The sequence below is a fragment of the Gracilinanus agilis genome, chromosome 3 (genome assembly GCF_016433145.1).
Source record: "Gracilinanus agilis isolate LMUSP501 chromosome 3, AgileGrace, whole genome shotgun sequence".
Taxonomy (NCBI): domain Eukaryota; kingdom Metazoa; phylum Chordata; class Mammalia; order Didelphimorphia; family Didelphidae; genus Gracilinanus; species Gracilinanus agilis.
Genome location: NC_058132.1, coordinates 88,702,182 through 88,774,270, shown reverse-complemented (window position 1 = coordinate 88,774,270; position 72,089 = coordinate 88,702,182). Strand labels below are relative to the sequence as shown.

The following is a 72,089-nucleotide window of genomic DNA, read 5'->3' as shown; positions in this document are numbered from 1 at the left end:
AACATCTATGTATAAATATGAGGGATATAAGATAAATTGGGTGGGTTGTCTCAGCATTTAAGGCTATTATTGATATTTGAAATTTGATTAGCTCCTTAGCAATTAACTACTGTTAAAATCATTATCTGGGATAAGATGAAGACTACCTTGACTGAAAGGGATGGCAGTTGAGAGATTCGGAATGTTCCCAGGTGCCATAAGTCAGGGGAAAAAGTTGGTTGGCTCCAATCTATAAATACCCCCAAAGAACTACAGTTGAGGTCTCATAACTCAGAGCTGGGACTTGAGCAAACTTCTTTTGGAGCAAGAACTGGACAGAGGAGAGGTAAAGGGTGAATGGTATTAGAAGAAGAAAATGATAGGCCTGAACTTGAACCTATAACCTGTTCTTGTCTGAGTGAGACCTAGTGACCCATGAATATTATTGGTAGTAGAGCTGAGAGAACATACAGATCATCAATCAACATCGACATAAATAGCCTTCCCTATTCTCTAACTTGGCTGTGGTCAGGTCAGGTCAAAGTTAGTGAGAGGGTGAAGACTTCAAACCTCTACCAGTATAGCAATCTCCAGTCCTGATCAACCATTAGTTTAGTAGCCAAACAATAGCAATAGGGTTCCCAATTGCCAAAAGTATTACCTTGTTATCCTTTCCCCATTAATAGTTAATACAGTGATTTACCAACAAGTACCTTCCCAAGTGGTTATTCTATCACAGCCTTTATGAAGGGAGAATCAATACACAGTTAGACACCAATGTTTCCAAAGCCAATCAATAGCCTATTAATAATTAATCCAATCGGAGGTTGGGCCTAGTGAGGTTAACCATCTACCTAACCTCTCAAGGTTTCCCAACCTGGGCAATTGTTAGAAAGAAGCCACTGACAGGCTTAATCAACCAAGCCTGTCAGAGAAAGAGAGAAGAGTAATAGATAAAATCAATAGCTATTGTGAGAAGAGTGAGTGTTCTTTCTTCATCAATTATAGCTGGCTTAGGCCTTGGGAACCTGATTACTCCTTCATCCATACTATTCCTAAGATCTACAAACCAACCATCCTCCCAGATCTAGAAAGGAAGATCTAGTAGGAGATATATACAAAGATATATTGTCTTTATTCCTTTTTAACACTACTAAACAGAGCTCTTCAACTGATGTCACCAAACCATTGATGATCTCTATTTGTGGTGTTCAGAGTGATTATCTCATGGAATATTAAATGAAGGGACAGTACATGCCCCTTTTTGTAGAAATAAATTACCAAGAGCAGACTAGTTTTTCTTTTTGTCTCTCTCTCTCTCTTACTCTCATTTTCTTTCCCAAAAGAATAACGTTCTGCATCACTAGACCTAGGGCAATAAAAACAATTTCTATCATTTTTCTACTGAGATTCTTCTACTCCTTCTCCATGTTTTGTCTCCTATATTTACTTGAAGGTGGAAAGAAGTCTCTGTGGTGCCAGTATCTGAAAGATTCCTCGACGTATCTGCTTAGTCTTGACACTGTAGATAATGGGGTTGAGCACAGGAGGCACCAGAAGGTAAATGTTGGCCATTAGGATATGAACAAGAGGAGAGGAATGCTTTGCAAAGTGATGTACCATGGACAGCCCAATCATAGGCACATAGAGAATGAAGACGGCACAGATATGGGAGGCACATGTGTTGAGGGCCTTGAGACGTTCCTCTCGGGATGCAATTCTCAGCACAGAGCGGAGGATGAAGATGTAAGACATGATGATACCTATGGAGTCCACCCCCCAGAATAATATAACCAAAGTCAGCCCATACACGGCATTGAAGGTAGTGTCAGCACAGGCTAACCTAATCAGATCTTGCTGTAGACAGAATGAATGAGAGAGGACATGGGAGCCACAGAAGGGATACCACAAGAGGCAGACTAGCAAGGGTGGTAAGAGAGTTGTGCTCCTAAGGAGTAAAATAACTCCTGTGTTAATAATGCGCCGTGGCGTGAGAATGACAGCATACATTAGAGGATTACAGATAGCCACATAGCGGTCAAAAGCCATGGCCAAGAGTACAGCTGACTCCATCAGTGACAGAGAATGGATGAAAAACATTTGGATCACATAGGCATCAAAGGTGATCTCATTGGCATTAAACCAGAAGATCCTAAGCACAGTGGGTAGTGTGGAAAGGGACATACCCATGTCTGTAAGGGACAACATGGCAAGAAAGTAGTACATGGGTTCATGGAGACTGGGGTCAATCCTAATGATGTGAAGGATGGTGCTATTTCCAACTATCCCGATTAAATAAAGCAGGCAGAAAGGGATGGAAATCCAGCAGTGAGCTTCTTCATAGCCAGGGATGCCTGTGAGGTAGAAGATGGAAGAGAGCACATTACTGCTATTGGAGTTGGCCACTGAGCTGTTCCATGATTTCATGATCCTTTCCCAAACCCTCAAGTCCCTGAAAAGGAAGAGATACTTGTTATAGATTTCAGTCAAGTAGAATTCTGGATATGCTCTTAAAATATAATACTTTACATAAACAATATATTTTATATTTTTTCAAAGCATTCTCCTATCCATTATGAAACTTGATACTCATAGGTTCATTGTGAAGTAGATCAGAGCAAATATTTTACATATGAAGAAACTGAAACGAAGGGATTATGTGAGTTGTTCAAGGTCACTTAATATAAGCATTATCTTGGGGTTATGACTCTCAAAAAGGCAATGTCTCTTGTTATTATCAAAGTTCCTTATACAATTGTCCACTAGGAAATGTGCCAAAAGGTATTTCCAAAGTTCTATATAAGAATGCATTTAGAAAGGAAAAGAATGTCAACACCAAAGAATAATTAAGCATTCAGTTAAATAAGAGATTTTACATTGTCAGAAATGATGATGTTGAAAATTATCTCATTATTTTACATTCATAGGAATAACATTCTATAGGAAGTTGATTTCTTGAGAGAACAGAGTAAGCTGAAATTTGTGCATTTGCCTTCCTATATGCTCTATCCAAGCTGGTATCATTATCTCTTGCTCATGAAATTCTCTCACTTTTTGCCAAGTTCCTCTCATCCTGATCATGTTTCAGTAAGTTTGCTAAAAACTTCTCTATTCATATCAGCATTATTACCACTACATCCCCCCCAAAATTGAAAAAAAATAATTGTACAGGGGAAAGGGATCAAAGGACTGAGTTCAAATGCTGCTTCTGATATTGATGATCTCAATGATATTAAGAAAATCACTTAGCTAATTTTCCTCCTCAGGTTAATTCTCTTTAAAATGAGAGATAGTCTCTCTATATATATTTTGGAGCTCCCTTCTAGATATGTCTCTATGGTTTTCCTCTTTAAAATTCTGTATAAACTTCAAACCCAGATCCTCACATTTTTCCATAGAGCATTCCCTAACTACTATACACTTTGCTGATTTGTTTATAATTCTCTCCTCTTGGAAGTGCAAATACTTTGTGATCCAAGAAGAAGTCAAAGGTAGGCAATATTGAGAACCCACTAGTCATTCAAGTTTGAATTCTATAGACTTAGTGTATCCCTTCATGGAAACCCTCCTCTTTTGGGCACATGGAAAATAGAACATGACTACTTTAGACCAATCACAATAGCCTGGCTAGATACAAAACACAAAGCACTCACAATTCTGAACAAGATCAAGATTTCTATTACAAATGATAATAGTGTAACTGAGTTTATATCAGGTTAAAAAACTAGACTCAGGGCATATTAATTAATAGATAAGTGCAAGCTGAAGAGGAATATTTTAGTGGTATCTCAGGAATCTTTCCTTGGCTCTATAATGTTCAGTGTTGATTAATGGATTCAAAGAAGAATCTTACCAAATGTAAAGATGATACAAGTCTGCCAGGAAAGCAAACGTGTTGAATAATGGACCAAGATCCAAAAGAAATCAGAATAGGTCAGAATGAATAGCTGAAGCTTACACTATTTAAGATAAATTAATAAATTCTTATTTGTTACTTGAAGGAAAATATTTCAACATGGGAAGTATCATGGCATAGCAGATTAGAGGGCTTGTCTCAACATCAGAATGTCTTGGGCTCAAATCTAACTTCTGACAAATATCGTTTGTTTGACCTTGAGAAAGTCAGGTAGATGATAATTCTCTGATACTTCAAGTCACAGGAAAAATACTGATCTTCATCTGTAGGGAATTTTTTGCTTATTTAAACTTTCTCCTTAACAATGAATTAACAGATACAGTTTTGTCTCTAATTTTATTTCAGTATGAAAAGGCAAGTGGATTTTGATTCAAATATAACTTGCAAGAGGCAGATCATCCTGGCATGCCTCAATGCTTCTGAAATATTTCCATGAATGGAAATAGCACTTTGAAGATAAAGCCAGGCAGAGTAGTTGTTCTTATTTAAATGCATGAAGAAACATGGCAGAATCATGAGTTTAAAGGCATTCAGGGATTGATCATTTTCCCTAATAGTAAAGGACTGTACAAGCTCTTCCCATTTTATCCATCACATAGCTGAATACAGGGAAAGGCAAACAATAAGAGATCAATATAATTCTTTTTTAAACTCCTACCTTCTGTATTTGAGGCAGAAGTGTGGTAAGGGCTAAGCAATGGGGATTAAGTGACTTGCCCAGGGTCACTCAGCTAGGAAATTTCTGAGGGCAGATTTGAAACCAGGACCTCTCATCTCTAGGCCTGGTTCTCAATCCACTGAACCAGCTAACTGCCTCCAATATCAAGACACTATTGATTGACTTAAGTATTAAGCTTACTTGTAGAAAACTTGAATGTGCTGACCTATGAGGAGGCACACCAATTATCAATAAAGCTAGTCATGACAGTGGTCCTTCTATCATTCCCTTAATGTACACTTACCTTAAGTGTCAAAATCTCTTTCTTCAAGGCTGGCTTCAAAACCTTTCTTGAATGACTAGCTTTGAATATTCTTTCCTTCCTAAAATTCTCCTAAAATATTAAATCATATGCTCCCTTATCTTATTTAGATACATGATGTTAAGTCTTTAAGAGGAAGGACTGTGCCAATTATAATCTTTATATTTCCAGTGTCTAACACAGTTCCTTGTATAGAGCATAAGGACAGTTAATAAATTTTGTTACTTTTTAATTAATAACCTAAAATTAATCTAATTGAGGGAAAGAAGCACAAATCTATTTATTCTTTACTACAAAAGCCCAATGTATGGAGAAAGGGAGAAAAAACACAATCATCTCATGGGGAAAGATGAAATAGGTAGTCAGGAGAGCTATATACAAAAATATTAGGGGGTTAGGAATATTTACAGAGACAAAGGCAACAAGACAGAGATTGGAGTAAGGAGGGTCAACCATGAAGTTATAAACACAGAGATATTAAACAACACTCTCAAGATCCTAGCAATTGTCTCTATCTGATCTCTCAATTATATGGATTGAAATATGAATAACACTTAGACTTATTCATTGGAACAATCTTATAGGACCCCACTAAATGCAATACACAAGGAATTCGGCCTGTAAGAGGCCAACAAGGGCATGATTATTGGAAATTACCTTCGTCCTCCAGAACTTCCACTCTACCCTTCCTGGAGTTAACTCACTTCGTATGCAGTCACCCTTCTTCCCTTTCCAGACAACAAATTCTAGCCATGAAGTTCTCCTGACTTTGGGCTATTTGAAATTACATGGTATGGCTTATATGTCCTCCTCATATCCCCAGGGTTATTGGGGTGGGAAAGGGAAGAAGACCAGAGGGACTTCTACTCATTTGGGTTTGAGGTTACATATGAAATCCCCTTGATAGAAAATAGTTCCATGACCTTGGGAGGACCTCTAAAAGGAGTGATAGAGGGAAGCAGGCAATATGAGGAAAATAGGGGAGAAAAAAAGGGCATATAGAGTGATTTATATAATTGAAAGTGGGATTTGAGAGCACTGGGGCAGCATGGACTTGTGGGCAGGTGGAAGAGTGCTAGAAGGCAGGGTTTGGAGATGCCATTCTTATGAAATTCTGGGGGAGGAGTAGACTGTTACACAGAGCACATCAGAGTTTATATAATATATATTATTATGTCTCAGAGTTATTAGAGCCAGAAATGCTCTCTTATTTTTATTGTTCAAACCTGGAGCTTATCTGCAGTTTACAGTGAATGGGCAGTTAGTGTGAATATCCTGGGACTCCATTCTAGGAGCATAGGGCCACAACCAGTAGGCAATGGGTCGCTCAGGGTCACCCAGCTGGGAAGTGTCTGAGGCCGGATTTGAACCTAGGACCTTTCGTCTCTAGGCCTGTCTCTCAATCCACTGAGCTAGCCCAGCTGCCCCTACTTTAGGTTGCAGTTTCTTTAGCAGATGTAATTTTTACAGGGTGGGGTTGCTAGCCCCACGCCCAACCCTCCTCCTTTTTCATCCAGGCTAGGGACTGTCCCTGGCCCAGGAGTGGTAAGGGTGGGCAGTAGGGGTCAAGTGACTTGCCCAAGGTCACACAGCTGGGAGTGTCCGAGGCTGGACTTGAACCTAGGACCTCCAGTCCTATTGTGTTAATATAGGGGAAGTCATAATTTATGGGGGATCCTAAAAATAGGATAGTAGTTAATGCATTTATGGCAATGATGTTAGCATACTCTGCTAAGAAGAATATAGGGAAGGGTCCTGCAGCGTATTCAACATTCCTTTTAATCTTTCCTTTTAAAATGTTTTGCACTCCTGTGTTGGATTAACAATGAATAGGGTAATGGGCTAGTTTGTGATTGTATTTACATATTTGTTAATTATTAGTGGAATATCCGTTTGCTAACATAGGCTTGTGCAAGGAGAAATATTTCTTATTACTGATTTTAGCATTATGTCTTCTAAAGTTAAATAGAATCATCCAATAGTAGATTAGGGGGTTTGGTTATTTTATGTTATTAAGTTATAAAGTATGTTTGAGCTTTAACGCTTTCTTAATTGATGGCTGCTTTTAAGCCTACAAGGGGAAGTTAAGTTTCATTACCCTCTAATAGAGTTTGTCTACTTTATCAAATGAGTTGTCCCTCATTTGATTGGCTTTTAAGTCTAAGGGGGACTTAAATAGAGTTTGTGGTTTATAGGACTTAAAGTTGGACTAAAATTCATGTTTTGGATAACCAGCTATCTTTAAGTTCGATAGGTTTTTCACTTCTACTATAAAATCTTCTCACTATTTTGCTACATAGATGAGTTGGTTCATGTTAACTGTTTTATAGTAGCTCACTTAATTTCGGGAGGTCGGGCTTAATTCATTTTGTCCGTGTTGACTCGCTGAATCATTATGCAGAAGGTACAAGGGTTAATCTTTGCTTTTGTATGCTTTAAATTGGTCTTTCATTATTCCCTTGCGGTACTAGTGCTATAGCTCCTATGTAGTAACTTTTCTATCACCTATACTAGGATCTTAGAATGATTTAGTTGATGTTTATAATATAGTTATATTTAAAGGTGTTAGGGCTAGTTAATAGCTCAAAATGGTCAGGGTTAACTGAAATCTTTTAGGTGTAAGCTAAATGCTTTGCTAATTAAGCTACATTTTGGTATTCCAAGTGCACTTTCCAGTACACTTACCGTGTTACGACTTTTCTCCTCTTTAGTTTGATATTTTATTAGTTATTGGGGTGTTGTATATTGAGGAGGGTGACTGGGGGGGGGGTGCGCGCCCTGTTGCCTAATTCAATTAAGCTCTCTATTCTTAATTTACTACTAAATCCTCCTTCAGGCACTTTAATTTCATAATGTGATTCCTTGTTCTCTAGGGTAGAGAATGTAGCCCATTTCTTTCCCTTTCATATGCTACACCTTGACCTAACATTTTTATGGAAGATAATTTTGCTTACTGTTTTACTTTTTTAAGGTGGGCTGACAATGGCGGTATATAGGCTGTATTGGCAAAATAGGGTTGGGTTTATCGGGGTTTATCGATTATAGAACAGGCTCCTCTAGGTGGGTTTAGGGCTCCGCCAAGTCCTTTGAGTTTTAAGCAATTGCTAGTAGTTCTCTGGCGAGTAGTTTTGTTGTTTAACTACTTGAGTCTATGGCGAGGCATAGTGGGGTATCTAATCCCAGTTTGTGTCCTAGCTGTCGTGTGTCGGCAGTATTAAAGTCATTTTAATTGTTTGTCTTTATTTCAACTATAGCGTATTACAGTTTAGTTGACTATTGACTTTATTTAGTTATTTAGTGAGAAGTATGGTTTTGACTATAAATAATATTGTGTTAATATAGGGGCAGCTGAGTGGCTCAGTGGATTGAGAGCCAGGCCTAGAGACTGGAGGTCCTAGGTTCAAGTCCAGCCTCGGACACTCCCAGCTGTGTGACCTTGGGCAAGTCACTTGACCCCTACTGCCCACCCTTACCACTCCTGGGCCAGGGATGGTCCCTAGCCTGGATGAAAAAGGAGGAGGGCTGGGCGTGGGGCTAGCAACCCCACCCTGTAAAAACTACATCTGCTAAAGAAACTGCAACCTAAAGTAGGGGCAGCTGGGCTAGCTCAGTGGATTGAGAGACAGGCCTAGAGACGAAAGGTCCTAGGTTCAAACCCGGCCTCAGATACTTCCCAGCTGGGTGACCCAGAGCGACTGTGTGTCCCATTGCCTACTGGTTGTGGCCCTATGCTCCTAGAATGGAGTCCCAGGATTAAGAAAAAAAATGTTGGAGTCTAACTGATTTTTCTGTATTTAGTAGAGTCTCTGGGTATGACCTTAACTAAATTGGGGCAATTGCAAGTAGCTTCTATGTTTCCCATTATACTCTTAATTCCTTTTTATTGTTACCTTACAGTGAACTCTAATATATTTACTAGAGTAATTGATGGAGTAGTCGAAGGGACTAAAAAAAAATCCAATCTTAGTATATCGTTAGTCAGTCCTATTTTATTGGACTATTTAATCCATTCGTACTTAAATTTATGTTATTTTTTCCTCCATTTTTCTCTACTATTCCTTAATTTTCTATTGGCATTTTCTCTATATTTCTTCATTTTTCAAATTATCACCTACTTTAGGATAACTCTATTTCCATCAGATCTTTTTTTCCTCACTCTTAAGTTTTTCAATCCTCTATGTTATTACCTAAGACTCTTAGATTTTGAATTCTGTTGTTTAGTTTCTTTATCTTGCTTCCTTTTATCTACTTAATCTATTTTTCTCATATTTTATTTTCTATGTTAAATAGTCAAAAATAATCCCATGTCTTCTCCATTTCAAGTTTTTTTTCATTTTTTGTAAAGAGGATTTTTTCTCTCAAACTCATCATTTATTTTCCCTTTTTGATTATTTTAGATTTTTTTATTCTTTAACTCATAGCCTTCTACATGCTCTCTATCCTTCATGGAATCAAAACTTTTTATGTACCATTTTTTTTAAAACCCTTACCTTCTGTCTTGGAGTCAATACACAGTATTCACTCCAAGGCAGAAGAGTGGTAAGGGCTAGGCAATGGGGGTTAAGTCACTTGCCCAGGGTCACACAGCTGGTAAGTGTCTCAGGTCAGATTTGAATCTAGGACCTCCCATCTCTAGGCCTGGCTCTCAAGCACTGAGCTACCCAGTTACCCCCTCTATGTACCTTTTAAGTTTCCTATTTTAAAACATTTCTGTTATTGTTTTGTATTTCTTGAACTAAGATAGATTTTCCTGTTGTTTCTCACTCTTAAAATGCCATCTCATTATAATGGTTTTCCCCAAACTATTTTATGTCACAGAAAATTATTAGATTTACCTGGAAAATAAATGAGAAGCAGGCTATTTAGATTTTTCTTCTGAATCTAGTTGTTGTTCACTCATTTACAGTTTTGTCCAATACTCTGTGACCCCACTTAAGGTTTTCTTAACAAAAATCCTGGAGTAGTTTGCCATTTTCTCCTCCAGTGCATTTTACAGATGAAGAAACTGAGGCATCTGGGATTAAAATATCCTGCCCACAATCACAAAATTAATGCCTGAACTCAGGTCTTCTTGATTCCATGCCTGGTGCTGTATCTACTATGTAATTTAGTTGGAGCCAAATTTTCTTAGTGTTATCTTTTTTATGATATTAATAGAATCTCTCATGAGCATAAAGTATTCCTCTAGCAATGTGATGGGCAAGCTTTTTAAAGAAGGGCCAAAGGAAAGGAAATGCTCATCTGTCAGCCTGTTTGTAAGGCAACTCTTTCAAAGCTTAATTGTATTGTATCCTACTCCTTGTATTTGTCAGATTAGGAATAATGTCACACAGCTGGATAAAGCATTTCAGGGGGCTGCATCTGGCCTACGGGCTGTAGTTTGCCCATCACTGCTCTAGCTCTTTAAAGTGTTCCTTATTTTTCATATTTTTAAAATTATACTCATACAGATATTGAGTGTGCTTATAATTATCCATGCTCCAAACTAGTGTCATTTTCCACTTCAGTTTTCCTGTAAAAACACATATCCACTTGGAGACAACTGTGGCTCAGTGGACAGAGTACTGGACCTGAAGTAAGAAAGATGTGAGTTCAAATCCAACTTCAAACACTTCCTACCTGTGTCCCTGGGCAAGTCATTTAACCTCTGATTTTCTATCAAAAGGATCCATTGAGGAGGAAATAGCAGACTGCTCCAGTATCCTTGCCACAATACTACATATTTAAGTATAGCCCATTGTGGGGGGAGTCACAAAGACTCAGAAATGATTGAATGACTGAACAACAACATATTCATTTAGGTGCCAAATCAAGTTATTCATCCCTTTTCAATATCTCTATAATCTGTCCCTTTTTCTCCTCTCACTCACCATCCCAGTTCAAGTCAACATCTCCTCTATTCTAGACTATTTTAATAGCCTACTCTTTTTCTCCTTGTTTTGAGTCTCTCCCATCTCATTTCCTTCTCGGTGTAGGAGTGACTCTCCTAAAGGATAGAAATAATTACATGTCTACAGTTCTCAACACATTCCATTAGCCCCCTGTCAGCTCTATACTAAAATAGCTGCTCTTCATTTACAATTTGAATCTCTTCACAATCTGATCCCAACTTACCTTTCCTTGAATGTTATACATTTTTCCTTTATTTCCCATTTCCTAAAGCAACTTTGCTTTTGGATTTTTTTGGAACTTTCTACTATGACTTAATTCACCAGAAAACTCATCATTTGGAAATCTCTCATTATACTACACGACTGAATATACCTAAGATTCATATCTCTTAATTACTCTCTGTACCTCTTTTTTGGAACCTTTGACAGGGCTTCTATTCAAAAAGAGGGCTCAGCACAAGTTTTCTATCCATTTCCCACCAATTGTACTGGGCAGCTAGTTCATGAGTTTGTGGTCTGGTTCAGGAGATGAAGTCTCATCTTCCTGAGTTCAAATCCAGTCTTGACTCTCATTAGTTGTGTGACCCTGGGCAAGACACTTACCCTTATTTGCCTTAGTTTTTCATATGTAAAATGAACTGGAGAAGGAATAGCAAAATCATTCTAGCATCTCTGCCAAGTAAACACCTACTGGGATCACACAGATAGAAATTAATTGATCATTGTTTTTGAACTTCTTTGGAATTCTCCATTATGCCCCATTGCCTTCTTTTCCTGCTATGTCCCCATATTGATTTTCAACTTCCTTTTATATTTTTATGTTCCCCTATTAGAGTTCAAGTTCCTTGAGCAAAGGGACTCTTTTTTATTTGTATTTTTCTCTCCAACACTTAGCATAATGCCTGGCACATTATAAGTGCTTAGTAAAAATTTACTAATTGATTATGTTTTATTGATGGTCTGTTGGGCTTCTTGTTGTTTCTTATCCATAACCGCAATCTTTAATTTCTATCCCTTTTCACTGGCTGTGACCTGTTGCAGAAATTTATTCCCTCTTTGTGTGGGCCTCCTACAATTAATAGTTTCCTTCAAAACAATGCTCCAATCCCATCTTCTCTATCACATCGTTCCAAGTTACCCCAACTGACAGTACTTTCAACATTCAGGTTGTATTATATTAGTTTTATTTATACTTTGTAGTTATACTTTGTATTTATTCTTTGTATACAAAGACAGGTTACATACATGCATGTTTGCATTCATGTATGTGTGAGTCATTTAGGTATTATTAAGCATTTGCTGTATGCCGTATATTGTGTTTAATAGTGAAAATACAGAGAAAGGCAAAAGACAGTACCTGATCTAAAGGACCATACACTGAAATGAAAAACAAGATGTGACCCTACGGGGGTTTTCTTGGCAAAGATATTGGAGTGATTTACTATTTAGCTCTCCAACTGATTTATAGATGAGGAAATTGATGCAAACAGAGTTGTGACTTGTTCAGGGTTGCACAGCTAGCCAAATGTCTGAGGTCAGATTTAAAACCAGGAAAATCAGTCTTTCTGATTCCATAACCAGTCCACTATCCAAGGAGCCACCTAGCTACCACTTTAAGGTATATCACTATATCAGTGATTCCCAAAGTGGGTGCTACCATCCCCTGGTGGGTGCTGCAGTGATCTAGAGCAGCGGTGATGGCCACAGGTGCATTTATCTTTCCTATTAATTGCTATTAATTTTTTTAAATTAATTTCCAGGGGGTTAAGTAATATTTTTTTCTGGAAAGGAGGTGGTAGGCCAAAAAAGTTTGGGAGCCACTTCTGTAGAGAATTAAAAGGAGTGTAAGAGGAAAGAAAGTAGAGGCATAAATTATAGGTGGCCTCTTAAAGGTACTGAACAAAAAAAAGGTCAATAAGATAATGATAACCAATAGTGATGTTTAGATTAAGTGAAAGGTTTCTTTTAAGAATAAATGAGATATTCACTTAATTATAGGGAAAAGGTAATAACCATTTGATAGGGAAAGATTTAAAATGAAATTAAGGATGATAAAAGGCAATTGCCTGGAAAAGACAAAATGAAATGGGACAACTTTTGAAAACAGAAGGGTTTGTAATTATTTAGGAATGAAGCAGAAGAAAAGTTGCAAAAAATCTTTCTGTAAGGTGAAGGTAGAAGAGATATCTCTTAGTGAATTATTTGAGTTTTTCATTGAAATATGAGGTAATGCTTTCTGCCGAGAGGAAAGGTTCAGGGAAGCTATGGGGATGTTAATGAATAAAAATATGATAGAATATCAAAATTGTGATGATATAAAGAAATTTCAGAATTCACAAATATGGAAGTGATAATTGGGTATGACCATCTTTGTGTTTAGCTTAGTTGGAGTTCCACCTAAGATCAGGGTTTCTGAGAGACTATTTATATTGAAGAGCCCTAGTATAACAAGTACAGACTATAAGGATGGAAAGATTGTGAACCATTCCCTGAAGTCACTGAGGAAGGAGAGTTTTCCCATAGGTCAGTGGATGACAATTAAAATCTTGATTAAGTGATAATGTATATGTTGAATGAAGTTATAAAGTGATGGTGGTAGATGTAGAACTTTGAAGTGGCAATGTAGAGCAAGGAGTATTATGACTTCCTCATAATCATGAATCAGAAAGTATGGGTTAAAGTATAACTGATGCTGGAAAGGATGGCCAGGTGGCTTTCTTTTCCCTTGCCATTCTATTGGTCTTTCTTTGCCTTTCTATAATTCAATAATTCTCTACACCTAACAAATAATTTACTTACCAGATTTTCAATTAAAATTTAATTTCTGTGGTTTATAGGGTTGATTCATTTTTAAAAATTATTTATTTGCTTGTTACATTAAAATACCCAGTTAAATCTCTGCTTTTTCCTCTTCCCCTCCCCTCCCATTAGAGAAGGCATCATTTGACAAAAATATAGGTGAATATATAAAATTATATCTTATTTTCTATTAGTTCTTTCTCTGGAGTTGGCACACATAAGTCATTCATCAAACAATATTGCGGTTGCTGTATATATGTTCTCTTGGTTTTGATCATTTTACTCTATAATGTCATGGAAATCTTTCCATATTTTTCTAAATTCACCTCTTTGTCATTTCTTATAATGTAGCGGTTCCATAACAACCATTAATGGCTAAACAAGATGTAGCATAGATCTTGGTTCTTTTCTATTTTTAATGGGAGAATCTTTAATATTCAAGTCATAGGTACATTTTGACTTTATCATGCCATGTGATATAATAAATACCTGTGTCAAATATAATTTTTATCAATTTTTGACAGTTTTTCTTGCAATTCTCATAGAAATGCATTTCCTAATTTATGTTTCCAAGTTTGTCAAACACTGAATTGTTAAATTCCATTATTTTTCTTTCTTCTTTCTCTATTCAATTAACCTACTTTTTGATTCTTTTAATCTGCATGATATAGTTTAGATGATTGTTTTATCATGTAATGTATGGCTAGTGAAGCTACCCTTCTTTAATGGTTTTCCATTTTCCCCTTTAGATAACATTATATTATTTTATTATTCCACATTAGTTATTTTGAGTTGTTCTTTATTTCTTTGAAGGACCATTTATAATTGAGTCTTGCGCAGAAATCAATGGTGACCCAAGTCCCCAAACTTAGTGTCATCATCAATACTTTATTTTCTTTTCCTACACAAATCCAATCAGGTGCCAAGTCCAATTCTTTCTGCCTTCACAATATCTCTTTCTTCTGTCACATTTCTTCTATTTGTTTTGCCAAATTCATAATTGAGGTTGTCATTTACTCATAACTAAATTATTGCATTCATCTTCTAATAGACCTACCTGTTCAAGGTTTGTTCCTCTCAAATTCATCCTCTGCAAATCAAAGTAATTTTCCTAAAACAAATCATGTTACTCTGCTCAGTAAACATCTTTCTGTAATCAAATATCTTCCTCTTGCTATTTGAAATTCTTTACAATGTGGCCTTATTGTAACTTTCAATTCATATTGTACTTCACTCCTCTCTGCTCACTTTGTGGTTCAATTTAACTGATCTTCTTATTGCTCACAATCAACTTTCCATTTCCTATTTCTGTACCTTTTTACTATCTGTCTCCTGTTCCTTTATTATGTTACTCCCTTACTTGATTTCCTGGTTTTATTTGATTCATAGGTTCATGCATATCTCTGTATGACATCATTCCCAGTCCCCTCAATTATAAGTTTGTGAGAATTTATTTTTCATATACTATATTAATTTGTATATCGTAGGGAGAATTACTGTACTCCTGTATTTGATATCTGGGTCAGAGATACCATCCATTCTGTAAGTTTTGCGTTTTATTTCTCCTTGAAAATTTCAAGGAACGTCTTTCTTTTTAACAGGATTTGTTTAATAAAGTATGGGGACAAGGATTCTTTTCCTGCTATGTGACCTGTCCACCTAGGGGAATGGGAAGTCATGGATAAGTTGATAGACCACTTCTTAATTTACTATCACCGATTAAAGATGTCTTGCAATGTCCAAGGGAGTATGTGAATGATGAACTGCTATATCTATTAACCTGTCTGACCCAGTTCAGATCATACCTGGTCCCCAGAGAACCATGGAGATGATATCACTTTATCAATTATGATGTTGATCTAACCAATAAAGTTTATGTAATCAATAAGCTTATATTCTTACTGAGAATCATTCTATATACATTTAATCATAAGCAATGTATCTATTTTGTTTAGCCACTGCAAACATCTATATAGCTGTGCATATTGCATCCCCCTTTAGGATGTAAACAGCATGAGAATAGAGATTGTATTGTTTTCATCTTTGTAGCCCTATTCAGTTAGCTGAATGATAACAGTCATGATAAATTCTTAAATGATTGAATGTTGCAGAGAGAGTGATTGATACGATAGTAGACTATTGTATTAGTTGGGATTAAGCAAATTCAATGTAAAAAATACTGACCAGGTTAAACTGACTTTACAGTTTGATATTCTATTTCAATAAAATAGAAATAGAATATTCATAAGAATAAAATAGAAATAGAAATAGAATATTCATAAGAATAAAAAAAACCTTCATCCTGTATCAAAACTATAGGTTCATGGCAAAATTTGCCTGTGTTTTTCTACTTCTCTTTAATGATTTCTTAGAATAGTTGCATTTTTTAACATTGCTGTTCCCTCCTTGCAAGTTATTGTTGGTGAAATTCATCTATAGAATACAAGTTTCACCAGGACAAAAGGGAAGTATCATTTCCTTTTGAGTGGATGAAATTACCATTAATCTAAAATTATGTGACATATTTTGTTAGTCTGAGTGTTTAAAATATTTCTTCCATAATTATTCTCATGCCTTTGTGCCAGAGTTGTGATCCATTTTTGAATACCTCATTTATTCTCTCACTGAACTGTACTATATTACAATGATAGTATCATTTCTATTTCTATTTCTATTTCTAACTCAATTCATATTCAAATATTCTACACTGTGCTCCCTCTTCTGGATTCTAGATTTCAAATATATTTGTTTGTTGAACTCCTACACATTATTTGAAGTTCAAATAAAATATGATCTCCTCCATGAAACCATTATTGGTTAATAACTCTTGTTTCAATAATTTTTCTCTTACTCTCTCAAGACTTCAGATAGTTCTTTTGTAATAATTTATATAGGGAATTTAGAATTGTAGTCAATGGATAATTCTGTGAAGTGATGCTTAGCATTTTACATTTTTTCTGTTATATACTCTGTTGGTGTACATTTTTTATGCAAAATGCTGTAAGATAAGCATTGAATACTGGATTATTCAACCTTGTTCTATTATTTTCTGATGTATATTTGATGTAACTATGCCAAGTATATGATCGCTGATTTTGTAAGGGACAACAAAATTCAAAACCAAGGAGGAGTAGAGTACCTGTAAACTCAAATGTGCAAGGATAGTCTCCAGGGAGTAAGAAAATTGCCCATTGAGAAAAGTAGTTTCAGGTCATAACAAGAATAATCAGGAAGATTATTATATAACTATGTATTGTTTTATATAATATATTACATAAGTTATATGTAATATATTATATAATTATTCCATTATATAATAATCAGGAAATCTACACATGAGTGTAGAAGGCAGATACAAGCTGACTAAGATTAGGGGTGGAAGAGAATCTGAGGAGTGGAACTGATAGTGGTTGCATGAAACTGGAAGCAAAGTGGAGACAATCCTATCACCACTAGCCTAACGGAAAAGTGAATAAAAAATAAATTTCCTTCTTAAGCTATGAGGAGAAGGAAGACAACAAAAGGAGACTACAGTGTAAAGGCTGCTTTATCTCATTGCAGCTAGTCAAATGAGTTAAAAATCCAAGAGCTTCAGAAATGTTGCAAAAATAGGAAGAAGATAAATTATTTCTAACTCTCCTTTCCCCTCTGCTTGTTTGTTCATTAATAAATAAAGGTTTTCTATGAATACTATAGAAATAGGTATTAAGTGCTAATAGATGTGTAACCCAGTGGAATTACTTGTTGGCTCTGGGAGGGGAGGGGAGAGGAAAAGGGGGAGGGATAGAACATGAACCATGTAACCATGGGAAAAATACTTAAAAAATAAATAAACACTAAATAAATATTGATTTACATTTGATGTTGTTTTGGTTTGTTTTGGTTTGTTTTGCGTGCGTGCATGCGTGCGTGCATGCGTGCGTGCGTGCGTGCGTGTGTGTGTGTGTGTGTGTGTGTTGTGAATTAAACTGTTTCCATTATATTGATTTTTGGTTCTTCACCTCAATGAATTTTGGCTCTGATGTATTTCCATGTGTCCATGGATTCTCAATATGAGTATTCAGTGGGATAGCTTTGTCCATTAAATAAATCAACTAAGAAATGTATTCCTAGTTCAATATAGGTATTCCAATCTCTAGAATCTCTCTCTATGTGAGTACATAATTTATGAACCATTATTCTCTATCTACTTATAGTAGTGTGGCTTCTCAAACTTAGGCTTTAAGGGGGAAATTCAAGACCATTCAAATCTTGAAATAAAAAAAAAAAACAGTCTAAATTTAATTGCATTTGTATCCTACCTTCCTTCTTGATGAAGTCCCAAAGCCCCAAACTTGGGAAAGAAAATTGGCAAAGCTTAAAAGAGAAATTCTTATATACAATTTGGGAAGGGGAGTGACTAAGAGAGGGTCTTATCTGATTTCAGATTTTTTTTATCTTCATTTTGGTTTCTGAACTCTTGCTATATACAAGCTTTATCAAAAGCATATTGTAGTGAAAAAAAAAAGAAAGAAAAACTACATAGTGAAACACATTGATAGCTATTGATTCTATGGGTTAAATAAGTATCTCCAACTCTTAGCAAAGTATTTGTCATGTACTAGGGACTTAAAAATCTTTATTTATTCATAGATCTCTATTTTAGACACAGAATTCTACCTCTCATGTAAATCTTTAAAAAATTAAAGTATGAAACAGAGACATTGGGAATACACAGATGAGCATGGTTTTGAAGCTCATCTCCTAGATTATTTTCTTCTAGATATATTTAACCATCAGTGTTCCTTCTTAAATATAGCATCCTGCAAAAAACAAAATATTCTAGATGGGTGTGATATTATCAGACTGAAGTGAAAAACTTAGTTCCTTTGTTCTAGACATTTTCTTACTATTATCACATTCAAATATTTGATTCATTTTCTGATTGTTTTACCATGCTAGTAATTCATAATAAGTTTGTAAACTCTGATGATTCTCAAAATTTTAATACTCAGATCCTTTTTATTCATACTCTTTAATATTAAATATATAATATATAAAATTCATTCTTGTACATGTTACTCCCACTCATTCTCAGGTAATAATATATTGTGAAAGATTTTTTTTAAAGAGGAGGAAAAAAGTGGCTCAGCAAAACAGATACATCAATCCTGTGTAATGCCTAAAATATTTCATACCCATAGACACCTATCTCTAGAAAGAAAAGAGAGAAATATGTTTTTGAAACTCTTCTCCAAGATGAAGCTTTGTGATACTGACATTTTCTATCAATTAATATGGGGTTCTATCAAAACTTTATCCTGAAAAATTACAGAAAAAGTTGAAACAGTCATTATCTGGGTCAATCTCTATGGATTCTTAAATATTTAGAAAACATTCTGTACAGTGTAAGTTATTAAATCCTTCAATATTTTCTTTCCCTCAATAGTTTTCTACATCTTATTGTAGTTATTAGTACAGATTCTAAGGGGATTGTTATTTTTAACCATACCATTGATTTAATTGGAATAAATAATTCTTATCAGATGACTGGCTGTTATTCAACTGATATATTAGAAAGTTGGCTGAAGCACTAAGACATTAAGTGACTTGTCCATTCATTATGTGTTTAGAGCTAGGTATTAATTTCAGGCCTTCATCACTGAAAGGCTGATACCTCATCTTAATTTATTTATTTAATTAATTTTTTTTAGACCCTTACCTTCCATCTTAGAATCAATACTGGGTATTGGTTCTAAGGCAGAAGAGTGGTAAGGGCTAGGCAAAGGGCATTTTAAGTGACTTGCCCAGAATCACATAGCTAGAAAGTCTCTGAGGTCAGATTTGAACCCAGGACTTCCCGTCTCTGGGTCTGACTCTCAATCCACTGGGCCACTCTGTTGCCTTTGAGACCTCATCTTTAAAAGAATAGTTCCTTCTTGTTAATAGATGTAAAGCAGGCAAAACTCAAAATTATATTGTCTTTCCTCTTCTTAGAAGCTTTGGGGAGAAGCATGATGGAGAAATAAACAAACTATTTACTAATGTGTTGTAGATTGTATTTATTGAGTTACTTCCGATCTCTGCTTCACCACAACATTTTAAATGTTCTGTCAGACATGGCCACTATCAGAATTTCTTCATTATACATTAGCAACATGTTCTAATAGAGGAGAAGACCTGAACTGCCTTGTCCTGAATCTGTTTTGTCTTTACTCCATAAATGATGGGGTTGAGCATGGGAGGCACAACTACATAAAGGTTGGCCACTAGGATATGGATATGCCGGGGAATGGTGTGGCCTCCAAAGCGGTGAGCAAAGAAAGAAAAGAAGGCTGGAGTGTAGAACATGAGGATCACACAAATATGAGAGCCACAGGTGTTAAGAGCCTTGATTCTGGCAGACCAGGAAGGAATGTTGAAGACAGCATGGAGGATCAACGAATAGGAAATAATGATGAGCAGGACATCTAGACCTGTGGACAAGAGGGCCATAGTCAGGCCATAGATGATATTGACCTTGATATTGTCACAGGCCAAACGAGCAATGCCCATGTGTTCACAATAGGAGTGACGAATGATGTTTTGTCCACAATAAGTGAGCCGGTACACCAGAAAGATGAAGGGAAAACAGATAAGAAACCCCCTAATCACAGCTGCCATCCCAATCTTCACAATGACTGATGGTGTCAGGATGGTGGTATATCTCAGTGGGTAGCAGATAGCCACATAGCGATCAAATGCCATGGCCAATAGAATGGCTGATTCTGCTGCAAAGATGCAGTGAATGAAAAACATTTGGGTCACACAATTGCCAAAGGAGATAGCTCCAGAATGGAACCAGAAAATGGCCAGCATTTTGGGTGCTGTGGTTGTGGAGAGCAGGATATCTGCTAGGGCTAGCATAGAGAGAAATAAGTACATGGGCTCGTGAAGGCTGCGCTCGGTGGTGATCAGGAAGATTAAGAAGCTGTTGCCAATAATAGCTATAAAGTACATCAAACAAATGGGAATGGAGATCCAGGTATGGGAGTCTTCCATTCCTGGGATACCAATCAGAATGTACCTGACATCATGGAGGTTGGTGTCATTTTGTAAGAGAGCACCATATTTAACCATATCCTTTAGACCTTGCCACCACAATGAAATAAAATAAAACTGAGGACTCAGTAGTGCTGCCACAAGCAGTGCAGAATGAATAATTGATTGATTCCTTCTTGTTGCATGCCTGACTGTGAGGAAGAGAAAAACCAAGAGATTAGTCTCAATATTAAGTCTTTACAATGGATACTTGTGGCTTTCAAGTTAGATATTTAACTGTAACTACAAACTGAATCCCTAATACCAATGCTTTTTACAGACCAGATATTGCTCTAACATTTTTTTAATAATGCCCTCTGCCCAAAACAATTTCTATGACTCCAAATCATGTAATTATATATCATGAAGAGTACAAGCTGCATTTTAGTAAGAACTTCTGTCTACCACAAGTGAAACATCACCATCTATGCACTACTTGAAGACCAAAGAAGGGTAATTTACCAATCCTCAAGGCAAATCATACTTTACTTTAGAAAAGTAAAGTAGAGAAAAAGTTTTTAAAAAATCTCTTATTATTAAGGAGCTTTTTGTTTTGCAAAGCTTAAGTTTGACGTCAGGCTAACAATTTCCTTTTACATCTAAATATTCTAACACTTTTACATCTAAATATTCTAACAAATTAAACATTCTCATTTCTTTTAGTCATTGCTCACATGTTTTCTTCTTGAGATCCCTCAGTATCCAGGTTGCTTAGTACTTTCAAATTCTTCAGAAAACCATTTGAAATGAAGTGGCCCAAACTGAACATAATACTTCAGATAAACTACTCTAGGGACAGAGTAAAAGGGACTTTCATCACCTTATTCCTGAGATCTATGCCTCTCCTTCATGCAGCCTTAGATCTTGCTAGCTTCCTTATCCATCTTATCTTGACACATTTTGGCTAATTTTTTCCACTCTACATATTCAATATTATTTATTCATTGCCTAAGCTTGTCAAATTCTAGCATTCACTACAGGTATCCCATGAGATCCCCTTGCATGCCTTTCTGCGTGTTGTTCTTTATAGCTAAAATCCTTCCTATTAAAACCCAACACAAATAACTGTATATGTGTGAAACCTTCACAATCTTACCAGTTGGTGATAACCTTTTCCCCCATGGGCTTTCATAGTAATTTTTATAGTATTTCCTTCATACATTTATAATATAACCTTTTATTATATCTTTATACATATATACATATTTGTTGCATATGTATAGTATGTATATGCATTTATAAGTAATGTATATATATACATATATAAAAACCATTTTGTTATTTATTTAACTGAATAAGTCCTTTATCTCCCTTTACTAATCTCTAATTATACAGAATACTCAATTATGAGCTGGGCTTTATTGATTTAACATAGATGCTAAACACAGAGAAAGTGTTTTGTAAATGTCCATTAAATCTCACTTGGAACAATATTGTTGGCTCTAAAGCAAAGAGAAAAAATGTATATAAGTGTATGTATGTGTGTGCAAGTGTGTGTGTGTGTGTGTGTGTGTGTGTGTGTGTGTGTGTGTGTATAAATACAGGGAGTTCTGTATAAGACAATTTAGTAGGGTTTATCAATGAGAAAAAATGGAGGCTCTAAAGAAATAACATAGAAAAATAACATTTCATTTTCAATTAAACTTGTCCTTCTACATGGTGTGACCCAGGCTTAAGAATATAAATCTCATAAGATTAGGGAGCAGAATGGATCTCCAGATTTTAATGGCAAGAAGTCTAAGTGAGAATGTGATAAGAAAATCCCTAGCCCAGGAGGTGATATAGAGGGTAACATATGGAAAGTCTTTAAAACAATCTCACAACAAATACTTAGATCTCTTTGCACAAAATGCTGCAATAAAGTCAGGAGTGTTTGTGTACTTGCAAATGGAGAAAAGGCTACCCAAAGAAGGGATATGAGCAAAGGACTCATACTCATGTTTTGCAGATATAGGAGGTCCTTGAGTTTAGAACGCATTCTACATTTTCATATTTTTCTCTTGATGTATTATCAGTTTTACTAATTTTTTCTCTTCTATTTAATATATATGTGTGTATGTGCATGTGTGAATGTCATACATATGCATATATGCATACATATATAATTCCTTTGAAAAAGGAAGGAGGGGAGAAATACAAAAGGAAATTTATGTAATATAAAAAATAGGTATCATAAAAATGTATTTTAAAAAGTTGAACTGAGCTAGTTCAATGAGTTTTGTACTTTTGGAATTCAGGGAATCTGGAGGGTATTGTCAATTCATTAAAGAATGCTAAGAAAATCACACAAAACCACCTCATGTTCAAATCAAAGATTAATTGCAATAAGTTCTTTTAAGTTCAAGAAAAGCTTCTCTAAGAAAATGATGTCATTCTTCTGTCATTAATCAGAATAGTAGAATTTCAAAGAAAAGCAGAAATTTTTCTGGATGAAAGAAGACCACTTCACATCTTAGTTCTGCCTCTTTCTACCAACCCAAGTATAGAAAAGTCACTTTATCTTTCTGAAACTCAATGTCTTCATGTGCAAACTTGAATGGCTTGAATTAGATGAATTGTAAGTATTCTTTGAGCTCTAAATTTTGTAAAATGGAAACATTTTAGGTCATCAGAGGAAATTTAATATTATTGGTAATTGAGAAGAAATCTTTCCTACATCACCAAATTGTGATCTTCTTTCTTCCTTATGCTTATACCTTCACTGATGGGAGACTCAGTTATTCTACAAAATATCACCATTACATTGCTAAATAATTTTAATTGTTAAAATATATTTTTTCCTTATTAGGAATTTTTTCCTCTATAACTTTTTCCATTTCTTCCCATTTCTTCCATCGCTAGTCAAACAGACCAAATACATCTTCATCCTTATGGTAATCCTTCAGCTATTTGAATATAATATTTTAAGTCCTCAATGGCTTCATTCTCCAAATTATGTCTTCCTATTTTCCTTAAACATACCTCATAAAACATGATAACTCATTTCCCTCCTCTTTTTTTCTTGCCGTCCTCTAGATTAATTCACACTTGTCAACATTTTTACACAAAGCTTTTTTATTTTTTTTATTTTTTTCCTTACCCCTCTGCCTACCACCTCCCTGGAAGAGCAGTGATACGAAGTGAACACAGACATGCTGCCTTCTTTTTCTTACTTGTTTTAATGGGATGTACAATGAGATTTGGGCTCAATATCAATGCATGGGATATCAAAAAACTTTGGCATCAAAATATAAAATGAGTTTTCTATGTTATTTCCAGATGCTATGTTTCATGCAGAAAGCATTCCTATCACAACTTTCCTATCAGCTCCCCCATTCCTAAAAATGGTCACTGAATACTTGTGATTCCAGCCAAAGACATTCTGTAGACCTATTTTCTCCTCTGATTTTCCAGCTCCTGCTTGCCCCACTCCCCATCTGCTAACTTCTCTCCCCTTCACTTGAAACAAACTCTAAGATATTTCCCTACACTTTTGCTCTCTGACAGCACATTTCCCTGTAGAACATTTGCTTACATTACCTGTTCCATGGGTGAAGAGAGAGGCAGATAGTCAGAAAAGGATTCAAAAAGGAAGAAATGTACAGAAATCAGGAAATAGTTTTTTATACTCTTATCTAGTTCTCCCTTAAGGCCTAATTTAACCTCAAGGGATGAGCCAACTTCAGTTTCTCTGCTCAGAATTGGATCATGAAGTCAGAGCCCTGTGGGTTCAAATCCATAAACATTTTTCTTTATTTTTTACACTTCTACATGTTCTGGTCCCACAGATTCATATTAACCTATTAACCATAGATTCCCATATTAAGTATCCCTGCTTACAAATGAATATGCCCATAGACAGATCACCACAATAACTAATATACTCAGTAAGAACCATGATATATGAGAACATACACTGATATAGGATGAAGGGATGATCACCACTAACCCTGTATCTCCTAACTAGGACTACATAGAGGGTAATGAGGGATGGTGTTATGTGTCAAAATATTTTTCACATTCGTGTGCCTAACTTATTAATTCTTTGTCATGTACCAAATGAATTATGAGCCAAAATCAGTAGGTATACCCAGAATGAGATTTCTTCAATGATTCAAATTCCTGTCCAGTCAATTTCTGACATCCTTTCTTCCTAAACTGTTAAGAACTCAGAAATCTCCAAGAACTCTGGCAGTCCAGAAAATTAGTGAAATAAAGATGGTGAAAAATTCCTATCCTTTCTGTAATGGAGGGATTGAGGGTTATTATTTGAGCTGTCCTACTGGTAATAAAAACGTCTCAAATAGAATATTAGTATTAAATTCTTTCTCACCATAAATTGCTAAAAGTTAAAAATATCCACCCATCTAACAGTTTCCAAAGATGCTATTGAGCATGGAAAGATATTGTTTTCATGTTTGGTAACATCCCTAAACTTAGCGTAAGAAAGCCCTAGGGTTCAATCTAAGCTCAAAGAATACTGTATAACACAAGATAAATCACTTAGGTGCATTGAATCTCATTTCAAAATTAAAGTTACTATTTGAGTTACCTAACTCAAAAAGTGAGTGTGAACAAAATATCATCCTTAAAGTTCTGTATAATATGGGTTTATCATTTTGGGGCTAAACACGCACATCCTTGAAATCTTCCCTAACAACACCAGCTGCTAATTATTTATTCCTTTGATATTGTCTTTTTGTCATTTATTTTTAAGACTGTATGTTCATTCTGTCCTAACATAACAATTGAAGGATTGCTAGGATTTATTTTTAAAAATATACAAAGAGGTAAAAATGAAAATAGGGCATAAATAGAAAAATTAATGTTAAAGGAAAGAGTTTGTAACACCATCTTGCTTAATCCTGCTACAAAGTGAAACAATGCTTTAGGGAGACTAAACAGCAGAATGAGAAGGTTCATTAAATTAATTAGAAAATTATCATACTCAATACTTTTGTTTCCTGCTTGTTTGAGTCTTGACCTACAACTTTAAGAAGTTATTTCTTCCATTGTTCATTCAAGGGATAAGGCAAAGCTTGTATGGCATGATCTCTCTTGTACATGAGTTAACTCCCCATACATGGTGGGATGTGTGAACCTTGAGTATCTTAGAGAGCCCTAACCCCTAAAGGATATGTGATGAACAGCCTGGCCTATGACTTCAAGAAGGCAGAATGACTCGAACAAGCTCAGGTACAATCAAAGAGGCAGCTGTGTAAATAATGAAGTCATTTCACATAATTTACAGTCTGAGCCCTTCACATAAATGTATAATGTATAACAACTTACTCCCTCACTGATATGTACCTTTTTCCTTACACCTCAAACATCAAGTCTTCTTGCCACAAATATACAACTGATGTTGTGTACCTTTGTATGCCAGATATCAAGATGCCACACAAAGATTGTTTATTGACAGTCTCATCAGTCAAACTTCAGAATCTGCCTCATTTGCCCCCCTTTTCTATCCCTGTGACCTTTCTGTCAAAGCAATCCCGTCTTTGTCTCTTATCTTGAAGGTATATAATCTTGATCATCCTGCCTATAGGAGAGGCAGTTTTTACCTATTTACTCCTTTCTCCTAATGCCTTTCTTTATTTTCTAAGATTTTGTTTAGAATCTGTAATAAGTGAGCTAGCCCTCTGGAACCAGGTCAGACAGTCCTCTCAAAGAATTCCTCAAGGCTTTAGTTTTTCTTAAAAATATACTGATAGTATCTATACTCTATATAAATAGCTATTAAAAACCTTTTTATATTGCAATAAGACAGGAAACTGTATTTAGGGAGAAAGGAATGTTTTATTCTGCTCTGATTAGATTATGTTTGAAACCTTCAATTTTCCATAGATATTTATTGAATATTTATTTGTCTGAATGAATATTATGTTCACTTTTAACCCTTATAATGTCAACCTGAAAAAATACAGAACTACCACAATAGTTACCCTAGAAGACATCTTTAATCAGGGCAAGAGAGATAATGCTCAACTGGCCCCCACAGAGTAATACATACACACAGAACACATGGACCCAAGCTCTGGCATTCTGGGAACACATACTCCAGGAAAGATGCCAATGATGAGAATTTTCTTCAAAAAAGAAATTGAAGCTATATTTATACATTAGGGAGTATAGGCAAAGAAGAACTGACTAACTACGTAGAGTATTGAGAAGGAGAATATAGTCAGCGACCTAAATATAATAAGAAAGACTAAGAAGACCAAAAGGTTACTTAAGATTTGACTACCTCCAGCCACTCCTATTCAGGTACTCAGTGGATGCTTAATGGTTCATTGTTCAGTTTGGGACAAGGGTCAGCCTGGGTGCTGGAGGGGGAATGTTCATCAAACAAGATTGTCAAAAATATTTGAAGGCAATTGGAAACCTGGAAATTGTCCAAAGTGAATTAAAGATAGTAAGATCATCCTGTAGGAGCACTATGAAAGGACTTTCCTTTCAAAAGTTTACCTTTGAACAACTCTGAGAAAGGAGTTTCTCTTCAATAAAAATTGTTCAGCTCTTCAAAAAAAAAGTTTACCTTTGAAGATGTGACTTAAGTAGGATTTGTCTTCCAAGTAGTTGGCTAGGTAACATATAAAAGAAGGGTGATGACTTCTGTTTTGTTAGTCTCTGTGGATAGAACTAGTATGACTAGATGGAAGATGTAAACTACAATATAAACACAATCAATGAGAGGGAAAAAAACCTTAACACTAATAGCTATAAAAAAGAAGAATGTATTTCCTTGCTACATAGGAGGTCTCCTCCACTTTGGGTCTTCAAAGGAAGACTGCTTGCCAACTTTATGAACATGGTACATAGAACATTCTGAGTTTGGTTTCAGGTCTCCCTTGCAAATCTTTAATTCTATAGCTTCAATAGGCTTGAAGGGCAAGATATCATGTGATGGAATTTAATATAGAAAAAGGGAAGTTCCTATGCTTTGAACTACAAATCTCAGGAAAAGGATGCTGGAAGTCTGTCTTTACACAATTATGTGAGAAAAATATCTTAATAATTTTAAAGGCAGAAAAGGCAATATGAGAAAATTTATGAAATTGAAGTCCCTCAAATTAGATCAATTAGGCAGCATTCTTTAAATTTTTTTATTTAGAATATTTTTACATGGTAATATGATTCATGATTCCCTCTCCACCCCTACTTTCCACCCCTGTCCCCAAACTGACAAAAAGCAGTTCCACTGAGTTTTACATGTATCATTGTTCAAAACCTATTTTTATGTTATTCATATCTGTAGTAGAGTAATCTTTTAACATCAAGCCCTAATCATATCCCTTTCAAACCATGGGATTGATCCTATGTTTTTCTTCTGCATGTCTGTTTCCACAGTTCTTTCTCTGGATGTTGATAGCATTCCTTCTCATAAGTCCCTCAGAATTGTCCTGGGTCATTGCATTGCTACTAGTACAGAAGTCCATTACATTCGATTTTACCACAGTGTATCTGTCTCTGTGTACAGTGTTCTGGTTCTGCTCCTTTTACTCTGCATCAATTCCTGGAGGTCTTTCCAGTTCACATGGAATTCCTCCAGTTCATTATTCCTTGATTCACAATAATATTCCATCACCAGCATATACCACAATTTATTCAGCCATTCCCCAATCGATGGGCACCCCCTCATTTTCCATTTTTTTTGCCACCACAAAGGGTGTTGCTTTAATTATTTTTGTACAAGTCTTTTTCCATATTATGTCTTTGGAGTACAAACCCAACAGTGGTATTACTGGGTCAAAGGGCAGGCATTATTTTAAAACCCTTTGAGCATAGTTTCAAATTCAAATTGAACATAGTTACAAATGTGTATTAGTGTCCCAATTTTGCCACATCCCCATCAATATTTATCACTTTGCTTTGCTGCCATATTGGCCAGTCTGCTAGGTGTAAGGTGGTACTTCAAAGTTGTTTTAATTTGTATTTCTAATTAGGCAGCATTCTTAAGGTCACAGAGACTAAAACAGAGGACTAATAAGACTAGGTAAATTATTTCCTGATTGCATGTCAGAAGGAATTTTGTATTCACTATAAACACCAAATTTTAGGAATCACTTTAAGATGCTTTTTAAAACTCACAGTTCCTTCATGTCCCTAAAACTCACATTTTCAACATCAGTATTCTCACAGCCAGGCTATATTTTTCTGAGATAGTGGTCATCTTCTCTAAATCTTGAGAATCATAATTCCAGGTGAAAAAATGACAGTGCAAAGACATATGGTGGGTATTGTAAAATGTCTTTAGCATATCACCTGTAAGTTAATATTTGAGAATGAGAATAAATTATATCAGTAAGATATATATGAATGGAAAAGGTAAATCTAACATTTAGAAGAAAATTAATCTCTTTTGCTTGATCACAGAGTAGGAGAAATGCATAGAAGGTATAGGGAAGCATACTTTATCTTCAAAATAAGGACAATTTGTCCCAAAATTAGATCTTAAAAAATGCTGGATAACCAACCAGAGCAGTCATAAATTCCCACTTAGTAGAGATTTTCAAACAGAGAGCAGATTGTCTGATCACAATTAAAATGAATTTATAATCTCTGAGTTTTCTTTCTGCACTGGGATTATATGACTTTATAATGCTTCCCAGTATAATTTATAACTCTTCTTAAAAGAATCCTATGACTAATACCTTTTACACTCATACTACTAGCTAAAGATAAGGTCAAATCCAATGAGTTTTTGATCATTGTTTACTTCGGTCCACCTCCCATCAATTAATTGTTCATTTCCCAAGAACTCCTCCTTTGTCTCTATCTGCTTGGATTATCCATATTATCTCTCTACATTCTCTCCCACATTTTTCCATCATCCTCATTCTTTATTTTAAGTCATATATTTTTTCACACTTTAAAAGAAATATATCATTTTTTCTTCTTGATCAACTATCATGCTAGTAACAAATAGAGAAACAAACAAAATCAAAGCTCTTGCTAAAACAACAACAACAACAACTATGGGATGCAGCTGGGTAGCTCAGTAGATTTAGAGCCAGGCCTAGAGACAGGAGTTCTAGATTCATATCTGGCCTCAGACACTTCCCAGCTGTGTGACCCTGGGCAAGTCACTTAATCCCCATTGCCTAGCCCTTATCACTCTTCTGTCTTAGAATCAATACAGAGTATTGATCAGTACACAGTATTGATTCTTAGGCAGAAGGTAAGAGTTTAAAAAAACTATACAAAGGTGCATATATATAACACAAGTCATAGAAAGGATCAGTTCTAAGATTCAACTATGCATATTTGAACAATGCAAATTCTTGTATTTTACTTGTTGAAAAATATGTTTTTTCAAAATTCTCATTAGAAATGCTCTCTTGGCATCAATACATCTGTCCAAGCACTGGTTTCTCCCTACATGATTGTTGGGTGTATGCTATTAATTCTTGGGCTCCTTCAAGTTGTATTTATTATCCCCTTTCTTTAAAGACTATACATAACCTTTTGGCATCATTTGCCAGTTACAAAAATGCTAAAAGCTAGATATAGAACATCCATTAAACATTTATGCAGTCATTCATGCTTGCGATCATCCCATTTCAATGATTCATACAACCACTGAATCTACTGTTACATATTTTCCCCAGATGATTAATTCAGCAGTATTGTATGTCTTAGCAATCACTCTTTGGGGGACATTTGATGAACTGATGACCCTGTTGGAGCATATTCTATATGGACATTGAGTTTTCAAGTTATCCCATACACAATGCAAACGGAAGAGATAAATTATTAGGAAAATGTCTTTACTTCAACTAAAATGTCATTAAAAATTAAAATAAAAAAAAATCTTATCTTCACACAACACTGGAGTGACTCAGTACATTTGCCCTGAGAAAAGTCTTTTTATTCTGCTTCGGATCTGTTGGGTCTTGACGCTGTAGATAATTGGGTTCATCAAGGGTGGAAAAAGAATATAAATATTACCCATAAGGACATGCACTATAGGGGAGAGGTGCTTGCCAAAACGGTGTACCATAGTTAGACTGATGATGGGAATATAAAAGACTAGAACAGCACAAATATGGGAGACACAAGTCTGAAAAGATTTGAGTCTCTCATCCCGAGATGCAATTGCCAAGACAGATTTCAGGATTAGGACATAGGAAACAAGGATAAGGACAGAGTCTAACAATAAGGTGCAAATGACTAGCCCCAAAGCATAGAAACTATTAAAGCGGATGTCCGAGCAGGTGAGCCTGAGCAGATCCTGATGGAGACAGAAGGAATGAGAGAGAACATGGGGTCGGCAGTAATGGAAAAACTTAAGGCGAATAATGGCAGGAGTGATAAACAGGAAGCTCCTAATCACAATGGCTATCCCAATTTTGATTATTCTGGTAGCAGTTAATATAGAAGAGTAACGAAGTGGGTTGCAGATTGCAATGTAACGATCAAAGGACATGGCCAGGAGGACAGAAGATTCCATAAAAGACAGACCATGAATGAAGTAAGACTGGCCAATACAGGCATCCAAACTGATCTCCTGACTGAGCCCCCACAGAATCCCCAACACTGTATGCACCGTGGACAACCCCATGCACAAGTCAGTGAGGGCCAGCATAGCTAGGAAATAAAACATAGGCTCATGAAGACTCTGTTCAGTCCGGATCACATGGAGAATCATGCAGTTCCCAAGGAGAACCATGGCATAGATGGAGGAGAAGGGGATAGCAATCCACACATATGACTGTTCCAGACCAGGGAACCCTGTGAGGAGGAAGGTGGAGGCACTGACATTGTATCCAGGTTGAGGAAACATGAGTATAGAATACTCTTTTTAAATAAGATCAGGTTCTATGTCCATGTGAAAAATCTTCATTCATTTTCATTGAAAACAAGCCATTTGCCTGTAATTTTAGAATAGTGCACACAGTTCGGCCTGAAATATGTCCTAGGTGACATTAGCTGCTGTATCAGAAAAAATATTTTATTTCCCAGGAGAAAAAGAAGACCATATCAGGGCATGTAGGTAGCTCAGTAATTAAAGGTCAGGCATGGAGATAGAAAGTCTTGAGTTCAAATCTGGCCTCAGACACTTACTTGCTGTGAGACCCTGGACAAGTTGCTTAACTCCAATTGATTATCCTTTACCACACTTGTGCCTTTGAACAAATACCTAGAATCAATTCTAAGACAAAGGTAAGAGATTTAAAAAAGAAGGAAAGAAAGAAAGAGGCCACACCACTATCTGACTGGACTAGGTTTTTAATGTGACCAAGAATTCAAAGCCTGAATCCTAACCTCAAATTTTCATTCTAGGACTCAGGGAGAATATGAAAAAAAAATTGCCTGAGAAAGCGCAACCATGATCCCTGACTATGACATTTAGAGAAGTCCTTGTATCGGTGACAATTTTACTCAGATTCTGGATAGGCTACATTAGCTTAGAAGATGGATTTGTACTGTACAAAAAGAGTCTTTGTTCTCTTTACTATCCCAGAATATGTAGGTATAAATAAGACGTTAAACCTCAAAAGGAGTTCCTTTGTACCTCTGAGGAATTTTCCCTAAGATTTCCCCCAAAAGTCTTTCCTTCTGTCTGAGCTTCCCAATGTCACATTAATAAACTCACCCAATTTGTATCTACTCTTTCTTGCTCCCAATCTCAGAAACTGCAGGTTATTTTCCTCATTGCTCTTCATGGGCAAAATGACAGGAAGGAAGAATTTATACAGGATTCTATTACCCACTGGGCTCCAGTAGGAATGGTTTACTCCTGGGATGTATATCTCATCTCTGGGTTTCTAAAGCCAAGAGCATGATGCAACTCCCTAGCCTCTGACCCAGGCATTCATCTATATCAGTGATTCCCAAAGTGGGCACTACCACCCCCTGGTGGGTGCTACAGTGATCCAGGGGTGCAGTGATGGCCACAGGTGCATTTATCTTTCTTATTAATTGCTATTAAAATTTAAAAAAAATTAATTTCCAGGGGGATAAGTAATATTTTTTCTGGAAAGGGGGCGGTAGGCCAAAAAAGTTTGGTAACCACTGATCTATATATTCAGTATGACAAGGGAAAGAAGAATGATTGATGTCAGAGAACCTTCTTGTAAATCCCTAATTGACAAATCCAGATTTGGCAAATCTCTTAACCTCACTGATTATTTGTTTCTTCATATGTAAAATAAGACTGTTGAATTAAATTAATGGTCTATGAGGCTTCTTCTGGCTCTACAATTATGAACCTATCATCATTGAGATCTTTCATTTCCTCAACACAGAGTTACTGAGGGATTATGTGAGGCAGAGGAGGTTTAGGTTTTCAAAAAACCTTTCAATTTTTACGTGAAATACACTACAAATAAAAAGAAAAAATGAAATCATGTACTACACAGACTAAACATAAAATGATTCAGTTTGATACCCTGTAAAATTTACACTTCAAATTTGTCTCTAGGAATACATTCTGCGTCTTGTAAAAGTTGATTTTCATATTTGAAATTACATATTTGCTTATTTCAAAAATGGAACAATTATTTCCAAAATGATTTTATATCTCTTTAAGTGTGTGGATGTGTGTTTAAGCTTGTATATGCATATTTGATCTGTCACTTATATCAATGATAAGAAGTCAGAGATATATTCTACTTTTGGAATCAAGACTTATAATGACAATGATCACAATTCTGTTATTTTCCTTTCATGTTTGTTGATGTACATTGTAGTGGTTAATTCATAAATGTTCAACTAAATCTACTTACATTGCTCTGAATGATTCGTAAGGTCTCTGAATTCCTAATATTCATAATTTCTTACAACAGCTTGATTTATTCATTTTTCAACAATTGATGAACACCCAATTTATTTTCAGGTTTTTTCTACCCCCACAAAATTGTTTTATACATATTTTGCAATCAATCATCTCTATTCTGAATTCCTTTGGGAATGTCCAATAGTATTATTGCTGAGTTAAGAGCATTTGGTAATCGTTCTGGTGTATGTAGTTGTTCCAAAATATTTTCCAGTATAGCAGTCTCTTTCATTATCCCTGCTTGGAGTATGTGAGCCTACCTTTCCAAAATTATTTATTTTTCTTTTTCCCAATCTGATAGGTTCCAGAACAATCATAATTGTTTCAATTTTACTTACATTTATAAGTACATTCGAGTATTCTTTCTTTAGGTTGACAGTTTATATTTCTTCTTTGACAAAAAGACTATTTCTCTTCTTTGACCATTTGTTTTTGGGATATAGTTCTCATTCTTAAAGAGCCAAATCAATGCCACAGATACATTGTATAGCTGACCATTATTTAAAAAAAACTAATATGAGGATTTTCCCCTATGAGATAATTTCTTTTTTATTCTGTACTAATTTTGTCTATATAAAATATTAGAAAGTTGCATTTATATACTTTTGTCACTCTTCTTCCTGATTTAATTTGTCTCTGTCCATAGTTGCAAAAAGTACTTATATTAATTCTATATAAATGACAATATCAACAATATGAGCCTTGCATTTAACTTGCATTGTCTCTTTAGACCTTATTAGGGTTTATTATGTATGATTTTGATCTCAATCTAATTTTAGCCAACTTCCTTTTCAGTTTTCCAGTAATAATAATAAAATAATTAATGTTTTAATAGTACTTACTATGAACCAGAAGATGTCCTAATGCTTTATAATTATTATTTCACTTCATCCTCACAAAAACTCTGAGAAATAATTTTTATTATCCCCGTTTTACACATGCAGAAACTGAATTAGCCCAGGTGAAATGACTTACTTAGGTATACATAGATTGTGAGAGTTCAAAACAATATCTGAACTCAGATCTTCTTGATTCAGGCTTAGCACTCTGGGTATGCCTTCAGATTCAAATATATCAAATGGATACTTGTGAGTTTCTACTATTAAGCTTTCATTTTACAAATTAAGAAACGGAAGCTCAGAGATATTAGGATTTGCCCCAGGATCACCCAGCAAGTTAATGGAGAATTAAAAATAAGTCTTCTAACCCCTGAATCTAAATTCTTTCTAATTCTCAAGAAGGTTTTACTGATTGTTTTGAGGAAAGTGGCTGCTTTCAACCCTAGAAAACATTTCCTGAACATAAACAAATTTAATCATGCATTAAACATTAATTAATTCAAAGAATAATAAAGTAGCCTCTAAGTGTGAACCCTCATATTTTATCTCTACCACTCCTGTATTCTTTATTGTACTGCAGCATCCCCTCCAATCCCAGATAATGGGAATCAGACCCTGAAACTAGCCCAGTGAGTTTTTGCTTTACTTTAGAATAAAGCTAATACAGTAAGAGAAACTTCATAGGACTCTGACAAATTGAAATTTAACTAATATATTTTCTTACCTATTCAATATTGTTACTTTCATGCTTAAAATCCCATGAATAGTATTTTGAACCAAGATGTTCAGGGAGATGCATGATAAAAATCTCTCCCATGTACATGTGTTTTTCCTAACACTGATATTTCTGAAAAAAGGACTGACTCCTAAAATTCTTCAATTTGGTCTGCCAAACTCTCCTGATGAATGAAAGGAAAGGAAAAAATATTTATAAAGTGTCAACTAAATACTATGTATTGTGCTAAACTTGTTACAAATATTACATCATTTGATACTAACAACAGACCTATGATGTAGGTACTTTTATTACCATAATTTTACCATTGAGGAAATTGAGAGAATCAGAGGTTAAATAAATGACTTGCCCAGGATCCCAGAACTAGTAAGTGTAGTAAATGAAAGATGAAATGACTGAGGAGCAAAAGTATGAGTTTTTGAGTGTATTGATTTATTAAGTAACACATGCCAATTACATAACAAATCAGGGACAGCCCTCCTTAGCTTTGACACTGGATCCCAAATATAGTGGAAAACAAATCTTTATGCATTAAAAGCAGTTCTTCACATAATACTAATTAATAAAAGAAAACAATTATCAGGATACTAACCAGGACACAAAATGATCTATTCTAATTTCTAATTAGAGGAAATATCAGGAATAGATACAATGGCTTGAAATCAGAAGAAGAAGTGTCCCCTTTAGTCCCTAAGTGTCTGTATTCAATCAAAGGAATATGGAAATAATGATTAATTGGCTAGTACATGGCCAATTTTCAGATGAGACACACAGGATGCTCAAGCTGTATAAGTGTGAGAAAGCTCCTTGCATCAGTCTTTGGATCTGACTAGGTTAGTAAAGGGACTCTAAGCAACAGATAGAAGTGAGTCAGTTTTTCATCCATGTAGGGCTAGGTCCGAGCAATGCAATGAAGTTTTGTCTCAATTCTCATACTAGGATAAAGTTTTCTTACAAGGCAGAAATTGGACTAGATGCATAAATGGATCGAAAGGGAAATGAAGTTGTTCCAGAACTGAGTTACAAGATAGAGTAGGTATTGTTTCTGCAATTCCCACTACCACTTTTGTTTTAAATCCCTCATAACTATCCTGATGCCAGATTGAAATCAGATCTTCCTGACTCCAGGCTCAGTGCTCTATTCACTTAGCCATATAATGGACTTACCCTTCTGATCCTGAGAGTCAAAAGAAAGGTGTGATTTTGATGGACAAAGCCATATTATGAATAGTTTATTCTTTTTTCAGAGAAAACCACCTTTGAATTCTGCTTCGGATTTGTTGAGTCTTTATACTATAAATGATGGGGTTCATCAGCGGTGGGAAAAGGATATAGATATTCCCCATGAGTACATGTACCAGTGGAGAAAGATGCTTCCCAAAACGGTGTACCATTGTCAGGCCAATGATAGGTATATAGAAAACCAGGACGGCACAAATGTGAGAGACACAGGTCTGGAAGGACTTGAGTCTCTCTTCACGGGATGCAATAGCCAAGACTGAGTGAAGAATCAGGATGTAAGATATAAGAATGAGCAGAGAGTCTAAGAGTAGGGTACAGATCACTAAAGCCAGAGCATAGAAACTGTTGAAATGGATGTCAGAGCAAGCCAAGCGCAGAAGGTCCTGATGCAGACAGAAGGAGTGGGAAAGAATGTGGGGGCGGCAATAATTAAAAAACTTCAGGCGGATAATGGGAGGAGTAATAAACAGAAAACTTCGGATTAAAATAGCCACTCCAATTTGAATGATCCTGGGGTTGGTCAAGATGGTAGTATACCTCAGTGGGTTGCAGATTGCAACATAGCGGTCAAATGACATGGCAAGTAGTACAGACGACTCCATGCAAGACAGTCCGTGGATGAAATAAGTCTGAAGGATACAGGCATCAAGAGTAATCTCTTGGACGATCCCCCACAGGATACCTAAAACAGTGTAAACAGTGGACAACCCCATGCACAGGTCAGTGAAGGCCAACATGGCCAGAAAATAAAACATGGGCTCATGCAGACTAGGGTCAGTCTGGATCACATGGAGGATCATGCAGTTACCCAAGAGGACCATGGCATAGATGGAAAAGAAGAGTAAGGAAATCCAAGTATAGGATTTTTCTAGTCCTGGCAAGCCAGTGAGGAAGAAGAGTGAGGATGTAATGTTCGGGCTGGTCAGAACAAACATCAGTGAACACAGGTGACAATGAAATGAGGTCAGTGATTCCTTCCTCAGGGAATTAGTCTTAAATTCATATTACCATCAGATTTTCTGCCAGAAAGGAAAGGAAAAGATAGTCATGACAATCTTAAACAGCATAAAAATGTCATGTGGTGAAGTTCAGGAACTGAATAAAAAAGAAGTATAATTTCCCTAGAGTGGGGGGAAGTATTACTTACCCACTTCTCAGTTCCATATAATTTTATCTCTTGACAATAAGGTATAAATTTCAATGTCCTTGATGTGAATCTTCTTTCTGAGAGTTAGAGAAAATATAAGCTCATTGTCTTGAGTCTTAATAACTATGAGGTATGAACAGATAGAAAGTCGGAGTAATGGTAAAAATTCTTACCAAGAAGTATTGTTCTGAAGAGGGTAAACAATTGGAAGGAAAAGGACCCTTATTGCTTTGTTTCATATATTTGGAATATTTTTCTTCCAATGAAATCACTGATCATTAGAGCAAGAAGGAATGGTTGTCAGAGAAGCCCTTTTCTCACAATGTCATCTTATCCATTTGATCTCTGTTGATTTCTCTCTTCCAATCACTTCCTTTCCTCACTAACCCCCCATTAGTTATTTGGTAAATAGGTTTCTACATTCCATAATTTCCAATAATAGGGCATGAAAGAAAGCTGTTTCTTTTCCTTGGCATCAGGAATAAAGGAAATGGGACAATTGGATTTATGTAAGACTGTTGCTAATAATCCTGGGAGAAGATTTATTCTCTTGGGATGGCCAATTCATTTGTACTCTTCTGAAACCAGGGGAATATGCTCTAAGTCCCCAGTCTCTAAATTCAGCAGTGATAATCATTCAATCATTTCATTCTATCATAAAATACTTTCTTATTCCAAATAAGGATATAAGTTAAATTTTAGCAACTGGTTTCCGTTGAAAGAGAAAAAAAACTCACTAAATCCCTTTTTAAAAAAAATTATATTAATAATTATTTACACTTCTATTTTATTATATCTACAAAATTTTTCCAACCTAATCTCTAAAATTTGAAGGAATTCCTAAAGAAAATATGACAAATGAAGAAGAGACTTTTGAAGAATATATACTATGACAGGCCATATCTTTGCAACCATATAATTTCCTGAAAAATTGGAGAGAATATAACTGTAATGGGTGACTCAATGGACATTTACATAATACTCTTCTCATTGATGGAAACTGATTATTCAAGAATCATGACCTCCCAGAGATATGAAGTATTAAATAAGTTGGGAGAGAAGACAAAGGCTGGTCTGATTTCAAGAATTAATAAAGAAGACACTCAGTTCCAGTAGTTTTTCAGAAGAAAAAAAAATATTGTTTAATCTTGCCCCCCACAGAGGCAAGGAACAGCGAATAAACAATTCTGTCCCAGTGAGAAATATTATGCAAATGAGATTTCAGTCACTCATTACACAAAATTTTTATTCTTTTTATTATTTGTTTAAATATTTCATCTATATACATATTCATACACACACAAATTCAGAAAAAGATAGCAAGGCCAATACTGCTATATCTAAAACCTCCAAGGAAATATGAATTGCTCTCAAGTCAAAAAAAAGAATAAGTGGAGGAGCTGAAAAAAGATTTGAAGGGGCAGCTGGGTAGCTCAGTGGGGGGCAGCTGGGTAGCTCAGTCAATTGAGAGTCAGGCCTAGCGACTGGAGGTCCTAGGTTCAAATCCAGCCTTAGATACGTCCCAGCTGTGTGACCCTGGGAAAGTCACTTGACCCCCGTTGCCCACCCTTACCACTCTTCTACCTAGGAGCCAATATACAGAAGTTAAGGGTTTTAAAAAAAGATTTGAAAAATCAAATAAGAAGCAGAACAAAAATTGGGAAAATAAATGAGATATGGCAATTGATAAAAGAAACACAAAAAATCAATGAAGAAAAAGAACCTTTTAAAAAGTAATATTGATCAATGAAAAAATGATATACAAAAATACACCAAAAAGAACTTTTTAAAAGGTAGACATATGGAAAAAGGGATATAAAATTCATTGAAGAAAATGAATTTTTTTTAAAATTAGAATTGACCAAATGGAAAAGGAATCACAAAACCCACCTGCAAAAAAATAATGTATTAAAATTAGAATTAGGTAAGTGGAATGTAATGAATACTTTAGACATCAAGAAACAATCAAACAAAAAAAGAATGAAAATTTAAAAAGAATAAAATATAAAAGATCTCATTGGAAAAGCAATTGATCTGGAAATAAATATAGGAGATATAAGAATTTTTAAATTACCTAAAATCCTTGACCAAAAAAAAAAGAGCTTAGACATTAACTCTCAAGAAATCATCAAGGAAAATTTCCTTGATATTCTAGAACCAGAGGGTAAAATAGAAATTGAAAGAATATACGGATCACCTCCTGAAAGATATCCCAAAGTAAAAACTGCTGGGATTATTATGGACAAATTCCAGAACTCCCAGATTTATGGCATGGAGTCAAATAGAAACAATTCTAATATCATAAAACAAGTCAGGATAACAAGATTTAGCAGTTTATACAGTAAAGAATAGTAAGGCCTAGAATGTGATAATCTAGACACCAATAGAGCTATGACTTCAACCAAGAATCATGGAGCATACCTAAGCATAATCCTTAGGGGGGGAAATGGATATTCAATGTAATAGAGAACTTTCAAATATTACCAATTAAAAGATCAGAACTGAATGGAAAATTTGACTGTCAAATTCAAGACTTTAGAGAATCATGAAAAGGTAAACAGGAAAAAGTAAACAAAAGATATTCAACAAGGTTAAATTGTATGCATATCTACATGGGAAAATGATTATCATTATTAAGATAGAAGGATTATGACATAGAAAGTGGACCAAGGTGTGAATTAAATATGATGGGATTATTTCAAAAAATAAAATAAAATGAAGTCATAAGAAAGAGGAATGCATCAGGGAAGGGAAAATAGAATGTGATAAATTATCATACATAAAATAATTGTGAAAGAGTTTTTATAGTGGAAGGGAACATGAGGGAGGTGGAAAGGGGAGCATGTGAACTTTGATCTCATAGGAATTAGCTCAAGGAGGGAAGAACATATACAATCAATTGTGTATAAAGGGAAATATTATCCTATAGAAAATGAGAGGAAGGGTCGAAAAGAAGACAAATTGAGATATGTGTTGGTCAGAAAGTAAATAGGGGGGAAATAGAATGGAGAATAATACACAGCTATCATAATTGTGTAAAAATTTTACAATAAATCTCCCTAATAAAGGCCTCATTTTTCAAATACATATAATGATGGCTTGAATGTAGATGAATACAAATCATTCTCCAGTTGAAATGGCTGAATGATATAAACAGGCACTTCTCAGACAAAGCGATTGAAGTTCTTTATATTCCTGCAAAAAAACAAAACTAAAAATTATTAGAAAATAAATAAAAATTGAGAAATTAACATTGAAATAACTCCTTAGTATCACTTCAAACCTATCAGATTGGCTATTATGACAGAAAAGGAAAATGACAAAACTAGGAAGGGATATGGAAAATTGAGACACTAATGCACTGTTGTAGGAGTTGTGAACAGGGCCATTCATTCTGGAATGCAATTTGAATCTATGCCCAAAGCACAATAAAACAGTTCATAGCCTTTGATCCAAAAATTCTGTTACTACTTTTGTATCCCAAAGAGACAAAAAAACAAGAAGGGGAAGAACCTATATGTACAAAAATATTTTATGTAGCTCTTTTTGAGGAGGCAAATGACTAGAAACTAAAGGGATACTCATCAATTGGGGAATGGCTAAGTAAGTTACAATATATGATTATAATAAGATATTATTATTCTATAAGAAATGATGAGCAGAAGGCCATGGAAAGACTAATATGTACTAGAGAGAGAAGTAAGCAGAACCAAGAGAACATAGTGATGGGAATATTGTACAATGAACAACTGTGAATAACAGCTATTCTCAACAATAAATGATCTAAAACAATCCGAAAGAACTCATGATAAAAAATGTCATCTGTACTTATGGGAGGGAACACTATCCACATTCAGAGAAGGAACTGTGGGAGTAAAAATGCAGAAGAAAAACAGTTTCTTGATCACATGGTTCGATGGGGATATGGTTGGGGATGTAGATTCTAAATTATCACTCTATTGAAAATATTAATAATGTGGAAGTAGGCTTTGAACAATGTTGCATGTGGAACCCAGTGGAATTATTCATTGGCAATGGAAGGGATTGAGGAGGGCAGGGAAAGAACATGAGTCATGTAGTCGTGGAAAAATATTCTAAATTAAATAATTAAATTAAAAAATTAAAAAAATAAAAAGGGAAAAAATGGAACAGTCAGTTCAGTGAGCATTTATTAAGCACCTATTTGTCAGGCACTGTGCTTGGGGTTCGATATCTACAGTGTTCCCTCTACTTGGACATCTTGGAGACCTTCACCTACGGACTGGAGATAACTTGTCAAGCAATATTATATTGGGAATTCATGTGTTAACTTGGAAAAAACACGGAATTATTAAATAGTCATAAAATCACTCTTTAATCAAGGGTAAGGGGGATTAGGGCTACCTGGCCTCTTCTGCAGAGCTGTGCATTGTGCAGAGTCTAAGAAATGAACACTGCTTTGCTCTGCTCCCTGACCCCCCCTGGGAGTGACACTGCCCTAGATGAGGACTCCAAGGAACAAAGGAAATTGGGGAATTTATATACCATTTGGGAAGATCCAGGGCTGGGAGAGATTATTGACATTATACTGACAGTATACAATCAAGCCTAGGAATGGGAATCATAGCTAGAGACTAGGGTGTAAGGGAAGGGGCTGCTTACCCAATGGATACTAAAGGATAGTCCCTGCCCAGGTGTGTCCCCATTGGGGAAGACTACCCAAGACAAAAGGGTATTTAGCATTTACCCTGGGGTCCATTATTCAGTTCACAACTGATAGTCCCAGATTCTCAAGGGAACTGGGAAGAAGCACAAGCTTTGGGGTCTCCAACCTACAAGCTATTTCTGAAACTTGGGGTTCATCAGATCTCACTAAGCCACAAGTTTGGGGACTCTAGATTCCATGTCAACACATGTGAATTGGTTAGAGTAGAATTAGCAATTCTTTTAAAAATATTTCATTTGTTTTAATTATCTACAATCCACTACAAACATGTATAGTGAATCAAAACTATTTTCCATGTTGACCATATCCAAAAAATATTTGTTCCACTCTGAATTCTGAGTTTCCACTTCTTTATCTGGAGGTGGGTAGCATAATTCTTTAGTAGTCCTCTGGAATCCAGGTTGACCATTATGTTATTAAATTTCAGCACAGTAATTAATAAACTTCCATCTATTTCCACAGAAAGAACTGATGGAGTCTAAATTCAGACCAAATTAACCTTTTTTCACTTTCTTTCTTAATTTTTTCATTCATTTCCTTCCACAAAAAGATTTATATAGGAAAATGTTTTACATGATGGCAATGTAAAATCTATATGAAATTGCTTACTGTCTGGTAGGGAGGGTGTTGACAGAGAAAGCCTGAATTTTGAGATTCAAAATTATTTTTAAAGTATTGGAAATGTTTTTTAACATCTAATTATGGGGGGAAATAGAAGAAATTTTATTAAAAAGAAAAAAAAGAATTATGAAAGCTTAGGTGAAATTTTAATGTTTTTAGTTCCATTCTGTTACATAGATAAAGATTCTTTACCTCTTCTTGACATTCAAATAATACATAATGCAATGCTGGATCAGCTGAGACAATAACTGGGTGGGAAAGCCTCAAGGAAAAGAAGGTAGTAATGGAAGTAAAAGGAGTGGAAATTGCACTAGATGACACAGATGACATTTACATAAGACATTAATGTTTGTAAAACAATTTACATATGTTCCCATTTTTTTTATCCCAACAGTTTAATGAGGCAGGACCACAATTGCCTACATTTTACTTATGAGGCAACTCAGTTTGAGAGTGATCATTACTTGTCCAAGGTCATTCAACTAGTAAGGGTCTAGGAAAGAAATTGAACTCATAGCTTCCTAACTAATTATCTACTATATAACCTAGTTATCTAACTCTGCCAAGGACGGTCCCAAGCCTGGCTGAAAAAGGTGGAGGGTTGGGCTCCAGGCTAGCAACCTCACCCCTTAAAAATTTCATTTGCTACAGAAACTGCAACCTCATTAAACCAACAAAACCTAGGATCACCTAGTCTGGAAGATTGCTCTCCAACAGAGTCCACAATGCGGGCTGGCAAAAACCAACAAACTCCAGGTCTTTGTTAACAGATGCCTATGTCAAATCTTGAACATCAGATGGCCTGAAAAGATCTCCAATACCAGACTCTGGGAAAGAGCAATTCAGTATCCCATCAGTCAGGACGCTATGAAAAAAAAATATGGAACCCACCAGGGAGGAGGAAAGTTGGAAGGCCAAAACAGACCTGGCAAAGATATGCCTAGTTGGGGGAAGTTGCCCAGATCAGAGTCCGTTGGCGTGAGATGCCCAGTTGGGGGATGTTGCCCAGAACAGAGTCCATTGGCGTGAGATGGTTGCGGCCCTATACTCCTCTGGGAGTCAATAGGAATAATAATAACCTAGTTATCTTGCAATAACTTCAAACTGAGTCAGGAATTGAGAAAGAAAGAGATATAGTGGGAGTACAATGTGTTCCCCTTCTGGCTATGTACTTTGAGAGATGGCTCTTTCCTAGGCAAGAGGGGGAAGAAGTAATAATAAAACAGTCAGAATAGGTCAGCATCTCCTCAGAGCCCATAGAAATTCAGTCGCTGTGGTGAATCTCTGGGGGAGCAAAAAGGAGGAGATGTTTCTCATGGGGGTAGTACTAGGCACAGAATTCTTAGGTAAATATTCCCTGATACTTTAATGTAGACATATCTTCCATTCTGACTACAAAACAGGATATAATATTTCCCAGGAATCTCAAAGTGAGTTTTCTGAAGATCAGGGCTTAAGTCTGGGCTATAGGAATTTCTGATACTAGCAAAAATTAGTAAGGATGGGGAATAGATGTATAGTCCTGCATCCAGAAATTGTTTCCTAAATGTCAGTGTCTTTATTTGTTGGGGAAGGGCTCACTTTCATGGCTATGCCACTAGCTGTACTTTGGGGGAAAACAACAACTTTTGAGTAGAAAAGGTTCTATCATCTTGTACAATTCACAGGCTCTTTCTGCTCTACTTTCAGTATCTGTAAAGACAAGTGTCAAAAAGTAGGAAATGTACAGAAACCAGGGAATATGTTTTTATACCCTGTGCATAATTCCTGTAATATACAGAAATGGGCAGCCATTTTCTGTAGGCACAAAAAAGCATTTTGCCATTTTGGATCTCAGAACATGGCAAAGCAGTCCTGGGCATGTACCAAGGTGACAGTTAGGGACAGGGTATAAATTGAGGTCCACAGACCCCTCAGGGGCTTCTTCTTCTCCTTAGGTTAGGGAGGCAGGAAGTGACAGTCTGGGCCCTGGGAAGTGGAAAGTTTTGATATAGGAAGGCAGGCAGAGTCAACCTTCATTGGTAGCCATATCAAAGACCTTTTATGGGCATAGCCAATAAGCTTTATTTACATTCAAGATCATTCAACAAAAAATAAGAATTTCAATAGCATCTAAACCAGAGATTGCATAGCCCTGGGCTCAGCAACAAACAGCTCCAGAGTCAGAGGGAGACCACCAAGGTCCTTTTGAAATCTGCTCCTTAGGGGACATCTTCATTTTAAATATTTATTTATACTTATAATACTTTAGGCAAGATTATTCAGGGTATCCATCACCCACTCACCTTCTCCCAATTATCTACCCTTCAATTTACCAAATAAACCCATTTTAATCTCTAAGCCTATAATGATCCTTAAAAGTCTAAAAACTTACCTTGTTGACAACATCTGTATTTGTGTAGTCAGATCCTGATAACATCTTGAACTGATCATAGCTGCATTAAGGTAGTGCTAACCCTTAAATATAAGCAAAGTTTTCAGGAATCAACATTCTATTTCCTGGTTACCTTCTACTCAACTGTACTGCCAGAGACTGGTCTCTAAGGCTTGTGGGTAGCAAGAGAATTCTCACTCTTAAAGGAGGCTTAGCCCAGCTGGTGTGGTGAACAAATCCTATTCTCATATCAAGCTGTGGTTTGGGCTTCTCCTGAGTTATCCCATATACTACCTTAGCCCCCTACTGGTCATAACATTCCCTCAGTGCCACTTTGAGCCCAGGGATGAGACCTTTTCAACCTCCCTGCTCAAGATTGGATTATAAAGGCAGAGTCTCATGGACATTTTTTCTTTATTCTTTATGTTTCTGTATGTTCTTGTTCCATTGATATAAATTAACTTCATGACCATGGATTCTAATATTAAATACCCCTGCTCATAAATAAATATGTTCATAAACAGACTACCACAATAACAAACATACTACTACTACTACTACTACTACTACTACTACTACTACTACTACTACTACTACTACTACTACTACTACTACTACTACTATTACTACTACTTCTACTACTACATTACAACCATAATAAATGGGGCAGACACCAATATAGAATGAAGAAATGACCTCCCTCCCTCACTAGGTTTACAAGTATGGAGTAATGAGGGATGGTGATATGTGACAAAACATATTTTATATTTCTACATTTAATTTTTTCATCACTTGCCATTTGCCAAATGAATTATGGAGCATGATCAGAGACTCTCTTTGGCTGTTTGCCTTCCCTACCAAACATTCTCTGACATTTTTCTTTCTCTCTAAAATGTCAAGAGCTCAGGAATCTCCCAGAATTATAGAATACTGCTGAAAATTAATGAAATGATCAAAATGGTGAAAAATTCCTATGGTAACCTTTATTAGAGGGATCAAGCATGATTATTGAACTTTTCTTCTCCTGGTAATGAAATACCTCAAAAACATTATCAGCGTTTATTGTTTTCTCATTAAAGATTGCAAAAAGTTAAAAATGTCTGGCCACCTATCAGGTTCCAAACATAATATCCCACATGGAAAGATTTTAAAGGTTGTCAAATTAGGTAACACCCTTAATCATGGAGTAAGAAAGACCTAAATAATAATCTGAGCTTTAAGAATGGCTGTGTAGCACCAGATGAATTACTTAGGCTCTTTAAATCTCATTTCTAAATTAAGGTTGATTTTTGAGTTTCTTAGTTCATAGTTTGGTAGTTTACAAAATGTAATCCTGAAAGTTATGCATAGTAAGTTATATTTTGGAGCCAAACAGGGATTTCTATTGTATTATTGTTCTTAAAATCTTCCGTCATCTCTATTTAGCAATTATTTCTTTATCTTAAAGGTTCTTTTTGTACTTTATTTCTAATTCTATATATTCATCTCATTCTAATAAGAGTAATAGTCTTTTGTGTTTAGGTATTACCTTTGGGTTAACCCATGTCCAGGAAGATAGGAGGGTATATAAACAGAAATAATATCATAACAAAATGGAAATAAAATAATTATAGGAGGGGCAAGAGGTAGAAATCGACCACAGAATTAAATAATTTAAAAATTCTATAATGATGCATTGTTTCTGTCTCTTTATTATCTCCTGTATGAAACATTAACAAAACTTTAATAATTATTAAGGAATAAAATAAATATCTTTTGGGTTTTTTAGGCCTTATATAGATCCCTCAAGAGGTAGGAGAATTCTACTTCCCTTAATAGGTATACAACTCAGACCAAATCTGAGTAGCATGTCCTTAAAATTCCAATGATTTATCCCTGGTCCCCTTAGTAGGTACCAAGGAAAGCCATGCTAGATTAAAAAAAAAAAAAAAAAAAGAGGAACAGAGACACAGTGGAATTTCCATTTGGTTACTTTGTAAATAAAAGTAATACCTCACAGTTGTATAGCACTTTAAGCTCACAAACCCCCTTCCATTAAAACTCTAAGAGGTAGATAATACAAGAAATACCACAATTTTAAATATAGAGAAATTAAGGCTCAGATAGATGGAATTAATTGATTTCAATGTCACATTTGGTAAATATGAGCTAAGATATAAAATTATATTCTCAAAAGAGACTAAATGACACAATGTATACCTGTAGTGTTAATGTACCCCTCAGTTCCATGATTGTGTAATTGTTTGCTTTATACTATTTTAAAAGGTCAGGAGATATATTTTTGGAAAGATTTCCACATATATCATAATAGATTAGGTCAGCTACATTGACTTGCAAGTCAGTCCTCAGCCTGGTATTGAGTCATTCCCATATTTAATACTAAAATCCCAAGATGTAATATAATCCAGAATATGGTCATATATTTTCTTTCTAATGGAACAAGTGGATTGTCTAATGAGACTAGAGCTTTTAAGTATGCTCAGAATGCTCTGCTCATGCAATCTTCATGTGTACTTTGGAGTATTGTCCCTAATGCTCATAGAGCCCTGGACTTGAAGTCAGAGAGACCTAAGTTCAGATCCTGCCTCAGACACTGATATAAATGATTAAAATTAATCTTGGAGATTATATATGGAATTATGCTCATTTATTAGTAAAAGTGAAAGAGAGAAAGTAAGAGGAGAATAATTAAAAATCTCCAAGTGTTGCCATGCCTCTTTGACTCCAGGTTCCAGTTGCCATGGTCTCAGTTGTGTGGGTTCAATGGGGCTATAAGCCTCTGCTCATTAGAGATCACTTAGCCAGATAGACCACAATTTCTTTGGCCCAGCTAGGAAGAATTGCCAGACCTGATGAGATTGAGATAGAATAGAGAGAGAATGGTTGGTCCAAGAAGAGAAGCAAAACAGAGCCTCCCCCCACTCCTCCTGCTGGCTTTTTGAACCTCATTTAATCCCTCCTACTCAAAGGTTCTAATTGGCTAGTATTTACATTACACCCTGTTCTAGAGCGATCCACAACACCCACATGGGCATCCATTGATCAGGAACTGCATCTCCATGTAGGCAATCCAAATCGCAGGACTAAATGGTACCCTACCCAATGAGGTGAGTCTTTCTGGAATTGGGGTCACATTGATATTTAATTTACACACTAAACTAGCCTGGGCAACATACATAAACTCTCTGAACTTCAACTGTAAAAGTGGAATAATAAGAGCACCTACTTGAATTGCAAGGTTGTTGCGCAAGTCTAATAAGATACCATAAAAAATTATTTGTAAGTCTTAAAGAGCCATAGGTATAATAGCTAAAGGTACTATCCTGTCACTAGCTATGGTCCACAATGTAAAGAGATTGACTACAGTCATATCAGCATTATAACCTGAGAAATGCTTTCTAAATACTCTATGCAAGCAGCAGGGAGTTGTTTCTTCCTTCACCCATCCATTTTTTTTCTTCATCTCTTCTTTTCCCTCTGATCTAGAGGAAATGGGAGAAGAGGGTGAATGTGGAATGATGGAAAGAGAGAGGCTTTTTTTTCTCTTTTCAGACACCACCAAATGCTTCCAGAACTTAAAAGTTTTATTCCTTTATTCCTTTAACTAATTCCTTTTACTTACTTTTGTTCCCATGATATTTTGCAGTTGTTATTTTAAAAACAAAATAAAGCTGGATAACTTTTATTGATTTTGATGAGGCTGAGTGAGATTAAGAGAGAAGACAAAATCCAACAGGGATAGAAGATTTTGATATTTTGGCTTGAGTGTGTACTGGGTGGTAGCAAGACAGAAAGAAAGTCTGCAACTTCTTTATCATATTTTAATGACATATCATACACTCTAGGTTTCTTACCTTTCTTTTTTTCTAATTCCACTATGAGCATAAAATCTGTTTGTAGAGATTAAAATTATTTGTCAATGAAAGCATTTGAAAAGCAGGAGTTGTTATTTCCATTGGCCCTGTCAGGATTTTTAAAAAAGAGTAATTCCATATCTGTCCTTTAAAAATTATTTTTATTATGTACTTAATTACTGAAAATAGAGAATTCTCATATTCAAATTTAAATAGGATAAGCTGCATATGAAATTGTGAAGTTAGTAGTTGATAAGCATTTATTAAGCATCTATTATGTATAAGGAAATAGGGATGAAAATACAAAAAAGAAAAAAGTCTCCGCTTTGAGTAACATATAACCTACTGAGAAAAGACCATATACAAACACAAACACAATCATATACAAACATATAATACATATACACAACACACACACATACATGCATGCACAAGATGAAAAAAGTGAGGCAAGGTTCCTGATGGACAAATGGTAAAGAAATAAAAGAAGAACAAATTGAATGCAGCTAGTTCAGAAATGAAGACACCTTTTAGCAATATTCTAGAAACTTAGTTTTTAAATCCTTATAATAAGTTCAACCTGTTACTTTCACAGGTGCCATGCTAGTTTATATTTCCTTGTTGTTCTATGTATTTTCTTTTAAATGCTTTGATCGCCCTCTTTACACATATTTAAAAAAATATTATCTCTCCACTCCCCTTCAAATTCTTTCCCCTCTGAAATTAAAAAAAGGAAAGAAACCTTTGTAATAATGAAGTATAGCCAAGAAAAACTAATGCACACATAGGTTATACCAAATATGTGTTTCCCATTCTTTACCCTGAGTCCATCACCTTGGGAAATAGGATGCTTGTTTCTTCAATTGTCTCCTAGGTTTGTGGTGTTGATTTGCATTAATGTTACTGCATACAATACTCTCCTTGTTCTGCTTGCATTACATTACTTCATATAACTCTTCCCAGGTTTTCTCATTATCATCTTGACTGCCATTTCTTATGGCACAATAGTATTCCATTACATGCATATACTGAGACTTGTTCAGCTATTCTTCAAATGAAGAACATCCCTTCAATTTCTATTTCTTTGCTGTCACAAAAAAAAATTGATGCTGATGTTTTTTTTGATATTAAACCATCCATGTATTCCAGGTATAAAACCCACCTAGTCATAGTGTTTGATCTTTTTAATATATTTGCTACAAGATCCTTGTAAGCATTTTGTTTAAATTTTTTTCCATCAATATTCTTTAGGGATATGTCTATTGTTTTCTTTCTGTTTTTGGTCTTCCTGGTTTAGGTATCATTACCATATCTGTCATAAAAGGAATTTGGTAGAGCATATCCCTCAGCTTTTTTTCTGAATAGTTCATGGAGTATTGGAATTCATTATTTTTTAAATGTTTGGTAGAATTCACTTATGAATTTGTCTTGCCCATGAGCTTTTCCCTAGATAGTTCATTGATGACTCATTCAAATTTTTTTTTCTGAGATGGGATAGTTTAAGTATCCAGTTTCTTCTTCTGATAATCTTGGCAATTTATAGTTGTTTGAGTATTCATCTATTTCACTTAGATTATCAGAATTGTTGTTATATAATTGGTGAAATAATCTTAATAACTATTTTAATTTTCTCTCCATTGTTTGGAATCTTGTCCTTTTCATTTTTTATATTGATATTTTCATTTTTGTCTGCCTTATTTTTTATCATATTGATCAGTTGTTTATCAATTTTATTTATTTTTCATAAAACCAACTTCTTGTCTTAGTGAAATAATTTTCTTACTCTCAATTTTATTAATTTCTCCTTTGATTTTCATGATTTCTAATTTGGTGTTTAACTGAGAGCTTTTAATTGGTTCTTTTTCTACACATTGTAAAAATTCTACTCAGTATTCCCTAAAATCACATTTCTGAGAGATGTATTCTCACATTTAGACTGTATCTTTTTGAACTGTTGCCTCTAAATCTCAAGAGTTATAATTTCAAAGGACCAACAAAATAATAATACAAGAATGGTTAGTATAAGACGTTCTTAGCATGTTACCAGTAATTTAACTTTTGAGGAGTAAATAATATCATGAATGGAAAAATTCAGATAAATTCAGAGAAGGTGGTAACAAAGAAAATAGCATCAGATTTTCATTAGTGGAAATGGAAGATATTCAGGGAAGTGGTATCATGGAATCTGACTTAAATGGAAATTCAAAGATCGCTTCTTCTTTTCAATAATATTTTCCCCATGTACATTTAAAAATAATTTTAAATATTCATTTTATAAAGTTTTGATATCTTAATTCTCTCCCTTCATTTCTTCCCTCCTTCATGAAACAGTAAAGCAATTTGATTAAGACTATACTTATACTATCATATAAAACAGATTCCCATATTAGTAATGTTGTAAAAGACATATAAAAATCCATAAATAAAAAATGAAAAATAGTTTACTTTGATCTGAATTCAGACTCCATCAAATTCAGACTGCATAAGTTCTTTCTTTTGAGTTATATAATGTTTTTCATAAGGAGTCCTTGAAATTGTCTTGGATCATTATTCTGCTGAGAATAGATAAGTAATTCATATTTTATCATCCTATTATATTACTGTTATTCAAAGGCTATAACCTCTTATAGGCCATACCTGATCGAGAATTTACTCTACACCATACTGAACAGTAGTTAAGTAGATTTTTTTTTAATTTTAGAAGAACTTTCTGCAATAAAGGCTTATTCAAAGATAACCTACCTAAAGGCCAATCTATTTTTTCAAAAGACATCATGTTCTAATTTGGACTGCTCAGTTTATTTAGAAAAAAAATCCCTTATATCTGTCCCTCTTTTATCTGATTCTCTGAATCCAGGGGTCTCTATATCCTAATTCCTCATCTTTCTTCTACTTAAACCTAAACATTCCCTTTTCCTCTCCTGAAATACTTCACTTCCTTGGGACAGAAATTTACTCCAACTTCCCTTCCCTTCTTTTGTATAATATTTAAAATAAAATTTATTGATTCATTAGGAGAGAGACAAGCTCAAAAAGAGGGAGGAGACACAGAGAGAAAGGCAGAGACAAGGACAGAAAAAGAGAATGACAGAGAAAGACAAGAGACACAGGGACCTAATGTGGCTTTTCAGTATATATAGTCAAAGAATATTAGAAAAATATTATGTTTTAAAAGGTTGTGATCACTAAGGGTGTACCTGGGACTATGGTAAACTGTCTTAAACATATCCTAGAATTGATTTAGATTCAGTTACACTTAGAAAAGTGTTTACAAAAAACTCACCACTCCACAGGTATAAAATACTAACATAACTAAACATATCTTCTCATATACAAAGATGGCCCATATGGAAAACAAGAAGTCAAATCTTTTAAAGAATTTTGGAAGAAAATTCCCAGTACTGTTTAAGAATAAAACCAAAACTCCAAAAGGATTTTAGAATGAATTTTATTAATCTGTACATCCAAGAAAAGAGACAGAAAATATGCATAGCTGAGCTCTACCTAAGCCTTTGTGAATTTTACATTATATATGGTTCAAACAAGGATAGAAGAACAAGAAACAAAGTGATATGCCTATAGTTTCCCAAAAAGAGCATGTGGGTTTCTTGATATGTATAATCCCAGGTAAATCTAAATATTTCATGAAACTTGGGCTAAGTCTTAAACACAAGCCTATGATAAGGAACTAAAACAAGACATGGGGAGGAGAGGAGATCCAATAGCATTCTCTGGCTCCTTTACACAAATTCTAGATTAAGCAATATCTAGATACACAGAGCTATATTCAAACCATATGATAAATAATTAGATTTTCCCATAACAAATTCCTCAGCATGATATAGCAGATAGAGTTTAGGTTTGGAGTCAAAAGACATAGATTTGAAATTTGATTATGCAGCTTACCACTCATGTGTTTTCAACCAAGTCACTTTCCTTCCTCACTGTCAAGGTTATCATTTGTATAATTAAGGCTTGGACTAATTGATCCCATTCATTTCCTTTGATATATACTAATGAAGGATTACCTATATTGTTATCCTTCTAAGTCCCTTTAACAATTTTAGTATTGACATTGGTGTATATGCCAAGGAAAGAACTAGAAACCAGACTACATGATTATCAATCAGGGAAATTAGGTATATTTTTCCCAAATGATTTTTCAGATAGAGGAAAATCTTACCTTTAATAAAAAAATAATATTTCTTCTGCCTGATCATAGAAGCTAGTAGGAGAAATCTAAAGGTATAGGGAATATACTTTGCTTTCAATATAATGAAAAATTGTTCTCAATTAGATATAAAAAAGAAGACTAAATGACTAACCAGAGTAGAGTGCATATTAAAATGAAATAAAATCTGAATCCGCTTTCTTCATTGGGGTTATATGATTATGCAATTTTATTTCCAAAATAATATGTAACAGTCAAAGAGAGGCATGTGGTTAATTCCTTTTTAAAAATTTTGTCCATTTTATTTTTACATTTAAAATATTTTCTAGATTATGTCTGTATATATTTTATTTTATAATACACATTTCTATGTTCATCATGCTGTGAAAAAAGATACCTATTGCTTACACTGGAGAAAAATACTTAGAGGAAATTACATGAAGGACAGCATGCTTCAGTCTACATTCATTTCCTTCTATAGCAGTAGATAGTTTTCTTTTGTCCTCAGTCCTTGGAGTTGATCTGCATCCTGGCATTGCTGATAATAGTTTTTAATCATAATTAGTCAACATATTTTGTTTGCTGTTACTATGTACAAAGTTTTGGTTCTGCTCACTTCATTTTTCATTGCTTCAGGTAAGTCTTTCTAGGTTTTTGTTTGTTTGTTTTTTGAAGGTCATCTTATTTGTCATTTCTTATTGTGCAATAGTATTCCATTACAGTCTGTCTCTGCTTTTTTTAAACTTTGGTTGTAGCATAATAAATTCAGTTCCAGACCTCTCCCTTTATTCTGTGTGTATCTCTTTGCTTTAAATATTTATTTTTATTACTATTATTATTATTATTTTTGTAGGCAGTGGCTCAACCAATTGAAAGCCAGATCTAGAAGTAGGAGGTCCTGGATACAATTTTGACCTCATACACTTCCTAGCTGTGTGACTCTAGGCAAGTCACTTAATCACACCCATTGCCAAGTCTTTGTCTCTCTTCTGCCTTCGAACCAATATATACTATTGATTCTTATATGCAAGGTAAGGGTTTTTGTTTTTTGTAATGTATTTCTTGTAGACAGAATACTGTGTGATTCTGTCTTTTAATCTATCCAGATATCCTATCCCTCTTTATGGGTGAGTTCATCCCATTCACATTCCCTTGATTTTATTTAAACCCTGTTTATCTTTGACTTCCTCATCTCCCTGTCTTTCATTGTTCACAAATATTTTCACTTCTGACCACCACCTGCCCAATCTCTTCTCCCTTTTATCCATCTTCCTCTTTTCTTATTCTTTCTCTTTCTTTCTCCAATTTAGGTCTAAAAAGAGTCTCAATGCCTAACTGCATGTGGATGTTATTTCTACTTGGTGAAAATTCCTATGAGAATAAAGTCCAAGAATTATCCACCTCTTTTACCCTCCAGTGTATTGATTCTTATTGACATCCTCATGTGAGATAGTTTACTCCCAATTTTCTTTCCTTTTCATTTCTCCCAGTGTTTTCTTTTTTCTAATCTTTGATTTCATTTTTCATTTTTTGTTGGTTCTCCTTATATCCATCCTACTCTATTGTCTCTGCTATGTATGTTCTTATTCACTGTATTAATAAAATTCTCAAGTTTCTTCCATACCTTAAGTATCCTAAGTAAATAAGGTGTCTAAGGTTCTTCAGGTATCATAAATATTTTAGGTATCTTAATTAGTACTTTGCATATTAATTCAATCAATTTAACCCACTTTAAATTATCACTAGAATTTTTTTTCTTTTGTGGTTGTTTGGAGGTGTGTTTGGGTAAGCTTGGAACATTCCTTACTTTGAGATCTTGGCTGCTGTGACTAATAACTATTATAGTTATACTACTACCTGAAGCTAAGATCACATTCAATAAGTTCTTGATCTTTGTTTACTTCATATTATGCATCAATTGCACATTCATTTTCTGAAAACTCCTACTTTTCCTCCATTTGCTTTTAATTTTTCACATAACATCTCTTTTTCTCTCTGCCACATTTTTTATCTCCATTCTTCCCTTTAATTCATATCCTTTTTCACTTTTTTTCAACTATTTAACACATATTTTCTATTTTTCTCCCTCTTGTCATGTCATTGACAATTAGAGAAAATAAAACTCTTCTTAAAATATGCATAGTTGAGCAATGAAAATTCTCCCATTTATCTTATTGAAAAATGTATTCTTTCATACTTGTCACTATAGATGCATTTTTGGCATTAACATCTCTCTAAGTACTAATTTCTCCTTACATTATTAAAATTTTCCAAAGTCATATATACATATTTGTGTAATCACCTTCAGGAGAATATGCCATAAAATAGGTGCTGTTTTCTAACAGGTATTTCTCTCAGAGAGAAAAAATTGTCTTTAGTGGGAGACATAAGAGAAAGAAAAGGAATGGATATAGTCCTTGGCAAGGTTAAAATCTCTCCAACAGACAAAAATTGTAAATGCTCAATATCATAAGAGTTTTTTCCACTAAGTACTGCATTAGGAAATTTGAATGGACACATGTGAATATTGCCCTATCTTATAGAAGAAGAACAGAACTAAGAATTAAATTTGGAAGGTTCCAATACAGAACTCAATAATGTGCCAGAGTTTAAAAAGGGCATTGTGATGTGACTTGGTATAAGAGCAGAGAGAAGTTTACACTATTCCTTTCAAGACATACCTCTCCCTGAGGAGAGGGAGAAAACCCTGCCAATAAGAGCAGTTAAGCAAGGGCAGAGTGTATACCCATTTTTTTTAATTGAAAGAGCCCATTGCTTTATTCTCTGTAAAAATGATAAATCAGGATTTCTTTATGTACAGTAGCTTTCACCCATGGAATTCCCTTACACTATCTGGAGGAGACCATAGACTTAGAGGCAGAGATATGTGTCATGTAACTTTTCTGGGCTATAAAGGGTTACGAGCTCTGCAGAGGTGATGATGGGGATATTCTTGTTCTCAGTGTGTGATATTTTCCTTATGGCTGATGATGACAACACACTTGGGAAACAAAATGAAGCCTGATATAACTAGTAAATGAAGTATAGATGATTTACTTTTTTTTAGTGTTCATTTGGAGTAACCATTTAAAGAATTTATAATACTTTCAGGTTCAATAGTATTAAGCAAATATTTATTGAGTATATGCTAGTATGCCTTGGGCTATGTCAAGTAGTTTAAAGGCCCTCCATAAGGGTCATCCAAAATGCTGAAAGCTAGAGTCAGAACATATTTAAAACATTTCAACAGTCATTCATGCTTGTGGTCACTCCATCTAAGTGACCTGAACATCCATTGATTCTACAATGACATATTTCCCTCAGAAGATTATTTCAGAGGTCTTATGTGTCTTAGCATTCACTCTTTTATGGGAGACTTGCTAATTTGATGATTCTGTTGAAGCAAATTCCTTACGTCCATTAAGTAATTTATTTGTTCCATAGACAAAGGAAGAGCTAAATGTTCAGGACAGTATCTTTCCTACTACAATTACTACCCCAAAAATCTAGAAAATTGAAACGAACAATATATATTTTAAATTTTATCTTCACATAGCCTTGGAGTGACTCAGTATCTTTGTCCTGAGAAGAGTCTCTGTATCCTGCTTCGGATCTGCTGGGTTTTGACACTGTAGATAATTGGGTTCATCAAGGGTGGAAAAAGAATATAAATATTACCCATAAGGACATGCACTATAGGGGAGAGGTGCTTGCCAAAACGGTGTACCATAGTTAGACTGATGATGGGAATATAAAAGACAAGGACAGCACAGATATGAGAGATACAAGTCTGAAAAGATTTGAGTCTTTCACCCCGAGATGCAATTGCTAAGACAGATTTCAGGATTAGAACATAGGAGATGAGGATGAGGACAGAGTCTAACATTAATGTACAAATGACTAGCCCCAATGCATAGAAGCTGTTAAAGCGAATGTCAGAGCAGGTCAGCCTGAGGAGGTCCTGATGGAGACAGAAGGAATGAGAGAGAACATGGGGCCGGCAGTAATTGAAAATCTTTAGACGGATGATAGCAGGAATTGTAAATAAGAAGCTCCTAATTATAATGGCTATCCCAATCTTGATTATCCTGGCATCAGTCAGGATAGAGGAGTAGCGTAGTGGGTTGCAGATTGCAATGTAACGATCGAAGGACATGGTGAGTAGGACAGAAGATTCCATAAAGGAAAGACTATGAATGAAGAAAGACTGGCCAATACAGGCATCCAAACTGATCTTGTCACTGAACCCCCACAGGATCCCCAGGACTGTGTGCACAGTGGAAATCCCCATGCATAAGTCGGTGAGGGCCAGCATAGCTAGGAAGTAGAACATGGGCTCATGCAGACTCTGTTCAGTCCGGATCACATGGAGAATCATGCAATTCCCAAGGAGAACCATGGCATAAATGGAGGAGAAGGGAATAGCAATCCACACATACAAATGTTCCAGGCCAGGGAAGCCTGTGAGGAGGAACATGGAGGAACTAATGTTGAACCCAGGTTGAGTAGACATGAGTACAGGATTCTCTTTTTTAAGTAAAATCAAGGACTACGTCCATGTCAAATTTAAACAATTTAAAATCTTCAATTTAAAACCACCCTTGTCCTATAATTTTAGAATAACACACATAGTTCTTCCTGAAAGATGTCTGAGGTGACATAATTAAGCAGCTTTATCAGATATATTTTATTTTACAAAGGAAAACAGCCATGTCACTCTCTGACTGGACAAGGGTATTGTTGCTTTTTATATATCCAAGAGTTCAATGCCTCAAATTCTCATTCTGGGCATGAGATAATAAAAACAACAACAGAAACAACAAAGATACTTGAAGAGGGCAGTTGTGAGACTTCACTACAGAGTTTAGAGCTGTCTTGGTATCAGGGATACCAGGGATTTTTCTCTGATGCTATAAAGGATGGGGCAGCTTGGAAGATTCAATTAAGCTACATGGAAATAGAAGTAGTTCTTCTCTTCAGTGCATTTAGAATATTTGGATATCCATAAGATGTCTTCCACAGAGGGAGTTCATTCCACCTTTGAGTGGTTTGTTTTCTTTCCCCAAGATCTCTCTCTTATTTTTGGTGCTTCCTAAAATTGCATTAGTTAACTCACCCTATATGATCCTACTCTTCTTTGGTCCCAGTATGAGAATCTCCAGTTTCTTTTGCTTCTTTTTCATGGTCAGAATGGAAGGAGGAGAAAATTTATGTAGGCTCCCATTAACCACTGGCCTCTAGTGCTGATCCCCTGGGATATTTATCTCATCTCCGCATTTCTCAGGGAAAAGCATGATACAATTCCCTAGTTTAAGACCTAGGCCCCACCTCATTCATTTAGAAATTCAATATGTCAAGGAAAAAATAATGACTGTTATGTTAAAAGTTGTTTTTGTTGAGTAATTTCAGTCACATCTGACTCTTTGTGTTCTCGTGATTTTCTTCACAGTTGCTGGGAGCATGAAGAGTCAGATATTCCTTGACATACTGAATTTCATATGAATGAGGTGAATCCTTCATGATTATTAATGCCATCCACCAACAGGTTTTTAAAAATTGAAATGTTACCACCAATGGTCACAGAATTGTAGGGAATTATTAGGAGGAAAAAATGTTTTGAATGTTACAGATTTTATTTTGTATTCTATATTTTATCGTTATTTCATTGTTTACTGTATTAAGAGACATACACATTATCAGAGTAAATGTTTTGTTACAAAAATTATATGCTTTAAAGTATTTTTTAGCAATCTCTAGCAAAAAAGTAAAATTTTTGGTGGTTATAGAAATCTAATCCCTATTTCTCATAGGTTCAAAGTGTTGACATTTGTATTTTTTATTTTCATGCTATTTTATAGGAATATTACTCACAAAAAATGAGAACTAGTTATATAAGAAATCCAGAACCTTCATAACTATTCATTAATTATGGAATTATATATATATATATATATAATGTTTACATTGAGAGCTGAATTTACATAAACATTTTATGGAAAAAGGTGGCTTTATAAACATGAAAAGATTACAAACTTCTCCCCTATTCTGGGCCCCACCTTCTTACTATCTTTTTCTTTCATTTCACGAAAAAACAAACAAACAAACCAAAACATAGGACTGGGCAAAAGTCTTTCTCATTTAAAAGTTGAGGTGTTTGAGAACATCTTTGACTATAAATGGGGAGAACAGATGATATAATGGAGATGTAACAAAATAAGAATTCTTGATTCCAAATGAATTCATTACTAACAATTATCTAGATAGAATAGGTGTATGGATAAGCATACCCAAGAAAAATTGAGAAAGGAGAAAAACTAAAGAGGTCAAAGAAATCTTCTCTATAAGTGACCCAAATTGTCCAGTCATCTAGGACTAAATCCATATTTTCTATTTAGAAGGATGGAATTTGGATGGGAAAACTGATCCTCTCAAACTCATCTCATCCAAGATACAGAATCATGTGAGAAAAGTAAAAGGAAACCCCATATAAAGCATTCAAATATTGAAAATGTCTTTCCCAGATTCTGGGCTTCAGTGTGTATCCATCAACAGAAACATTATTAAGAGATCAGAATAACTGACGGAAGAGTAGAAGGAGTGGTTGATTGACTCAATCAAATCTCCCACCCCTCTTAATGATGCTCTGTCTTAATACTTCAAACAGGTGGCAACACTTCTCTATTCAATCAATCATAAACTTTAGACAAAGTGTGGGGAAGTCCTTCATGAATTTAGATGTTTGTAATTTAGTGAACTGTAGTGAACTTAAAAATGGAAATCTGTTTTGGATTTGTTATAATCCATGGGGCTTTTTTTTAACTAATGAGCTAATTTGGAATTAGAGAAATCTGAGCATCTTTCAGGGTATTAGAGCCTTTAGCCATGTGGTCCTGAGAAAGAATCACTGAAGGGAGGCCAAGTGTCTTATCTCGGTCTCCATCATGCTTTTCCTATCTCCTCAGAATAGAAAAGAGAACATCATAAACTTTGGAGAATCAGAAAATTTGAACCTTCTCATCAACATCCTTCCATTACTCTTGTAACAAACTTATGATGGCAGTCTACACCTTTGGAGCTGAGTATAAACCTGATGAAATAAGGAAAATCAGATTCAAGGTTGTACAATGAGCCTAGCAGAAAAATTTCACCCTATTTAGAGTGAATGGCCAGCTAGCTGGCCCAATGGATAGAATGCCATATTCCTGAGTTCAAACTGCTTCAGGCACTTATTAGTTGTGTGCCCCTGAGCAAGTCATCTCATCCTGTTTGCCTCAGTTTCCTCTTCTGTAAAAATATTTGAAGAAGGAAATGATAAACCACTCCAGTATCTTTGCAAAGAAAACCCCAAATGGGGTCTTGACAAGGAGTCAGACACTAATGAAAACACCATCAACAACAATTTTAGGGCAGCTAGGTGGCTCAGTGGATAGACCTCTGGGCCTGGAGCCAGAAAGACTAGTTCAAATTGGGTTTCAGACACTTAATTTGCTATGTAACCTAGGCAAGTCACTTAACCCTGTTTGCCTCAATATTCTCATCTGTGAAATGAGCTGAAGAAGGAAATGACAAACCGCTCTAGTATCTTTGCCAAGAAAACACCAAATAGGATCACTAAGAGTATGACACATCTGATTCAACTGCACAACAACAAGATGCAAAGTGAATATCTTTAGGACCCAGGCAAAGGGACTTCCTGGAATTATATTGTTACATGTGTTCTAAACTTGAGCTCATTTTCCCTAAATGCTGTATATACTTGTGGGAAAAATGTGTCAGAGACTTTGGTAGAGGACAGGGGAGTTGAATGCCAGCACAATATATATTTAGTACTCTGCCAAACAAATCCCTCAAGAGGTAGAAGAGAATTCTAGTTCCCTTATTAGGTATACAACCCAGACAAAATCTAAATTACTGTAGCAGCATGTCCTTAAAATTGCAATGATTTATCCCTGGTCCCATTAGTAGTTACCAAGGAAAGCCATGCTAGATTTAAAAAAAAAAAAGATGAATAGAGACACAGTAGAATTTCCCTTTGGTTCCTTAGTAAATAAAAGTAACACCTCACAGTTATATAGCACTTTAAGCTCACAAACCCTCTTCCATTAAAAATGTAAGAGGTAGATAGTACAAGAAATATCACTATTTTAAATATAGGGAAACTAAGGCTCAAATAGATGAAATTGATTGATTTTAGTGTTATATTTGTTAAATGTGAGCTAAGATATAAAATTGTATTATCAAAGTAGACTAAATGATATAATGTATACCTGTCATGTTAATGTACCCATAAATTCCATGATTGTGTGCTTTTTGCTATTTTTAAAGGATAGGAGACATATTTTGGAAAGATTTCCACATATATCAGAAAAGATTAAGTCAGCTACATTGACTTGGAAATCACTCCTCAGTCTGGTATTTGAGTCATTCCCATATTTAATACTACAGAGATCATAGATAAACAGACTTGTACAAAAATATTTATAGCCACACTCTTTGTGGGGGCAAAAGAACTGGAAAATGAGGGTATGCCCTTCAATTGGGGAATGGCTGAACAAATTGTGGCATATGTTGGTGATGGAATACTACTGTGCTCAGAGGAATAATAAACTGGAGGAATTCCTTGTGAACTGGAAAGACTTCCAGGAATTGATGCAGAGTGAAAGGAGCAGAGCCAGAAGTACATTGTACACAGAGACTGATACACTGTGGTAAAATCGAATGTAATGGACTTCTGTACTAGCAGCAATGCAATGACCCAGGACAATTCTGAGGGACTTATGATAAAAAAAAGCTACCCACATTCAGGGGAAGAACTCCAGGAGAAGAAACACAGAAGAAAAACAACTGCTTGAAATTTGGGTTGATGCAGACATGATTGGGGATGTATACCAGAAAGGACCACACCAATGCAACTATCAATAATATGTAAATAAGTCTTGATTGATGACACATGTTAAAAGCAGTGGCAATGCAAATGGGCTATGGGAGGGGGGAGATTGAGGGGGTGAAAGGGGAAAGTAAAAACATGAATCGAATAACCATGGAAAATCATTCTAAAAATAAAAAAAAAATTCTACTAACACAATAACTCTAGTCCAACTATTAATAATATGGAATCAATGATACATGTAAAAACCAGTGGAACTGTGCGTCGGCTATGGAGTGGGAGGTTTGGGGGATAGGAAAAGAGCATGAAACATGTAACTATGGGAAACTATTCAAAATTAAAAATTACATATATATATAAATATATATAAAAGAAAATACAAAAGAAAAAGAAAAGAAAAGCAGGGATTGTTATTTCCATTGCCCTTGTTAGGATTTTAAAAGAGTGATTCCATATGTGTAATTTAAAAAAATATATTTTATACTGTACTTAATTGCTTAAAATAGAAAATTCTCATTCAAATATAAGTAGGATAAGCTGCATATGAAACTGTGAAATTAATTGCTGATAAGCATTTATTAAGCATCTATTGTGCAAGGAAGTAGGGATGAAAAAACAAAAAAGAAAAAAAGTCCCTGCTTCAAGTAATTTACAACCTACTGAGAAAAGACAATATACAAACACAAACAAGCACACACAAACATATACATACATATACACAGTATACACACACACACACACACACACACACACACACACACATGCACAAGATGAAAAAATGAGGGAGGGTTCCTGATAGACAAATGGTAAAGAAATCAAGGAAGAACAAATTGAATGCAGCCAGTTGGGAAATGAAGACACCTTTTAGCACTATTCTATAAACTTAGTTTTTAAATACATATAGTAAGTTAAACCAGTTACTTTCATAGTTGCCATTGTTTTATGCATTTTCTTTTAAATGCTTTGATTACACTTTTTATATATATTTTTAAAAAAAATATTATCTCTCAGCTCCCATTCAAATTCTTTCCCCTTTGAAATTTAAAAAAAAGAAAGAATCCTTTTTAATAACAAAGCTTAGCGAAGAAAAACTAATGCACACATAGGTTATGTCTAAATATGTGTTTCTCATTCTTTACCCTGAGTCCATCACCTTGGGAAGTAGGATACTTGTTTCTTTAATTGTCCCCTACAGTTGTAGTTCATTGTTGATTTGCATTATTGTTATTACTGCTTAGAACATTCTCCTTGTTTTTTGTTCACTTTATATTACTTCAAATAACTCTTTCTAGGTTTTCTTATGATCATCTTGACTGCCATTTCTTATGGCACAATGGTATTCCATTATATGCATATACTGTTATTTGTTCAGCTATTCCCCAAAGAAGGAACATCCCTTCAATTTCCAGTTCTTTGCTCTCTCAAAAATTGATGCTGATGGTTTTCCTAATATTAAACCATCTCTGTATTCCTGGTATAAAACCTACCTGATCATAGTGTATGACCTTTTTCATACTTTGCTATGAGATGCTTGTAAGTAGTGTGTTTAAAATTTTTATATCACTATTCTTTAGGGATATGTCTATAATTTTCTTTCTGTTTTTGGTCTTCCTGGTTTAGGTATCATCACCATATCTGTAATAAAAGGAATATGGTAGAGCATCTCCCTTAGCTCTTTTTCTGAATAGTTCATGGAGTGTTGGAATTCATTATTTTTTAAATGTTTGGTAGAATTCACTTATGAATTTGTCTTTTCTATGAGCTTTTCTATAGGAAGTTGATTGATGGCTTGTTCAAATTTTTTTTCAAGATGGGATAGTTTAAATACTCAGATTTTTCTTCCAATAATCTTGGCAATTTAGAGTTGTTTAAATATTAATCTATTTCACTTAGATTATCAGATTTGTTGATATATAATAGGGCAAAATAATCCTAATAACTTTTAATTTTCTCTTCATTGTTTGGAATTTTGTCCTTTTCATTTTTAGGTTGATAATTTCATTTTTGTCTGCCTTGATTTTTTATCAAATTGATCAATTGTTTATCTATTTTATTTATTTTTTCATAAAACCAACTTCTTGTCTTATTAGTGCAATAATTTTCTTACTTTCAATTTTATTAATTTCTCCTTTGATTTTCATGATTTCTAATTTGGTGTTTAATTTGGAGTTTTTAATTAGTTCTATTTCTAGACATTGAAAAGCTCTAAAAAACTCCACTCCTCAATGCTCCCAAAATTCATATTTCTGAGAGAATTATTCTCAAATTAAGGCTGTATCTTTCAAACTGTTTCCTCTAAATCTCAAGGTTCATAATTTCAAAGGACCAAAAAATAATAACACAAGGGCATATAACGGATAGTATGAGATGACCTTAGCATGTTACCACTAATTTAACATTTGAGGAGTAAATAATATCATGAAATGTATGAATGGAAAAAGTCAGATGAATTCAGAGAAGGTGGTAACAAAGAAAATAGCATCAGGCTTTCATTAGTGGAAATGGAAGATATTCAGGGTATTTGGTATCATGGAATCTCACTTGAATGGAAATTCAAAGGTCATCTCTTTTTTTCAATGATATTTACTCCCAGTACATTTTAAAATAATTTTTAATATTCATTTTATAAAGATTTGAGATCTATATTCTCTCCCTCCATTCCTTCCATCCTCCATGAAATGGGAAAGCAATTTCATTAAGATTATTCTTGTGGTATCATGGAAAATAGATTCCCATATTAATAATTTTGTAGAAGACATATATAAAATCAAAAAAATCCATAAATAAAAGTGAAAAATAATTTGCTTTTATCTGAATTCAGACTCCTTCAAATTCAGACTGCATAAGTTCTTCTTTGGAGTTGGATACTATTTTTCATCATGAATACTTGAAATTGTCTTGGATCATTGTTCTGCTGAGAATAGATAAGTAATTCACATTTTATCATCCTATTATATTACTGTTATTCACAGGTCATAATCTCTTATAGGTCATACCAGAGAATCTACTCTAAACCATACTCAACAGAAGTGAAGTAGCTTTTTTTTTTAATTTTTTGAAGAACTTTCTGCAATAAATGCTTATTCAATGATTACGTAGCTAAAGGGCAATCCACTCTTTCCAAAGGCATCATGTTCTAATTTGGACTGCTCAGTTTATTTAGAAAAAATCTTTTTATATCTGCCCCTCTTTCATCTGATTCTCTGAATCCATGGGCATCTGTATCCTAATTCCTCATTTTCTTTCTACTTGAACCTAAATATTCCCTTTTCCTCTCCTGAAATACTTCTCCTCCTCATGACAGCACAACTACTCCAACTTCCCTTCCCTTCTTTTGTATAATATTTAAAATAAAATTTATTGATTCATTATGAAAGAGACAAACCCAAAAAGAAGGAAGAGACACAAAGAGACAGGCAGAGACAAAGACAGAAAAAGAGAATGACAGAGAAAGACAGGAGACACAGAGACCTAATGTGGCTTTTCACCATATATACCTCAAGAATATTAGAAAAATATTGTTTTTTAAAAGGTTGTGATCACTAAGGGTGTACCTAGGACTATGGTAAACTATCTTAAACATATCCTGGAATTGATGTAGGTTCAGCTATACTCAGAAAAGTGTCTACAAAAAACTCAGCACCCCACAGGTATAAACTACTAACATAACTAAAAATCAAAGATGTCCCATATGGGGGGGGGGGGGAAAGTGAAATATTTTAAAGAATTTTGGAAGAAAATTCCCAGTAATGTTTAAGAATAAAACAAAAACTCCAAAAGGATTTTAGAATGAATTTTATTAAACTGTACATCAAAGAAAAGAGACAGAATATATGCATAATTGGGTTCTACCTAAGCCTTTGTGAATTTTATATTATATAGAATTCAAACAAGGGTAGAAGATCAAGAAGCAATGTGGACTACCTAGAGTTTCCCAAAAAGAGCTTGTAGGTTTCTTGATATTTATAATTCCAGGTAAATCTAAATATTTCATAAAACTTGGGCTAAGCCTTAAACACAAGCTTCCAATAAGGAACTAAAACAAGATATGGGGAGGAGAGGAGTTCCAATAGCATTCTCTGGCTCCCTTACACAAATCCTAGATTAAGCAATATCTAGCTACACAAAGCTACATTCAAACCATACGATAAATAATTAGATTTTCCCATAACAAATTCCTCAGCATGATATAGCAGATAGTTTAGGTTTGGAGTCAAAAGACATAGATTTGAAATTTGATTATGCAGCTTACCACTCATGTGTTTTCAATCAAGTCACTTTCCTTCCTAACTGTGAAGGTTATCATTTGTACAATTAAGGTGTAGACTAATTTATCCCATCCAGTTCCTTTGATCTATACCAAAACTTTTTTGGCCTACTGCCCCATTTCCAGAAAAAAAATATTACTTAGCTCCCCTGGAATTTTCTTTTAATTTTAATAGCAGTCATTAGTAAAGATAAATGCACCTGTGCACATCACTGCTCTCCTGGATTGCTGCAGCACCCACCAGGGGGCAGTGGTGCCCACTTTGGGAATTACTGATCTATACTAATGAAGGGGTTACCTATATTGGTAAGATCCTCCTAGGTCCCTTTAACAATTTTATTATTGACATTGGTGTAAGTGCCCAGGAAGGGACTAGAAACCAGGCTACATGATCATTAAGCAGGGAAATTAGGTATATTTTCCAATTGATCTTTAGATAGAGGAAAATCTCACCTTTAATAGAAAAATAATATTTCTTCTACATGATCATAGAAGCTAGTAGGAGAAATGTAAAGTTATAGGGAAATATACTTTTCCTTCAATATGAGGAAAAAATTGTTCACAATTAGATCTAAAAAAAAAAGGTTAAATGGCTGACCAGAGTAGAGTGCACATTAAAGTGAAATAAACTCTGAATCCTCTTTATTAATTGAGGTTATATGATTATGAAATTTTATTTCCAAAATAATATGTAACAGTCCAGGAGAGGCATGTGGCTAATTCCTTTTTAAAAATTTTGTCTATTTTATTTTTATATTCTAGATTATGTCTGTATATATGTTATTTTATGATACACATTTCTATGTTCCTCATGCTGTGAAAAAATACACCTATTGCTTACACTAGAGAAAAATACATAGAGGAAATTACATGAAGGACAGCATGCTTCAGTCTACATTCAGCTCCTTCTTCAGCAGTCCTTTGGAGTTGATCTGCATCCTGGCATTGCTGATAATAGTTTTCATTCATAATTGATCACCATATTTAGTTTGCTGTTACTATGTACAAAGCTTTGGTTCTGCTCAATTCATTTTTCATTGCTTCAGGTATGTCTTTCTAGGTTTTTGTTTGTTTTTTGATGATCATATTATTTGTTATTTCTTATTGTGCAATAGTATTCCATTACATTCTACCTCTGCTTTTTTTAAACTTTGGTTGTAGCATAATAAATTCAGTTCCACACCTCCACCTTTATTCTGTGTGTATCTCTCTGTTTAAATATTCATTTTTTATTACTATTATCATTACTTTTGTGGGTAGTGGCTCAGTCAATTGAAAGTTAGATCTAGAAGTATGAGGTCCTAGATTCAATTCTGGCCTCAGACACTTGCTAGCTGTGTGACCCTGAGCAAGTCACTTAAACACACCCATTGCATTGTCCTTGCCTCTCTTCTGCCTTGGAACCAATATACACTATTGATTCTTAGATGCAAGGTAAGGGTTTTTGTTTGTTATACTTCTCTAGACAGCACACTGTGTGATTCTGGCTTTTATTTTTTTTATAACAATTTTATAATTTTTTTGTTTTTAGAAAAATTTTCCATGGTTACATAATTCATATTTTTACTTTACCCTTCACCCCCTTCACTCCCTCCACCACCTCCCCACCATAGCTAACTCACATTATCACTGGTTTTAACATGCGTGGTCAGTCAAGACTTATTTACATATTACCGATAGTTACATTGGTGTGGTCTTTTCGGGTCTACATCCCCAATCATGTTCTCATCAACCCAAGTGTTCAAGCAGTTGTTTTTCTTTTGTGTTTCCTCTCCTGTAGTTCTTCCTCTGAATGTGGGTAGTGTTCTTTTCCATAAATCCCTCAGAATTGTCTTGGATCATTGCATTGCTGCTAGTACAGACATCCATTACATAAAATTTTACCACAGTGTATCAGTCTCTGTGTACAATGTTCTCCTTGCTCTACTCCTTGTACTCTGCATCAATTCCTGGAGGTCAGTTCACATGGAATTCCTCCAGTTTATTATTCCTTTCAGCATAATAGTATTCCATCACCAGCATATACCACAGTTTGTTCAGCCATTCCCCAATCGAAGGGCATACCCTCGCTTTCCAGTTTTTTGCCACTACAAAGAGCTCAGTTATAAATATTTTTGTGCATGTCTGTTTAATCTATGATCTCTTTGAGGTACAATTCCAGCAATGGTATGGCTGGATCAAAGGGCAGGCATTCTTTTATAGCTCTTTTGGCATAGTTCCAAATTGCCATCCAGAATGGTTGGATCAGTTCACAACTCCACCAGCAGTGCATTAATGTCCCAATTTTGCCACATCCCCTCCAACATTCATTACTCTCCCCTGCTATCATTTTAACCAATCTGCTAGGTGTGAGGTGATACCTCAGAGTTGTTTTCATTTGCATTTCTTTGATTATTAGAGATTTAGAACACTTACTCATATGCTTATTGATACTTTTTATTTCTTTATCTGAAAAATGCCTATTCATTTGTTTTTTTTTTCTTTTTCCTGTTTGTTTTTCCCTCCCCTCAAGGTTTTAGCCTCAGGACAGATAAGGGAGTAAGATTAATCCAATAAATAGAGGATTAATCCCAACAACTGAACAGACAAGAAATCTTCAGAGGACAGAGAAAGTAACTACAAACCTCCATTACCAGCTGGATCTTTCATCAAAGATAATTAAATACATTTGCTCAAACTAGCAGAACAAGGAAGGGAAAAAAACATGAGTAAGCAACAGTAAAAGAGAAAAGAAATGACAATTGACAGCTTCTTTCAAGGAAGTGAAAAGAGAGCAAGTGAAACAGAAATAGAAAAAGAGGAAGTAGTTCCAGAGCACTGGACACAGGCTTTGGAAGATCTCAAAATTAAATTAACTCAAGAATTTAAAACTCAATTAACTCAACAACTTCAGGAACTCAAAAAAGCAATCAAGAGAGGCTGAAGACAATTTGAAAAAGGAAATACATGAACTAAAACAAGAAAATAAAGCCTTAAAAGCCAGAATTGGCCAGCTTGAAAATGAAGCAAAGAAGGCAAAAGATGATCTACAAAGAAAATCAGACCAGAAAGAGGATGACCAAAAAGCCAGGGATGAAATTCAGTCTTTAAAAAACAGAACTCAACAACTAGAAGCAAATGACTTCACAAGGCAGCAAGAATATATTAAATAACATTTTAAAAATTAAAAATTTGAGGAGTATATGAAACACCTCATTGATTCAACCAAAGATCTGGAGAACAGGGCTAGAAAAGACAACTTAAGGATTATTGGTTTACCAGAACATCATGATAAAAGAAAAAGGTTAGATAGCATTTTACAAGAAATTATCAGAGAAAATTGCCCAGAAATTCTTGAACAAGAGGGAAAAGTGGAAATCGCTAGGATCCACAGATCACCTCCTACATTTAATCCACAATTGACAACTTCCAGGAATATTATAGCCAAATTTAAAAAAAAAAACTACCAGACCAAGGAATATTACAAGCTGCTAAAAAGAACAGATATCAGGGAACCACAGTTAGGATAACACAGGATCTGGCTGCATCTACATTGAAGGACTGGAAGGCATGGAACACAATATTATGGAAAGCAAGAGAACTGGGTCTACAACCAGGAATCAACTATCCAGCAAGATTGACTATATCATTCTGGCTTTTAATCCACCCTGATATCCTATATCTTTTTACCCGTGAGTTCATCTCATTCACATTCACTTATGATTACTAACTCTGTGTTTCCCTTAATGTTATTTACCCCTTGTTTATCTTTCACTTTCTGTTCTCACAGTCTTTCATTGTTCACAAATATTTTTGCTTCTAACTACCATCTCCCCAATCCCTTTTCCCTTTTATCCAATTTCCTCTTTTCCTATTCTTTCCCCTTCTTACTTCTATTTAGGATTAAAAGGACCTCAATAGCTAACTGCATGTGGATGTTATTTCTGCTTCGTGAAAATACCTTTGAGTATAAAGTACAAGAATTATCCATCTATTTTCCCCTCCAATGTATTGATTCTTATTGACCTCTTCATATGAGATAGTTTACTCCCAATTTTCTTTCCTTTACTTTTTGCCTTGTGTTTCCTTTTTTCTAATCTTTGATTTCATTTTTCATTTTTTGTTGGATATCATCACATTATATTCATCCTACTCTATTGTTTCTGTCTCTGTATGTCCTTGTTCACTGTATTAGTATTAAAATTCTTAAATGTCTTCCATACCATAAGTATCCTAACTAATTTAGGAGTCTAAAGTTCTTCAGGTATCATAAATATCTTAGGTATATTAATTAGCACTTTGTGTAGTATTTCAATCAATTTAACCATTTTCAATTTTCAATAGAATTTTTTTTGTCATTGTTTGGATGTGTTTGGGTGATCTTTTAACATTCCTTACTTTGAGATCTTGGCTGCTCTGATTAATACCTTTTATAGTTATGCAACTACCTGAAGCTAAGATCACATTCAATAAGTTCTTGATCTTGGTTTACTTCATATTATCCATCAATTGCACATTAATCTCCTGAGAACTCCTACTTTTCCTCCATTTGCTTTTGAATCTTCTTATAACATCTTATTTTCTCTCTGCCACATTTTTTATCTCCATTCTTTCCTTTCAGTCATATTCTGTTCACTTTTTGTCAGCTATTTAACATTTATATTTTCTATTTCTCTCCCTCTTGTCATGCCATTGACAATAAGAGAAAATAAAACTCTTGTTAAAAATGTGTATAGTTGAGCAATGAAAATCCTCCCATTTGTTTTGAAAAATGTATTCTTTCATGCTTGTCACTATAGATGCATTCTTGGCATTTACATCTGCCTAAGTACTAGTTTCTCCTTACATTATTAACATTTTCCAAAATCATATATATATACACACACACATTTGTGGAATCACTTTCAAGGAACATACCATAAAAGAGGTGCTGTATTTTCACAGGTATTTTTCTTAGAGAGAAAAAAAATTGTCTTCATTGGGAGACATAAGAGAAAGAGAAGGAATGGATATAGTCCTTGCCAAGATTAAAATCTCTACAACAGATAAAAATTATAAATGCTCAATATCATAAGAACTTTCTACTAAGTAATGCATTAGGAAATTTGAATGGATACATGTGAATGTTACCCTATCTTACAGAAGAAGAACAGAATGAGGAGTTAAATTTGGAAGGTACAAATACAGAGCTAATAATGTGCCAGACTTTGAAAGGACATAGTGATGTGCCTTGATATAAGAGCAAAGAGAAGTTCACACTATTCCTTTCTATACATACCTTTCCCTGAGGAGAGGGAGAAAACCCTGCCAATAAGAGCAGTTAAGCAAGGGCAGACTGTATATCCATTTTTTTATCGAAAAAGCCCATTGCTTTATTCTCTGTAAAATGATAAATCAGGATTTCCTTATGTACAGTAGCTTTCACCCATGGAATTCCCTTACACTATCTGGAGGAGACCATAGACATAGAGACAGAGATATGTGCCATGTAACTTTTTTGAGCTCTAAAGGGTTACAAACTCTGCAAAGATGATGATGGGGATATTCTTGCTCTCAGTGTTTGACATTTTCCTTATGGCTGATGATGACAACACACTTGGGAAAAAAATGAAGCCTGACAAAACTAGTAAATGAAGTATAGATGGTTTAATTTTTTTTTTTGGTTTTCATTTTGGAATAACCATTTCAAAAATGTATATTTTCGGGTTCAATTGAATATATATTTATTGAGTATATGCTATTATGCCTTGGGCTATGTCAAGTAGTTTAAAGGTCCTCCATGAGGATCATTTTGCAGTCATCCAAAATGCTGAAAGCTAGAGTCAGAACATATTTAAAATATTCTGACAGACATTCATGCTTGTGGTCACTCCATCTAAG

General features: G+C 34.9%; 5 protein-coding genes across 5 annotated transcripts; all 5 read right to left on the bottom strand.

Moving 5' to 3' along the window:
• Positions 1-1,425: 1,425 nt before the first annotated feature.
• Positions 1,426-2,406, bottom strand: LOC123241138 (olfactory receptor 51I2-like). Its single transcript, XM_044668839.1, has one exon. It carries the CDS (start codon positions 2,404-2,406, stop codon positions 1,426-1,428), a length of 981 nt encoding a protein of 326 aa, XP_044524774.1.
• Positions 2,407-19,694: 17,288 nt separating this feature from the next.
• On the bottom strand, positions 19,695-20,639 carry LOC123238701 (olfactory receptor 52Z1-like). Its single transcript, XM_044665908.1, has one exon. The coding sequence runs from the start codon at positions 20,583-20,585 to the stop codon at positions 19,695-19,697; it is 891 nt and encodes a 296-aa protein (XP_044521843.1). The 5' UTR covers positions 20,586-20,639.
• Positions 20,640-30,447: 9,808 nt separating this feature from the next.
• LOC123238700 (olfactory receptor 51V1-like) lies at positions 30,448-31,392 on the bottom strand. Its single transcript, XM_044665907.1, has one exon. It carries the CDS (start codon positions 31,390-31,392, stop codon positions 30,448-30,450), a length of 945 nt encoding a protein of 314 aa, XP_044521842.1.
• A 4,802-nt stretch (positions 31,393-36,194) lies between these two features.
• Positions 36,195-37,139, bottom strand: LOC123241137 (olfactory receptor 51V1-like). The gene has a single exon (XM_044668838.1). The coding sequence runs from the start codon at positions 37,137-37,139 to the stop codon at positions 36,195-36,197; it is 945 nt and encodes a 314-aa protein (XP_044524773.1).
• Positions 37,140-56,644: 19,505 nt separating this feature from the next.
• On the bottom strand, positions 56,645-57,589 carry LOC123238699 (olfactory receptor 51V1-like). Its single transcript, XM_044665906.1, has one exon. It carries the CDS (start codon positions 57,587-57,589, stop codon positions 56,645-56,647), a length of 945 nt encoding a protein of 314 aa, XP_044521841.1.
• Positions 57,590-72,089: the final 14,500 nt, after the last annotated feature.

Bases quoted from the DNA above. Each gene is read 5' to 3' on its own strand.
- LOC123241138 (XM_044668839.1), bottom strand. From the start codon at position 2,406: ATGAAATCATGGAACAGCTCAGTGGCCAACTCCAATAGCAGTAATGTG.
- LOC123238701 (XM_044665908.1), bottom strand. From the start codon at position 20,585: ATGGAAGACTCCCATACCTGGATCTCCATTCCCATTTGTTTGATGTAC.
- LOC123238700 (XM_044665907.1), bottom strand. From the start codon at position 31,392: ATGTTTCCTCAACCTGGATACAATGTCAGTGCCTCCACCTTCCTCCTC.
- LOC123241137 (XM_044668838.1), bottom strand. From the start codon at position 37,139: ATGTTTGTTCTGACCAGCCCGAACATTACATCCTCACTCTTCTTCCTC.
- LOC123238699 (XM_044665906.1), bottom strand. From the start codon at position 57,589: ATGTCTACTCAACCTGGGTTCAACATTAGTTCCTCCATGTTCCTCCTC.